This window comes from Dreissena polymorpha, chromosome 2 (genome assembly GCF_020536995.1).
Source record: "Dreissena polymorpha isolate Duluth1 chromosome 2, UMN_Dpol_1.0, whole genome shotgun sequence".
NCBI classification, from domain to species: domain Eukaryota; kingdom Metazoa; phylum Mollusca; class Bivalvia; order Myida; family Dreissenidae; genus Dreissena; species Dreissena polymorpha.
The window spans coordinates 91,568,116-91,640,204 of NC_068356.1; the positions used below are offsets into that span (position 1 = coordinate 91,568,116).

The 72,089-nt window shown below is 33.0% G+C and overlaps 2 protein-coding genes across 2 annotated transcripts in view; both read left to right on the forward strand.

Moving 5' to 3' along the window:
* Nucleotides 1-11,010: 11,010 nt before the first annotated feature.
* Nucleotides 11,011-35,317, forward strand: LOC127869900 (uncharacterized). The gene is made up of 6 exons (XM_052412558.1): nucleotides 11,011-11,037; nucleotides 15,300-15,486; nucleotides 16,217-16,354; nucleotides 26,291-26,339; nucleotides 32,999-33,222; nucleotides 34,607-35,317. The coding sequence occupies exons 1-6, from the start codon at nucleotides 11,011-11,013 to the stop codon at nucleotides 35,017-35,019; spliced, it is 1,038 nt and encodes a 345-aa protein (XP_052268518.1). The 3' UTR covers nucleotides 35,020-35,317.
* A 34,153-nt stretch (nucleotides 35,318-69,470) lies between these two features.
* The window catches only part of LOC127868038 (uncharacterized), a 12,961-nt gene continuing 10,342 nt past the window's right edge, over nucleotides 69,471-72,089 (forward strand). The window contains exon 1 of the mRNA XM_052409599.1: nucleotides 69,471-69,567. The gene's annotated coding sequence lies outside the window, so the exon portion shown is untranslated. The remainder of the gene's footprint in view (nucleotides 69,568-72,089) is intronic.

Sequence of the window (72,089 nt, forward strand, 5' to 3'; positions counted from 1 at the left end):
CTGTACAGTCGAATTCGCCAGCATGTATATCATGCATGTACGATGTGAATCTAAATTTAGTTTAACGGTTCATTTTAAATTCCTGCAACTATATCTATTTATACGACACACGAACACTATTTGAAAAGACGAATGCTTCGGTTATTGTAGAAAATATGTCGTCACAATCGGCTCGGGGCGCTAATTTGTCTTTGCTGCATTTTATGAAATTCTTCATCAATGTATATTTTTCTTGCCTATTTTGTGTTATTTTAAAATATTTTTATCATTTTGTATGCAAATAAACACATATAAAAATCGTATAGTCTCGCTTTAAATAAAATATGGTATGATATGACAACTCGTGCCAGATCCTTTATTCATGTCATTAATGAATAGAATACTATTTAAACTATATGCTTTAATATTTTAATTGTTTGTAAAGCTCTTTACGTAGCGATTTCGTTGCTAAAATATATATTTAATATTTTACGACGATACTTTTTTCCACAGTCGTATGCTACGCTGAGGAATGCAGGGACGTTGGTGGCTGCCATCACGTGACATGTGGAACTGGGTGGCACCTTGCGTGTCGAGAGCGTGAATGCACATGCCTTACTGGTAAAATATATTTTATTTGAAAGTATTTGATCGTTTATTACCTAAAGAAACGTACATGAAATGTGACTAATTTGTCAATAGATAATTTATAAATATTTGTAAGAATGGACAATACGAACACATTCATTTTGCGTTACAATATTAAGGGCCGTCAAAGCCGCTAATTTGAATGGCTATTAGTTATACTATTTATAGTAAAATAGTCTGATACAACTGTAAGTTTCGTGAAGTAATAATACCACCATCAAATTAACTGTGGTTGGAAATAAAATTATAATAAAATAAATAAAATTATATGACACCATTTAATCACTAAAATGTAAGAATATAGTACAAGTTATATGCTAAGTATAAAATGTTAGCAAACATACAGGCACGCAATGAGTCTAGATTGTATTTGCAGGCGCTGCCGGTGGTTCCGCCACCAACTGCACTGCGGCCTCCGACTGCCAGTGTGACAGAGACACACCCCACTGTGTGGACGGGCACTGTATGTGTGGCTTCAGACCCGGTGGTGGAAAATAAACGTGTCGCTGCTAGACTTGCAAATCTACTTACTTGTTTATTATAAACAATTAATAAAATTTCCCCTTAAATACTTGCCATTTTTGCTTTTCATCTTTTTAATTGAGCATGCAGTTAAGAATTAGCACATACGACTGAGTATGTACATTACTATGATTTATAGCATTGCAAATAATGAAGGCTTGAGAACCTGTGGGTTGCATATTAAATGTTGTGTTTAACAATAGTCAATTTAATTTTGTATTATATTATTATTATTTTTTTATAAGTAGACAATTTTTTCATGTTTGATTTCTTAAATTAAAATTACTTTTGTTTTACATAATGTTCGTTTTTGTGAAAAAAATACTTTATTGATAATTACCTCAAAATGACAAGACGCATTAACTCAAGAATTCCGTTAGTGCCATCGCATATGCGAGAGTTGATTTTAACAACGATACTCGACAGGACGACGATCAATTTGGCGAGTAAACACGATCAAGTGAGCGCATGAGTAAATTCAAGCGCGATCAAAAACGATGAAATGGGAGCGTGTGAACGGTCATTTAATAGCATTCTAGTACACATTAATAGAAGAGTACGTTAAATGTTATACTTACGGTTACTCATACAAATGTCATACACATGTCTATTTACATTCCCAATTTAAACATTTAAACACATCTTCCATGGGTATATCTCTCCTAAAAAAGTCAACTTGTGTTTTCTCTTTGAAGTAATTGAGGCTTTTATTCAAACCCTTTCGAAAGATTTTATGTCCATCAAGAGTCTTGATGTTTATGATCCATGGATAATTCAAATGTGATTTGTCGCGGAACGATTGAAAATAGCTGAAACTGTATAGAACTCACACATTCAAATAAATTAACAAGTTGAACGTTTAATTATCACGCAGATATGGAATCCGGATAGTGCTATCTATAATCTCGTCTTTCTTTCATCAAGGGCGACACACGACACACAAAGCGATGCACGATATTCTGCGCGATACTCAAGGCGACACACGGTATTTTGCGCCATACACGAAGCGACACACGATATTTTGCGCGACACTCAAAGCGATACGCGATTTTTACAGCAATATGTCGCCTTTTGGGCTACCCAAACAAGGGCGATATTTCGTGGTACATTCTCGCGCGTAGCTTCGTGTATCGCGCAAAATATCGTGTGTCGCTTCGTGTGTCGCGCAAAATATATTGTGTCGCTTTGAGTATCTGAGTATCTGATAGTTCTATCGAATATGGTCAAGGAGTAATGTCCACATCTCATCATGCCATTTTCCATCGCCTAAGCCGATGGTATGAGCATTATTTTATTTCCGTAGCAGTTGGCATGACCATCTAATAAGTCGCCACGTTGTCTTGAGCCGCTTTTCAAACCTCATTCGAATTTAAACGTTGATAAAAAATGTTGTGTGTTCATGTGGGATGCTGTAATTTGGAATAACCGAGGACAAATGATTTCAGATTTCATTAAAATGTTGTTCATATTTATGATTGGTCTAAATCCTGTGTAATTAGAGTTGGACTAAAGAAAGTGGTGAATTTTGTTTGATTTTTGACCATAATCTAACGGATTTCTTTAAAAGTAAGCAGCTAGGAAGGTAGGGATTACGTTCACAAAGTCCTTCTTACTTAGGATCTCAAATAACACACGCAAACCTGCTCAAATCAATACGTAAAATATAAAGAATAGGGAAATACACTCCGCTTTTAACCGACAAGCATCTACTAGCTCAGCCGATGGATGAACCACAGACGTTGCGTAAGTCGATTGAACGGTGTGATCGGCAATCAATTCCCGATTTACAACGATTTCGACGTTATAACGCAAACAAAAGGAGAAATCTGTGTTGCTAGTTGATAAACTCCTATTTGTTTATTGTCCTAATGCGGATTATGTTCGTTAGCTGGGGTATTTCGATACTTTTAGACTTGTAAAAATCGGCACTGAATGTTCGGTCAGACGATTGCCGACCAAGCATTTCTACGAGTTGAGAATTGTTTTCTCGTAGTTCTTGTTGGCAAGTAGCCGTTCGTGGTCATTTTTCGTCACGAGGCAACCTTTCCATATATATATATATATATATATATATATATATATATATATATATATATATATATATATATATATATATATATATATATATATATATATATATATATATATATATATATATATATATATATATATATATATATATATATATGAAATGATAAAAAATGTTTATGACATATTGATAGTGTTAAAGTGACTTGGCCACGCGCCCAACACCTGTGCACCAGAAGAATCATTGTTTACATTTTCAATGTTTCCCGGCCCGTAAGCGAGGCATTGGTTCCTGGCTAAGACAAAAAATAATTGTGTCGCTTCAACCGAGTGTAGATTTCATGCAGACTTTACAACTGTTCAAATGTCAACTTGTAACATTGCAAGATGTAAAGATACGCGATGACTAATCTAGACGTGTTTTCACGCTCTCAGTGGAAATCTGCAGTTCGTTAAAGTTACAGTGGCAAATTTGTATACTTTAGCATTCATCTTTGTAAAGAAGCGTTAGAGTTGTGACAAAGTTTTGTGCGTTGTGTATGCGATTTAAAAATAAAAGTAAAAGTATATTTTATATCTTGAACATTTAATTGTTTATTCATTGAACAGTTTTAATTGGACAATGCAGAAGATGAACATTTGAGATGTCTCCACCTTAAAAATTAACATTGTTAAAATTGAAACATTTAATATCAAATATTGTTTATTTGAACGGATATTATTTGACATGTATGTATAATCTATAATTGCAACATGGAACATATCAGCTGAATAATCAACACGTGCAACATTTCTGGTGATAAATAATATTGGCGGTCTTTCTCTTCCATACATATCAGCTTAATACTGAACACGTGAAACATTTCTGGTGATAAATAATATTGGCAGTCTTTCCCTTCCATAAATGACCGCTTGGTGAACTCGATAACATTGTCAACGTTGTAACTATCTTACGGCGTGTGTCAAATTTCTTATAAGTGGAACACGCATTCCTTAATCAATAGGTTGTTTTACCTGAGAGCAATCCTCAGCATATATCCAACGATGAACAGAACCACAGAACGTTTTGACAGACCGTGCGTTAATTAATGTGATACAAGGACTGCAGCCTTTGACAGAAAAGCTCGTTATGAATCAAGCCTGAATCACCTCGACCTAAGTGAATATCCTCTTAATTCTCAACTGAATCACCTCGACCTACGTGAATATCCTCTGAATTCTCAATCTCATTCCCAATGCACCGAGAAAGATCACCAGGTAACACGACAAACCAGAATCCACTTACATACCGGAATAAATCAGAATCCGCTTCTATTTTTCTGGAATCCACATGAACTTTGCACAATAATAACACTAACCCTACTAATAATCATGACAAATAACTTTCACATAGTAATCGAACATTCTCTTCTACATGTTTTCGAGTGTTAACAGACTAGTTTCTATCTTTACGGAAACAAGTTCAAAACAAGAATTTCCCGGCCTTAATGCCCACAATAATCGGACTATTTGTTTCGGGAACATGTATTTAATGTAATGATGACTTAGGTTAATGTTATTTTTGTGAAAACATTTCATGAAAAATAACAGCAATCTTAATCAATAGTTGTGTGACATATGACGAAATTCGTTATAACGATTTTACCTTGATTTAAAACTCATGTCCGTCACCATATTTTTTATCTGCCTCATCTGATCGGCGTTATTGACTTTACGGCTAGGTACTTAATTGCTTTCAGCCTGTTTGAATACAAAATTTAATGTTTAATAATCAAGAAAGAGATTAGACAGTTGTAAAAGTTGCACATACTATCTTACATGGTAAATGTACATGACAGTGGTGGGTAAACACAAAACAATTAATACAGGAAACATTCGAATTTTTTCAAAGTGTGTGTGCAACAGAGCGGCAAACAGCTATAAGCATTTATGGGAAATAAACTTACATCAACAAATGCTATGTGTATAATAATGATTAAATTATAATAGAAAGAAATAGCTCACGGACTTTGCATGGAACAAATTTGGCGCCAAATTTAACATTCAGACAGTAAATGGCAATTGGTTATCTTACATATATTATGCACAGCTATATTACATAAGTGAGTACATTAGATATGTTACATAACATAACTACAATAACGCAGTTTCGTATCCAGTATGAATACAAATAAATTTACACTTCTTGCGTAAATATAATTACACAAACTATTAAAATAAACAGATAAACAAAATCAAACATAATCAAACCAGCGGAACATAAAATTCAGCTGTTGGTATTCGTATTATGTATATTTTATTATATACATACAATTACACAAAACAAATAAACAAGCACAAAATCAAAACCATGTAACATTACAATTCAGTTGGACGTATTCGTATTTGTATATAATAGGATTTTCGAACCAAATATTAATATATAATAATTATTTGCGCTTAGACGACATCAAGCACAATTAAACGCATGCAAGGTCTCCACAACATGGTGAGACTTGCAAAACATATCTACTGTTATTTTATTACAGAAGATCATCAGTATTTAAAAACAAATAAGTATTGTACTCCAAATAACAGACTGATCAAATATTGTCAACGTATCGTTATGAATTCAAAAGTGTTGGCAGGCATATCAAGTGTTATCCAATATTCAATACAAGAACCGGGTTCATCAATACTTGATGACTTAATTAGTTCATCGATCATTTGATTGCCAGTGTCAATAGGAAATGAGGAAGAAATCAAGTGATAGCCCTAATCGAAAGATGAGAAAGAAAAACGTCATTTTGTGTGTTACCTTAACAAATGTAGGCCGTTTTTATATTTTGCAATCTTCAACACTTTCATGTTCGTAAATCAAGACAATTACAGGTTCAAATTGACATGAACATTTGAATGACTATTGTCCAAATAACACTGACGCTGTCCTTGCTTTTTAAATCTTTTATTATAAAAAGATTAATAAAATAAATAATATAAAAATGCTTTTATTCTAATTTCAGACGATTCGGAAGTACCATGTATGCGCATGTGAAGATAATTTGAAAAGCAGATAACTTAATACATTAGCTAGCCACATTAAAACTTTTACCGTAATTAGACCGTATTGGATTGAATAATTCACGAGACTGGTGTGACATTTCATCTGGTTATTAGGTCTCGAGAATGGGATTGATCCGGTGAGTTTTACACACACACACACAAACTTTCTTATCGTGGCGTCCATAAATAAATTAAAAGCCACTGTTTTAATTATGCTATTGGTGAGCAAAGAACAGAGGGTGAATGAAACCAATAATAGAAAACATTAAGGAGGCCAGACTTTCCGTTCCAGAAATAGCAAAGTGATAAAACTATCAAGCCGATTGTATTGCTTCCAAACAAAGACTGTAATTCTCACGGCATCGGGGATTGTGTTGGTCTTCGTTGCAATGCTGATATCATTGATAAATGAGATAGGGAGAAAAAATATGTAATTACGCGGAGAGGCCGAGATATAGCCGAGTGCTATGGTACCACATGGAGAGCATGCATCGATGTTGATAGTTGCCTATAGCCTGACATACAATCGCAAAAATATAATTGCTGTGGCGAGCTGCTGCGACAGTCAGGGATAATAGGAGAGTTTTTTTTATCAATTTGTGGATAATATCTTCTACCTATTTCACAAGAGCGTATCATAGTTCCTGACAATCGCATGCGCTATCTATATGTATATATATATATATATATATATATATATATATATATATATATATATATATATATATATATATATATATATATATATATATATATATATATATATATATATATATATATATATATATATTCTTTCTGCGTGTTTTTAAATAAATATTGTTTTACATTCGGTGCATTTCCTTCGAATGAGTATGAACCTGTATGTTAACAAAAATTTGTATTTATCCTTGGCGGTATTACAAATGGATACCAGCGCTTTTGTATTATTTATACTCAAACAAGTAATGTTTAGCCAACTGTCTTAGTGAACTGTTTTGAAACAACGAACTCCTATTTGTGTGTCGATAAAAAAATCGCTTGCAGTACAAAGAAGTAGAAATGATTGATACAAATATTGGTTTTCGTGCGTCCACAAGGTGTTTTACATCGTACTCTACATATGGAATACATAACTATTGTCGCTAACTGAATGCATATCCAATGCTTGGTTGCGATTCTCTCACAAATACAGTAAAACATGTGTAAATGAAATAAATTGTTTAAAGCATTATGTTGTACTTTTAAATATTGTTTTAATGGTTGGATGAGGTTAGGTATATTCACTATGCAAGTATTGAATTGTGTTGCGTGCTTGAAAACACTATAATTCTATCACGTTAATCGTGCTGCGCAACAATTTATAAATTCAAGAACAATTCTCCAAATGGCGTGTTTTTATTGGAAGGTAAAACTTATATATTTAACGACAGAATAGAGAACAAAGAAAGAAGACATGAAGAAAAGTTCTGGTGTGAAAATAAATCCGGTTGACAAGCAAAACATTTATGCGACGTGTTTTCAAGGTATATTGTGCAAAATGAAACGCCTACCACGCAAAGTCAGACAAGTGTCTTGGACAATGTGTTTCTTTGTTGGACTAGGATTTATATATGCAATAATTCATACAGGTTAGTACGTTCAGAAACCAAAATGGCGTGCTACATGAAGTGCAAATTTATTTTGTTAATTGAAATACCACATTTATTGGTGTCTTGTAGTTGTTGTTTTTTTCGTTTCAATTTCACGTTTTGGACGTTTGGACGTCAACCACAAACGACGAAAAAATAAAAGTTCTAAAATACCACATTTTTTTACAATTATAAGGTAATATTGATTAAAATATCACGACTGGTATATTACATTACTTGAAAAATGTTCATATTTTCAGTATATTCGGTAATAAAATTTCGGGATGTGAAATCGAAAGTAAATCGCGAAAATAGGTGACATAACGATATACTCACAATAAATAACGCGAGTAGATTGATCATTTTATATAAATAATATATATGTACAATTAACTTCGCATGCACAATTTGCACTCCTGGGTTTACCACGTGACGATGATGATCAATCTTCTTGCGTAATTTATAGTTAACTGAAAATATGAACACTTAACAATTTTTTAAGTTATGTAATATACCAGTCGTGATATTTTAATCAATATAAACTAATAATTAAAAAAAAACGGTATTTTAGAACTGTTCTTTTTTGGTCGTTTGTGGTTGACGGTCCCTTTCAAGAACAAATATCAATGCTTTAACTAAATATTTATGTGTATGGATTGAAACTGAAATGATTTAATGATAATATAAAACTGAACATTCAGCTGCACTAGCAGGAAAGAAACCTTATTATAAGTCATCGAGCCTATTTCACCATTATTTCTACTCATTAACTCACCTTACATTACATTTTGATAGCTCCCTTTATATACAAACTCACGATCGTGTGATCTTATTGCAGAACCAAGCGTATTTGATCAATAAGACAATGATAACATCAAGTGCTGGATATTGAATGGGATTTTACCTTTAATAATACACAACATAGTAATACCATTAACGGTAAAAGTTCGAATTATATTCTCGATATAATTTGAAGCATACGATCTGAGCTGGTAACTTGAAAGATTGCCATATAAAGTATTTGACAAAGGTCCAAGATACATATACCTTGTAGTGTTAACTTTGAGTCTAATTAAACTAGCAGACAATAAGTAAAACTATGCAAGGATTTCATAGCAAACACAAAACAAATCAAAGCGCTGAAGGCACTGAAGTTGTTCGCTGTTTTCGTCCTTGATTAGCTTGTGCGCATTGCACAGGCTTATCAGTGTGCACAGGCAAATCTTATTTGACGTGCATTAAGCCCCGTTTTCCCTGAAAGCAGCAAATATGTACAGATTTCAATGATAAACACTAGACTGGCCAATGTCGTCTTAAAAGCTGGTATATACACTCACTGCTAGAGCAGAATCATTTGTCGTCTGCTGAAGGCAGCGGTAATCGTCCCTAGCAGAGTGAGTTACGGTTCTTACCGTAGCTAAGGCTTCTAAGCACATACTGATTTGCAAAATATGCTTTATAAATTTAGTCGGCCGCTTACGCCACCAACTAAAAATCGAACGCTTTGCATTCGGTCTATGTATTGCGCGTGGTCGACATCTGTCAGATATGTTCTATATACTAATGATCTGGAGTAAAATTTTAGTAGTCGTCGTCAAATGTGAATGAACATTTACATCTATACACATCCTTGCATAACGTTGGCAAACTTTTAGAAAAAAATAACTCAATGCTCTTACATTTGTACCTTTTAAAAATTATGATATTATAGAAATTCGTATAGACTACGGCTTTGCTGCTTTTACTGATCAATTATGATGTACATATTTATCTTGCCACAGATTAATTAATCGGAAGACTAGTGAACTCTTCCTCATTAATATTATTCCTAATGACAAGTGTTTATCCGCTTTTAGAGTTTCCCTAGTGTTATATATTATGCGACGATCAGAATATATCACCAACACGAAATCCCTACTTGTCAATGCAAATCTCTATAAATTGATCCTTAACTAGCAATGAACATTCGCCAGTGAATTTTACAACCAAATTCTCGTTTACGGTTCTAATTTGTATCATAAATTATTGTAACTCTAATTAAACCCTTTGCGTGCATAATGCATTAGATAATTTTAAGACATTAACCCACTTATACACGTAATTACTTTGTTAAGAAACAATGCCATGATTTTACTTGCGTGTCAATAAATTAACTTGCTTTCCAAAAACAACATCGATATAACTTGTCCTGAATTTCGTTACTATGTGCGTTCCCCTAAAAAATAGGTATGTGATATACCTTTCACTGCATGTCATTTATTAATTATAAAAATACGCCGGACAGATTGATCATCTTATATTTAAACATTGCTTAGCCCCAAACAATCTACATTAAATATATAAGTAAATATGTCGCATGGACTGCTTCTGGTCGATCAGGTTTATATGCTTGGATTGAACATTTATAATTTTATACAATAATATAATTAAAACAAGTGTGCATTTAGTGTGCACACACTGGTCTTTCGAGAACGTTTCCATTACGCTGTGATGATACGAGACACATCCAGTGCAACTTATCGTTGTGCAATATCTTGTAAAAATACAAGCAGTAATTTCAATTGCAATTACCGTCATGGTATCCGTCATATTTTTGATAGCAGAATACTGTAAGTGTAATACATAATTGTATTATTGTTTATTTACAGTCGTCATTTATTATGTGGTATGTAATGTTTGATGATATAAACACGAATATTATGTTTTACTAAAACCGCATTTCCCTCATTTTCTATCGATTTAAAAATCTTTATCTGGTTAGGCCAAACAAAAAAAATAGTCTTGGTTCAGGGAACATGGCCAGAAAAATGTAGGAGGGTAGGTAGTTTTTTTACAAGTCGACTGATTTCAGGGTGAAAATGGTCAGTTAATGCACCCATGATTGTTTAAACACTGACCAAATGATTAACATTGCACATGTGGTGTTTAGTCGTTGTATATTATTCATCATTTAATCATTCCTAGCTCCTTATGCACCTTTTGCCTTTTAGTCCCCCTATGTACTAATGCTAACCTGCGTACAGAATTCACAAAAGAGAACACGTCATGTATTCATTTTTCATCCATAAATACAATGTCTTTTTATATTCACAAAGATATTACATTTAACACATATTCAAATGATTGTTTTGTAGTACATATTTGCCTTTTGCGAATTCTGTCAGTAACATGTGTACATGGTGACATGGTGAGTGGATTCACAGAGACCCATGTAAGGCATTAGCTAGGTCTTGGTGTACTTCATAACAGTGCACTCAGGTCCTGAGTATGTATACAAACCGCGAAAATAGTCGCAAAGTAAACAGTATTAATTTAGTAATATAAGGCCGAATTTGGAAGTCACTGGTGAATTTCAGAAAAGTCACGGATGGACAAAAGAGAGATATGTGCATTGTGCTAAAAATATATTTTTAATTTAAGTAGTGAGATGCGCTAAATATTGACTTATTTTGAAGTAAGTTGATGGATTAATTCCAATCGGTGTTAGACATAAGACATCAGATATTTTATCATTGATGATTTCGTCTCTAACATTTTCCTGTTTTAATAAGCAGTGTTTCGAACAGAATCTACCAAACTGCAAACGTCCAGGTAATGTAAACACTGACAGACAATTTTAGTAGTGAATAATTCAGTACTTCAGTTCCGGTGTTAACCATGTTAACATCGACTTTTAGCAAATATTTTGGTATGAATCTATTACTTGGGAACCGAATTGTGTTAACCCTCATTACATGACAGTCTTTTTTGTGGTCAGAATTTGCCATGTTAATCGCCAACATTAGAGACGTAGACGCCGCCATGTATATAAAGCGTAGACGAATGGATCTGTCGTTATCGGATACAATGCCCTATAGGTAAAACTCGTACCGTACCACACCGGCGAATAACATCGCAAGCTGTTGTTTTTTTCCGCGGACCAAACAAATCGTTAGGGTCGGGGGCAAAAAATAGGGTAGGTCGGGTGGTCTGAACCAATACTATTTTTTGAACCTTAAATTGATTTTCTACAAAGCTGTTGCCTGATAACGCAACAATTAATGATGCTATAACCAATAAACTATTTTGTATAGTGAACAGACTATCAGGTCAGCAAAAATAGTTTTATCATTTACTTACCCATGTGCTAGTTATGAAATACATAAATAGCGCTCATACAATGAAAACATATAGCAATAACAATGACATAAATATAACCTTGATAAACACTCTGCGAATTGTAGCCAAACATATTTTACATTAACAAGACTATTGTCAAGCAATATAGTCCCCTACCGATGAAACTCCGCCATTGTCAGATTTTTATATTTGTTGCCATAGCAACCAGAATTTTTGACGTAGGAACAAAATGAAATGACGTGCATAATCTCCATATTGCCATCTCTCCATATTTCAAATTTCATGAAAAAATATGAAGAACTTTTAAATTTTTCGCAGGATCCAGAAAAGTGTGACAGACTGACTGACTGACAGACAGACTCACGGACAAACAGAGCGCAAACCATAAGTCCCATCCGGTTTCACCGGTAGGGGACAATAATACATATCATTGCACTGTTTCAGTTTTTATACATAATTGCCCTGTAAATGTATTGCCATGTACATGTAGGATCAAACAAATAAAGATTCAATCACTACATATAGTCTAACATATTCCGGTACAGATATCAACATAATGTCAATTAAATCTGTTCAGTTAAACGCAATCGCGCTTTAATGCATCACTCGCTTAACTGTCTCTGACTAAGTACAGTCATGCAATTTTAGCTGACCCAGTGCAGTTATAACTTATGTTGTATATGTATTTTACATACGAGTTTTTCCATAACGATACATATTGGTTTACTGAATGAAGCTTCGATAAAACCATGTGACCAAGTGTTATCAGCCGATCCGTGAATAGCAAAATGTGTGCCATTCATCGAAAACACCCCACATGATGCATATATATCAGTTGTGAATAATTAATGACGCCAGGAAAATACAATACAATCGAAGTCAATATGTATGTATTTCGAAGTCAATATGTATGTATTTTAACCAGCGTCCCATTCGGTTCGGTAAAACAAATACAGGAACTGAAATCAATGTTCGTGCAACATACGTTTTCTGGTTGAAAAGATATGTGTTTGATAATCAAGCTGTTCGCATTAACAACCTCCCTTATGTTGATAAGTTTTTGTAAGACAACACTGATTCTATATAATAAAGATAAATGTTAGCATTACTTATAATTATGTAACATTTTCTCTGCAGTCGTTCATTCTTCCAAAGAATTTCAAGAAAAACATTTCCACATATTACATCAATCGGTTCAGTTTATTCCTTTTAACATCAGCACGTGCGTGACAATAAACGAATAAGATTTATATATGCGTGTATATTGGTCGCATGAGCAAAACGGATATTTTAATCTGCTAAATATTTTGCATTCATTAAAAACAAAACAGATCTATACAGACACAAATTTAAATACGGACTTGATGGAATTAAAACAAAATATTTGCAAAATAAAACTGTAAATGCACATAAACGTGATAATCTGTTTCTATGTCAAAACGGATGTGCCAAACAAACGCATCGTATGTTACACACGTATGTATGCTTTAAGATTGACATTAAACGCCTGCGCCTTTGTAGTGAAAGAGATGGAGATACATGTAAAACTATATTTATCCGAATAAAAAAACCTTGCATGGCCCTACATAATAATGTCACAAAACACAGGCATTCGTCCAATGTAAATGATAACACAAGCAAAATATTTAAAACTGTAACATCTTGTCAAATAACAGTTTTATGTGTCGTAAATGCAATATTCGATTGAGACTGATATAATTATACAGCGATTTGTAAATTGTTAGAACTTAACGTTAAGAAACCCAAACGCCACCAGAAATACAAGCAAACACATGCAAATCCGAGATGTTGATACATTCGCGAGACGGACCTTTGATCCAGAACCGAACTTTTCTTTGCAGTTGTGTGTTGTTGTTTAAAAAAAATAGTTTGTGTCTTTAGTTCAGATATTAATCTTGACTGGAAAATATGTTCATCAAAATGAAGGAACGATAGTTTTCTCACCTGATTTTCTAAGCAAGTGTTGTTAGTTTTTGTATTTGACGACGTCACTATATATACTATCGAACCATAAAAACAATCTTTATTATTGTATCATTACAAGTATGAGACTCTGGCAACTACATATAGTTTCTAACATACAACCGCAAAATCAAGATTCTGAGACGCGAAACTAACTACCCGTTTACTTGAAGGCTTAAGAAAGTTCACGTAACATGCAACATACTTAACAAACATTTAAAAATTGTAGTTAAAGGGGCCTTTTCACGTTTTGGTAAATTCACAAAATTGAAAAAATATTGTTTCAGATTCGAACATTTTCGTTTTAGTTATGATATTTGTGAGGAAACAGTAATACTGAACATTTACCAAGCTCTAAAAGAGCCAGTATATGCATCTTTTGACGATTACAAAACCTGAAAATTATAAAGCGTTGCAACGCGAAACGATTGAATAATTTGGAGAGTTCTGTTGTGGTCGTTACATATTGTGAAGCAACGACTATTGCTTGTATAAGCTATAAAATACTTCATTTAAGTGTTAGCACGAATGGCCGAGTGGTCTTAATGGTTGACTTTTGACTCCAGGACACCAGGGGTTAGTGGTTCGAGCCCTATTGAGGTTTACTTTTTATCTTTTTATAATTTTTTTCTTTATTTTTTATGTGAAAAGGCCCCTTTTAATACTCTTTCTTGAAACATTGAATTCACCAAAATATCTTCATCGGCAAGTCTGCCAAGACAGATTAATATTCATCTTTCAAAAACAAAGGACACGCTCATTCTTCTTGAACAAACCTGTTTCATTAGAAACGTGTGATAAGTGTATCTTTTTTATACTTTTATTTTATTCAATAAAACATGCAATGTTTTCATAATTTGAAATAAACATGTATTTGGGCGTGTCAATACCTACTTTAAGTGTATGTATGCTATTTGGTCTGCATAGTATTGGCCGACAATGCGAACGATCACACATACGTTACATGAACTGAAATGTAAAGACATTAGTTATTATATCATGTACGATGCAATTTCTGTATTATATCGGGTACTTGCAAGTCACAATATTAAAGTCATTTTATAACCAAATATCCTCTGGTCATATGTCAACCATGAGGCTAAACATTTAGAAAGACGTTTATGCACAATATTTGTAACCACTTTAGAAGCTTATGGTATATGCCGTAATTATGCTTATTGGTACATTTCTCTTGCAACATACTGTTTTTGATATTGCCTTGATAACTTAATTCTTACTTTATTCATTTTTACTTTATTCTTAAAGATTGCTAGTAAAACTCTTTAACCTTAATGGCCTTTTCTTCCAGAGCCCATAAACATGACTTATTCACCTAAAGTCTATGCTTTCGTCTTATAAAATGCTTTTCAGGAAATTGATTTCCTGTCTCTTTCAGCGGCCGCCATTGACTGCTACCACTGTGCCTCCCTCCAAGGTGACCACCAGGAATGTGAGGATGTGTTTGCTCGGGACATCACCACTGAGCACTTGATTGCCCGGGAGTGCATGGCCGGTTATTGGAAAGGCAGTTACTGTATCAAGCTCAAGGGCAAACGAAGTGAGTCGTTATTTTTGTCGCGTATTTGTACTTGTTGTACTGGACAAGTCGAACGTTTCGTACCGTTTTGATATAGTTCTTTGCAATTACGTAATTATATGAATATAAGAAAACAAAATTCACTCGATGTCAAATATATGATTAACAATTATGAGAACGAGCGCATTTGGATGCTTGAATTGAAATAATCATTTCATTTCAAAGTTTAATCCTGGTATCCTTGTAAATGCGACATGCAGAACTTATAGATGAATACATCATTTTTTCAGGTCATATCTTAAAGTATCGATTCATAGCTGCCAGTATTAATTTATTCCGATCTCTTAAGATTCTGCGATATATGTCCTGGATAAGTGGGTAAAAGAAACAGTGATTGTTGTTCCCTGATCTTAAATATAATCTTGTTCCTAATGATAGTTTTTTGTCTTTAAAAATTGTATATCAAGAGAGAAAGGTATACTTACTTAAATTACTTATTTAATTCGAATTTGTAGTTTGTTTATGTATTTGAAACACATTCTTATTATACTTTCATATGTACACCTCAAACAACAACCTCATCTGACACCTGGAGCTACATAGTCGATCGAATTTCACAATTAAGATTCATCATATTTCGTTTAATATAATTATGAATAATGTCTTCAGCAAGCAGTTTAAAAGCAGGTCATCTGGGTCTCTCTTATATTAATTAGCTAGTTTTCAGTCACATTGCCACGTGTCTTTTAAGTGGACGGAACATCGATTTTGATTCGACAGTGTGCAGTGTCTGACTGGGGCAGTCATTGTGGACCTATTGAGTTCGATGCCAAGGGTAACGATAACTTCGAGGACATCGACGGTTGCTTGGAAACGTGTGACTACGACGGTTGTAATCTAGCAACGACGCCATTGTATAGTACTGCAATTGTCATCTCATCTGTGACTTTTTGTCTTCTTCAAATGTCAACTTAAATATTCAAAAAATGAAACATTTAATAAATGGTTGTGTTCATCATTTAAATAAGTTAATGACATACTTACATATCGTTTATCATTTCATACATTCCTTTTTTTTAAGACTACCCACACTAATTGTTATAATCAAAGATACAAAATTGTCATAAAATAGTATTTGTTTTAAATATTCAAGAAAGAAGACTTGTATGCAATAGTCTTTCCCGAGTCCAACGAATCCATAAAACAAAAAGTGTGATAAGCTGTATATCATAATCTAGAATATTAAATATAAGTATTGGTCCTGATCGGAGTATTAAAATAATATGAAAAGATAAGACACAGTGGTGTGCTATCGCTTCAATAAGAATTTACTATTAACAGTTGTTGCAAACAGAAACGTTCGAACGGTTGTTGTAAATAATTTACATTGTATATGCAATATGTATTATGTCGATGTTAACATGTAATCTTTTTTAGTATAGCTAAATTATTCAAATATACACAACATAATTTAATGCATTAATAAACTTGCATTTTAGTATGTGATACAATTATTCACATAGATGGAAATGTGTATATCTGTTTCACAATATATGATTATAAAATAACCATGTTTTTTTTCAGAAATGAATACTGTGTTGTGTTATGTTCATATGATTAACTGGTTTAACTAATTGGTTACATGTAGATCATGCTCATTCGCTTAGTATGATTTGCAACATTGCTTGTTCAAAGGACAATGCAATTGTAGATGTCGAACAAACCACGCATGTCGTTGTTAATGATGACGCAAACATAAGCATACTTCATCGGTGCACACAGTTTTTTCGGAGGAACATGTAAAATACCAAATTTGTAACTGTGTATAATAGGATTATAAAGTTATAGTCATTTTAGCTTCTCTGAGTTTATACGTTATTTTTATGTCCCCCCAGTTTATACTGGGGGCATATTGTTTTTGCCCTGTCTGTTTGTTTGTTGGTTTGTTTGCGTCAAACTTTAACGTTGGCAATAACTTTTGCAATATTTTAGATAGCAACTTGATATTTGACACGCACGTGTATCTCATGGCGCTGCATATTTTGAGTGGTGAAAGGTCAAGGTCATCCTTCAAGGTCAAAGGTCAAATATATGGAGGGGCATAGTGTTTCACAAACACATCTTGTTTAAAGTTATATTTAATATTATTGTCCAATTGAAGTGTTCGCGAGTATTTATGGTACATTTCTTACACAAACAAATACTATATTTCTTGTTGTTTATATGCCGACCAATTTTTTTTGTGCTTATTATCTGTTTAAGAACGCTTTTAAGGCATTTTGCACAATGAATGGTATATGTGTTTAATGAGTATTATAATATATTTTAATAATTATATCTGCCATTTTAAAAATATTCGTGTTGCACAATGAAATGTTCAAACCTTTTATAGTTTTCAATAGGTGGCAATCACTTAAAATAGCGGATACGTATTTACTTATTCGCATTCATTAATTGTTATACATGAAAACTACACAGTAAATGTGAATGTATCAAAAGCAGCACTCGTTTTGTATTTAAAAACCACATGGTCGGTGTATTATTTGTTACAATCTGAAAGGGCCTTTTTACCCGTGGATATAAATCGGTAGATGTCAAGTCAGTTCCATTGTTTTTAAACTAATATCAACAATAATCAGTCGACAGAGTCGCAACGATCTTTACTAGAAACCATGTGAGCGAGCGCTTTGTTTCAAAAGAGTTGATTACAGAAAAAAACGAACGCTTCTTAGAATCACAGATGAAATCGGCTTTGAAGTGGATAAACACTAATAAGCATAACAAAACAACGTGAACATAACATTCGGTTTGTACATGCATAGTTTCATCGCGCAGCTTTTTGGATTTACACCTAGTAAGACCAGTGTACTTGTCTATTGATTTAATAACTTACTTCTGAGTGTGCTTGGTTTTCAAAAAAAAATGACAATTACATGTATTAACGGAGCTGACCTGTTTAAAGTGCTTACAAAAACTTACCATACAAATAGTTATTATTTCACAGAAACAACAATTAATGCGTAAGTTTGCGTCGTTCGAAACTAATGACTTTATGTTGTATTTTTCTTTTAATTCTGGAGATTCAGATTACTTTTCTGAATGTCACATACGACTCATATTTCAGGAAAAGTATGTGATTACAACGAGCATACATTGTGAAGATATTTAAAATTTTAAAAATTGTTCAATATATATTGTGATTTAATAGTAAAGCTGCTCTAGCAAATTAAATTATTTCTCGGATTTCACATCCAGCACTTCTATTTGAAGTGCGAAATTGTTTTATCTCGGGAGAAACGTAACGTAATCTCATGTTCCCATGTCGCTGACATAAAGCAATCATGTTTGTTTTTCGGTTAAATTGGCTGTCTGCAAGAAGAAATGAAATACCGGCGAGTATAAAGATTATTGAAGCTTTCTGAAATATAAACACGAGATATGCAGCGTTTCTTTTATTTTTTAATATTTTTAAAAAACTTAATCTGCTATCGACCGATGTTTTTATATACTGCAATATTCAGCATGATGTGATTTTTACTTAATGGATTACATATTTTAAACACGTGAATTGCCATATAGAACACAGTATCATGCACAACGGTTTTTAATACAGGGTTTTCAATACAGGGTTTTCAATACAGGTTTTTCGCTACCCATTCCATAACGTATTCGAGAAAACATTCCACTGCATTCTATTTCCATACCAGATATGTTTAAAATCAGAGAACGTTGCTAAAATATTTTAGTAGTTAACGTCTTGATGTGTTTGATTTAACGAGGTTTTGTAACCACTGTAATGCGTGTGACTTCAATATTTCAAAATATTTCACTTATTGAAATATAACGTTTTATAAGATGTAATATAAATTACCCGATATGACTTTACACCTATATAATAAATAGTATCTTTCTCCCATTACTCTTATCGTTCCTGGACCATATTTAATAAGTTACACATGCCTGAAGAGTCATCATTTGCCAGGCCGATATAGATAGTGATTTTATGCCCGCATTGAGCGCTGTTGAATGGGATGATTAAATTTCCGCTATTATTTCCAAGAAAATCAGAGGACTTATTGCCTTGAGATTCCAAAATCCAGAAATATTTGATTGACAATAATTTGATTTAATCGGACATATTTTCTTAGTATAGGTTATGCGATATACGATAAGTAATTGAATCGGTCAACAAGCGTACTAATTATCGGTTAAAGTGATATTATGGGCATTTTTCACAGTTGGATTGAGCTGAAAAGAATTAACAGGTCAAAAGAGTTAGTTAAAATGTGGTTACTGACCAATTATCTGCAACTCATCTTGCTACCAGTTGTTTTTAAAAATATATTTTATATTCTATTTTTTACGTGACTGGTGAGTCCTGTAAGCCGAAATGATCCGTAAAACAAAATTGTGTCTGTGTCGTATGAGCGAATCTGCACTTAAACTAAATTTAGTATCACATCGTACATGCATGATCAGTTGTCAAACGAAAGTACGGTTCATATTCAAATGGATTGGTTTTCTCTTTCCGGGATATTGTTTTAGTATGTTGATGCTGCATTAACAAATATAAGTGTAAATGAAGTGAAAGCACCAAAATTAAACAACGGTTGCGATGAATTGTGTGCTAGCAAATCCAAATGCAATGCTTTCCATGATAACTTGAACATGTGATATCCATACCATTTTAATAACCCGCGTTTGTTTTAAATGCATGACAGCAGTACATAAGTCGTTACTTCGGCAAGATGTGCATTACATTTATATTTATAAATGCAGTGTGCATAGTTTAAAATACGCCTTAATAAAAACCATGGTACAATTTACAATGGAAAGTATGTTTTTTAATTGTTTCCAACGATCAAAGAATGTTACACGTTGACAATCAAACATACGGCTGAGAATGTTGTTAGGTTATTCTGGTTTAACACTCTAGTAATTAATAATACATGTATGTATTGTTGCAATGAAATATATTATTACTTTGTTTAATCATAAACTATTTACTTTGTTAACACTGAATGCTTACTATGTCCACTTTGACATTTGATTTCTGTATGTATTGTTTAATCAACTTATATAAAAAAACTTTTAAAATTATAGTTTACGTTTGTGTTAAACGACAGTAACTTTCAAATACATGTGTACCATGTTATAAAGTATTAAAATATCAAATATAAGCTTAAACAAAATGAAAACTTCAACCAATGAGCTACCTTTAAGTTTACATTTTACGTCAACTTTACCTTTTAACACCACCATAATATTTTGTAGATACAATTTTACAGCCTTACTTAACATACTGTTATGACAGACAGCATCTTTGAAGTCAAATTGTTGGTTTATAATTCCAGTGCGTGGTTTTAATATTTCAACTTCTTATGATGGTTAGTGTTGACTCAGGATGTATGATTACAAAGAGTACAAACAGGACAAGGATATTTCCGCAGACCTTACCATGTATTTAGAAAACTGTCCGACTCACTTTCAGAAGTAATAATAATGTGTTAATGGATGAGGAAATCAGTTATTAGATAATATTGTTAAAATGCTTTGTAATTTAAATAGAAGTTACTAGTTATAACTATTTTGGTTCCAAATGGTCATCTTTTTCAATTCTATGGGGGGGGGGGGGAGGTCAAACATGATCCTGGTATTTAAATGGTAGAGCAACAATTGCAAATCGCGATATTAACTTTATATTATATAAGTACAAACGCTCGCTGATTCGTTACCTGCAATATTTCGAAGACGCAAACCGTAAGATATCTGTCTTTGTTAATACAAACATATGCGTTTTAATACGGGTAAAAACCTCTTTAGTTATTCTAAAAGAGCAGACCAATGTAACGCAATTACTTTGTCTCGAGCTTCTAACATAAAAAATATCAGGTTCTTTTTAAATTGGTTGTAAATTCGTTTCCTCAGAGAACAGTGGATCAATGATTAACTTGACACGTACAATAAAAAAAGTTCCGGAAAATGAAGGGGTGTTGCGGCAGTTTATTTATCCGATAAAAAATTTATAGCAACATCGATGATGCTATTATCACAACTCAATATTTTTGTTATCAGTATCATCAGAAATGACCGAGTTGGTGCATAATTCAATTGTCAGTGGTTTGATCCCAGGTGGGGTTAACTAATTTTTTTACTTTTTTTTATTTCTATAATTTCATTCTTGTTTGATATTGGAGCTTTTTAGTCATGTCGTTTAAATTTATCGATTTAAAGCATTTAATCACAAACTTCAAAACAAGCCGAAATCTGTGAACAAGTACATGTAAGTTATTAATGATTAAGGTCGAGTTTGATACTGTATGTATTATGTTTGTGATTAAATATTGTTTTTTATTAATGTCTTTTGGTAAGCTGTTGTGATCCCAGTTAAGATTGTAAACAATTTCGAATGTTTATGCATATTTCTTACAATCTATGTACCGGTACTTGGGTTTTGCCTAATTGATGTATTTTTATAAAATTTGACGTAGACGGTAGGGATAGTTAAAACAGTAGTTAAAACAAAAAATCTCGGTTAAAAGTGCTGTGACCCTCTTTTTTTATTTGTGTTTATTTATGATGACAACACGTAGATGAACATATTTGAGCTGTTTTGCAGAATTCTAGTTGACAGAATTTTTTTAATTACATTTTGGTGTTAAAAATAGTAAAAAAATGATGTTTTTTGGGATGACATAAACATTAAAAAAAAATTATTTTTTTTTAATTTAACTTGTGTTCTCCATTTGTTTTTGGCATTGTGTTGTTTAATTAAATGGTATTGTATGTAAATCAGCTTATATAATATCTATATGTTGTCTAGTTCATAGGTTATTAATTGGTTTGTGGCAATAAGAGATTTTCCAGTTTAAATGAAAAAGTACATGTTATAAAATGGTGAATAAAATAAAAACAAGGCCGGTGATCCTATATTTTTATTTCATTTTTCATATAGTATTTGTATATAGTACTTGAATATAAATTTTGAACAAAATCTGTTTGGTGGAAAAAAATCAGCAAAACTGCAGCAACACCCCTTAATAAGGGATGTGATTAGAAAGATGTTTATGTGTAGTGTTCATATATTAAATGGAATAATTTATGTAACATGTACACTTGCGAGTTGTGTAATATAGTTTAATTTTGTGTTGATGTTGTTTTATGAACACTAATACGAGTATACAATAAACACAACCTTTAGTCCGTACAAACATGAACTCGAATCCCAGGCCGAATTCTTGCTATGCAATGAGGTGTGTTTGGTATTATATATGCATCGCCAAATGCGTTAAAATAAATTACACGTGCTGTTTGCAGTATAACATACTGACTATATTTTACTGGCAATTTCCTAGTTTAAGTGTATTCAACGTTTACCGATGATTGTGGTTTGTTTAGTGGTTTGGATCTTCCATTGTTTTTAATATAAATCGTCAGTCTTTGCTGTTTCTTGCCGTCAAATTGTTTTGTCACGGAAAGTATTTACGTTCTATGAAAGACATCAGCGGAGATAAATAAATATACCCTTTACGCATTACCAATAACGTTCTCTGAATAGAATAGGTCTCATTCATGGACGTTACTTAATTGAAAGCTGAAAATTGCCTAATGCCCAAAATACCTAAAACGATTCTAGGAAATATTTAGCCTGCTTTACGTTAGGTTAAGCGGAGTGACTGTAAAAGAAGTACTCATTATACTTATAACATTAAGAAAACATTAAATTGTGTTGCATATTTTGAGCATTATGTGATTAAACTCTAAATTTAGGGGTACAATAGAAGGAAGATTTTGATTAAGGAAATAAACATTGGTATTATACGTATGGTTATATTGTGGTTGTTTTTTACATTTAATAAGTCATCAGGCGTATCTTGAATGTTTAAAATGTTGTAAATGCTTTAAATCTGTTGTCTTGTTCACTGAAGATGTAAAGGTCAATTTTACCAATGAATTAATTACAAAAAAAAGATTGACATTAAAGCCGATCTAAAGTGTTACGGTAATTAAAATTCGGATTGCACATGAAAAGCATTACTCGATTCACGTTGTAGAATTTGTTCTCTTTGACTAATGGTTTGAAATCCCAAATGCTTCAATGGAATCATGGTAAATTGTTTAAAAAAGATATCATAACTGAATATGAATCTAGAGTAGCTAACACCTGGTCGATATATAAATCTGTACTGCTGTAAATGATTTATTCATTCGATGTGTAATACAAATGTCGGGTTTATGATAGTATTAAATTATAAGAAAACGCATAATAGTTTTCCGTAACATTACATTCTTACATGTATTTGCTGTGTGCGCATTGATGCTATAGATAACAACGAACAATATATAGAAAAAATATTATTCAATTTATTACATATATGTCTAGGGGAAGAATCCACAGTAAACTTGTGTTTTTTTTTCGAATGCAAAGTAACCCATATTCAATAAAATAGATTAGTCATTGAGGAAAATTTGTTCATCATGAATGTCAATTTTATATGTAACAAGTATTTTATCCACTCTCCAATTGATTTCAACTTTGAAATGAGTGCGCAAATCTTGATTTTAAATCACATAAAAGTAAACATTGCGCCACTTTTTATTGATCTTACGGAATAATATAAAGGGATACTAATGTGGATAACATGGAGCACATTAATTATAGTACAACACTGCTTACAATGCTTGGTTCCTGTCTGACCTGTCGAAAACACGTATACATGCAAAGCACGTGGTATGTTTATGTGCTAATGGAAAGTGTAACCTTGATCCGAAGTCGATTGTGGTCAGAGAGGTACCAAACAACGCACATCTTATGCAGCAAAATATTAAACATGTATTTAACTGTTATATTGTTATTAACATCTCAGTTGAAAGTTGGAGCAGGTACCAAACAACACACATCTTATGCATAGAACTATAACAAATGTATTTAACTGATATATTGTTATCACCAACTCAGTTGAAAGTTACCCGACGTCTATTGTTAGCATGCTTTCACCAAGGGAAACGACCGAAGCTGATATAGTTTATAGTTGTAATGACGTATGCTATGCAGAATATGCCCCCTTATCTTGTAGAGAGATATATTTGATATGATATATGTGTGTTTTGGAACGCAATAAAATGGGCGTAAGTGTTAGTGTCAATAGTTGGCTGTTTTTATTATCTTCGTTACATATTATATGCACTGGGAAATACAAGAAACGTTTGCTTTTTTACCGTTATAAGAAGAACATCAGAGTGAAATTAATTGAACGACATTATTGCAATTATTGGATTAATGCTTTTTTATTGAATATGCGACAAACATCGGTACATATAGATCATGTCGTTGACTTTAAAAGTTAAATATTAAAAAACAACATTCTGAAGAGGGTGTGCTGAAAATAACGTCAGTAAATGTCACTACCATAACGTCAGTAAATGTCACTACCACAACTAATTCGATAAATATACGTATATCATGTATTACATTTTATATCAAACCGAACAGATTTAACAGCTTCTAATTCCCCCCCCCCCGATTATATCGTTAGCGATTTCATAAGAAATTTGTTACTCGTTTGATGGTAGACAACACATGTGTTCTTTTCCTTTAAATTTTGTTGATTTGTGTTTACAATCTTAATAGAACGTTCAAACGATCTGCATTAAGAGATCGATCTGGAAACATCTCAAATAATAAATGTTGGGACTTGAACATTATATAATAATAAGGCGTCGTTCTGTCATAAAAATATGATCATATTTGAACAAGATTTTGTGATGAACGCAAAATGAGATTCGAAATGGCATTCTTAGAGATTGTTCTCTGTTTACAGATTTTCTCATTGAATTACTATTTTATTGATATGAGGTGAACGTCTGGATAATAAAGGCTTGTTCTGAAGCCGAAACAACCACGTGTGGTACTTTTAAATAACATCCCTGCCGCCGACCACTCTCATTTTTATGTCACTTGATTTCCGCTGGACTAGTATTGATAGGATGCAAGGACACATTTGTAATAAATCGCAGCACTCCCGCCGTGCGTTTTCTTTGTCCAAATATCTCTAATTTGAGTTTTCTCTGAAGAACTCAATACATTATTTTAACGACAATCACATTGTTATAATATTCTCGATTTATATGCAATCAAGTATAAAAATATCAATGCCACACCACTTGTTGGTTGAAAGTTCCTATGTGCTCTCGAGTCTTACACTTGGGAGGCGCGACGCTCCCTGGCTGGAACGAACGACTTGAGCGCGTGTGATCTATCTGTTCCGGTAAGTACATTTTCCACGGCTTATGTTCCATCTCAAGCATGGATATGCTTCATGTATATGAAGCGTTAGGCTTAAGCTGTGGTAATGTGACTTTCGTCAGGGGTGCTTCTGTGTATGTCGACATAACCAGGCAACATATTTTGTTCTTATTATGATTACAGTGTCTCTATTTGACTGAACGCTATCGTCTTCTAAGGAATGTTACTTCTGGAGTTGTCTATCGTAATCGTTGTATCAGAAGCACCGGAAATTCTTATACCTAACACTATGTTCAGGGCGTCTGCAATACTGTTCAATTGATACTGACATTCTGTATCATTTGCATCTTCGAATTAATGTTGTCATTCCGAGCGGTGATAAGGAGTCATAGCAGGTAGGTGATCGGAGTTGAATGTTTGATATTCAAATGTTTCGTAGAGTGGTTTATTGAAGGGATATGTTTTCTAAGAACATTGATAAATTTTTATTCTTCTCTTTTAACCCAGCGACAGCGGCGACTTCTTTCAAGTTCAAGCTGTTTGATACCCAATATCAAACTTGACTGTTTGCAACTACAGTTGTACAGGATTTGATAGGCATGGGCGATCGATCTTCACTCACGGCATGGTTGGTTGCTTTAATAATGCACCTTATCATATTTCAATAATTACATATATGTATATATGTCAACTTTCTGTTTCATACTGTTGTGCAAAATATCGTTATTGTTCGATACAATTTTTACGGTTCAATAAATGCGCAAATAATTTTAAAGATTGCAAAACATGTATGCAAATTTAATGTGATTATACTTTCTCTGAATAGTAAAAGTAACCAATTTTGATATTTAAGTATTTTTAAACTAACTTTAACATTATAATTATTTTTCAAGAGTATAACTGCATGAATTTGATTGTTATAATTTCTATATTTCTTATGAGATGAATATGCACCGAAACTTTGTCCATGTATAGTTTCTTTCAACCTTGAAATATATTATTATTCTCTAAAGGTGTGCATGACGTCATCAATCCTCAAGTTAAGCGTTGTTTGAGTGACAAACAAACATATACGTGTAACCAAAATAACACATATGCATAACACAACATTAATGATGCAATACTTATTTGTCATCACAGTTTCTGCCTTTGTAACTGCATAAAATATGTTTCATTTATTTTAATGATAGTTTGTAAACTGTTGTCAGCTTGCATTGACGTCGCAACTGAACAAGACACTTCTAGAAGAACGGTACTAAGCAGTCTAACTAAATTTAAATTATCATCGTTAAGCATACACAGCATAAGTTCAAGTATTCAAAATAGGTATATGATAATTTCAACATGTGTTCATCAGTAAATTGCATCAATTACATGTCATCGTGCACTGTGTAGACCTTAGTTGTGCTTGAATGACACTGGCAATGCGAGAAGGTTAACACACTCTCAATTTCAATGGCATTCTTACCCGTCTCATTTGTAAATGAAAACTCTACCGTGGACAATGGACTTATTTTCCCGTCATTTCATTTCTGCTATATTAAGAATCTAAATGATTGGCTACAGTGACACTTTAGTCATTTGTCGCCGCACTGCCGACGTGCTATTGTTGTGAAAATTTAAAAAATGATCTGTGTCGTAAGAACTCAATTTACATTAATGGCGCCGTTATTTAGCGTATAATACAAAGTTACCGATGAAAGTATTGCACCATAATGGATAATGAAACAAATGCCAATGGGTCGATAAAACAGTCAAGCATTCCGCCTCCAGGAGATTGAATTAAAGACAAAAAATGGTCAAAGTTCATTTAGTTCATTAGGTAGCTGCAAAGCTCTCATTTAGCACGATGGCTTTATGTATAGTCAAAACTAATAATATTGTTTCTTGTCGTTGCGGACTTTTAAGTTGTAATTAGGCTGACAATTCTGTCGGTTAGAGATTACTCATACAGGAAAACAGTATAATGTTACTGCCATGTTTCAAAGAAAGGTCTTGCGTTTGCGTCGAGGGTGATTATTCTCTTATGGCAAAGGCTTGTAACTTTGTCAACAGAATAATTTACACTTATCAATAAACGCCGAGCGAATCCATATGAAAGTAAGATATATTGCAAATGTATCAGAGAATAATTTAGAACACATTGTATCTAATATATTATTATTTAAATCTGTTTTTCTTCGAATATGTCATCGTTCTTTTCACATTGCAAGAACTATACCCAAGTAGTGAAGTGTGCAATTATTTCTAGGCACTGTTGGTCTTTTTACTTAAGTAATTCTATATTGTATACATATAATTCTATGTTAGTGCTAAAACTGTTTATTTTATTCAATGAAATAACTAAAACTTTAAGCACTAGCATTGTTGAGTGGGTCAGTTTTTCGATCATTCCGCATTTGTCTGCCTTCCGATATCCCTTTATATATCATACTTTTAATACCTATATACGGTTTACTTAAAATATAATGCATATTGCGAAATCAACATTATAGTTTTTCACAGTATGTTTGATTGATTTCAATTGATTTTTTTTTGTCCACATATTTATTGCATAATCATACTGAAAATATACGAACATTTTCAGGAAAGATTTTCTTATTAACATCCACAATTCTTTATTAAAACCAAGTATTCACTTACATATTCAATACGGATCAATAAACACATCTACGGTTTAGTAATGTTTTTAAGTTTAAACCATTCTCACACATCGGTACTCTATACGAACAGTAATATTGCTATTATAAAAACTTAATAAATTCATAGCAATTCCGATATGATTTCATATAAGTCAAATTCATAAGGCAGCATCCATATACTAATTGAAACACATGTTTCAACAGAAATATAGCACGATAACCTATAATGACAATATGCCAATTAATTTCTGCATTTGTAGATAAGTTTAGCTTTTTCACTTTGACATGTTTTGATTTAGTACATTACTCTAGAATCACCAGTTTTGGAAGTTATTACCTTTTAACGTAATGCTTACTGTGAAGAGGTGTTTATATGCCTGATGCATGCTTTGAGCAAGGGATTCATTTGAAGCGAAACTAATATACAGCACTTACCTTCGCCAAGATGCGTGTTCAATGAAATATTATGGTTTGTTTTGTATTTTCGTATTATTGGTATAATAATGTTGTTAATAAACAAATACAGGACGAATAAGACATTAATTATTTCCGGATAAATCCAGAAGTAATCTGGTTATTATCCATGAATCTTAGAAAGATGTCCGTCTGTTATGGACGTTAGGCCGTGATGATTCATCATGTATGCATTTGTTTTGTCGAAGGTTGCGATGTGATGACTTCGATGTTTTATCAGGAACGACTGCATCCGTCTATACGCTTTTCCCAAAACTATTTAACTTCCCTCATGTATTCATAAGTGATGTAACGTATTCAAGTCCGATAAATGTTATTGAGTATGAAGATAATTTATAAATACTGGCATAAAAACAAAATTTGAGCAAACATACAATATGTATACTGTTGAGTCTTTAATTCAGTAAAAGTCATAAAAAAGAACTTATTAAAGCAGAGTGTACTGTCTTACATGTGTTCAAATGTGGATGGGTGATGAAAAAGTAAATGTACCGACTTTTTATTCCTCTTGAACAAAGGGATGTCCGTTCAAAGGAGCAATTTACAGCGTCTCTTGACTTCGAGATAACCAATACATCGGTGTGTTGCACGACGTAATGGTTTCGTTCAAAATAGTGTATGCTATGTTTTCTGTTTTTCAATCGATGTGTGGAGTATACATATTACCGCTTTTAGTTTGTGATAACAATTGGAAAACGATCAATTGAAAAACACATTTCAATCCTCTTCGAGGTTTCCTTATACAATATAATTTCTACTTATGCTTCAATAATTGCACAAAACTCTGTGTTCGTTTTGCTTTGTGTAAATTACTTTTTTTTAAATTAGCGGTACTAAAGGGTTTCGGATTCTTTTAAATGTTACACACAAATTATAAACTTCATTAGGGAAAAAGAATGCCAATAACGTGTTCTTAATATAAGTTTGGGGGATAAGTTTATGTTAACTCTATACCATTTTATCACGCAATCGTGTTTAAAGTTGTAAATATTCCCAGACCGAATGACTCCAATGAGATGGAAAAGAGTGTGCATGTTTAACAGAAAAGCATAGATTACCGTTTAAAGCATGCGAACTGCAAAATGTAAGCATAGTTACATACTAGATACTCAACCTCATATTTCATATTATTTAAAGAGCATTCAAGATTTAATGACCACAGAAGAAATCAAAGGCAAAAAACGAGTATTTGCATTAGAAGTGTCAAGACAATTTACATCAGTTCTGTTTATGACTAAGAATGTCTTTGAAAGCAAAATGTTACTCGTATAAATCGCTATGCAATGATAGCTGAAAAAAGCAGGATTAGAATAAAATGATTAATACTATTTCGTAATGATATCTATTGGAATTTTTTTTGCTAGTTAATTAGAATTACAACATCGTTCGCGCGCTACTATTTATTAATTGATAATAATTATCGATTCATGTGTTGCCTCATGTTCGTTACATGTTTCTCGTCAGCGAATATGATTTCGGAGGAATATCTGGGGGGGGGGGGAAGGTTATATATTTGGTCTGAAAAGAGCCACAGTCTATGACGATTTAGCTCTATAAAAATGTATATTTTGAATGAATATGTTTCAACTATTTAATAGATTGATAATCCGATAATTGTTTTATATACAAACCAAACATGCTTTAAGGATATTTAAGGATAAATAGACCAGTAACCACAGGAACATTTGTTACACAGTTTAATTTCAGAATATTATGAATAGTGCGGTGAAAATTATAATAAAGACAATTTTATGTTTGTCCTTTTAAAGCTGATTAACACTTCACCATTTAAAAAGTTTGGGAGGAACCTATCTTACAAATATACTATACTGAAATAAAACAAAAGTATATTGATCATAAAATATTGTATGGCTAAGTACTGGTTATTGTGGTAATAACAATATTTGCAAAAGGGTTAGTTCCCGTTTTGTGTCATTGTAAGTGTAGACAATACCATTCTGGAATGCAACACATTCACGTGTTGAACTTAAAACAAAATGGAATTCATTAAGTTATCGAGTACGTTGAAATTAATATCAATACGTGTTGTTGAAAAAATAACACTTACATACCAAAAATGAGATAAACGACACAATAACGCGTAATTAGAGAAAAGGAGCTTATATTAAATTCTTGTAATTGGTTATATATAAAAATTATAATGATTATATAAGAAAATGAACCTCTCTATAGAGATCGTGTCTGGGGATTGTAATCATTTTACAAGAAATTGTTAGGTCACCATTAACAAATTGCATATAGTACCTGTCTCAGTGCATTTGTCATATCGGCAATAAATTAAATGTATTTAATTCGCACTAAGCGCTTTCAAAACTTAAACCAATGTACGTGTATATTTCAAAACAAAATCGTTTTAGTTACATTTCAGCCTTTTTCGCATTATCAATGGACATTTCAATTTATCATGGTGTATGTATTTTGTGATAATTTAAAAGAAAATTAATGCAATTGTATTTGTATGTTTGCTGATAAGATGTAAATCAAATAGTATTATGACATTTTTGTAACTTTACCGAACTTTAGCGTAATTTGTTTTGTCGCCTATTACGAGTGTATTGTTTCTGATCCCTGAATTATTTTACCTTTCCCGACGAACAATATATTGGGTTAAAAATAAATACTCAAGGTATACGCAAAAACAATCTTAAATGTTTGACCTTTTTGTTTCCATTTTGTGTTCGAATTGATTTTTTTTTAATGAGTGTCACCTTTATTTATGAATATAATGTTTTATAAATATTTACAGTTTCTTACGCTGCCTCAGACTCGGAATCACGTGACCTTTAAACTAAAGAGGGATAACGGGGATTGAACTATTATACGCTTACTGGTATTTTCACTGTAACTGGTGGTATCATAGAACATTCCAGCTATTGTAAAGGAATTCTCTTTCCAGTTTAGATTTTATTTTCAACGAACGTAATGAATAATAATCATATTCAGAAACATTCATGTAAAATCAGTCAAAATCCCCTTCAATAGTAAACTCATTTACTAAAGAATCGTTCAAATTTGATAAGTTTAACAAAATGTGAAAATCATGTATATATCTGCCAATGCTGTACCGTAAGATATGAAGAGTTAAATACATGTATGACTGAAAAGTCCAAAGGTTAATTATAGTAACCTTTCGTCGTTGGTCATAAAATGTGAAACCAACAAAAAGGCCGAGCTATCAACATTTTGAGAGATATTTATTTAATAATTATACTTATTACTATTCGTATTGGAGTACCGCACATTAAGCATGCATAACTTCGGAAAATCGTCTTTCAAATTAATCTGAAACGTAAATACGTACTGCTAAAATTATGTCTTTACCTTTGACAACGACTAAAATACCCCCGGTCTTTCATTTACGATTATAAAATGATCCACACATTTTTAATCAGCTTCGCAAGAACCAAAGAAACCACATACATGTGTTCTGCTGAAATTAACTATACTGCCTTTCTGACAGCTGGGTTTCGTTTGAAATTTGAACTTTCTGACATTTCCCAGGCTTTTAAATTTAATGTTGACATGTGTTTGAAATGCAAAGTCGTGAGAAACGTACGCGAATTTTACTGTAGAGAGAAACATAGGGCATCCTTGTAAAATGACATGGTTCCAATCTGAAAGTAAATTGATCATATTTTTAGTTGAATAATAAACTACAATTCCGAATTTATTCTGAAAAGGACTTACAGTCAAATAATTTCATTTACAAATGCCTGGCATATATTTGTATAAACTTGCTCATATATTAACTTTCTGTTATATAATTGTCACTTTTATTTTTTAATATAATGATTTATGAATATTTATAGTTTCTTACGCCGACTCAGACTCAGAATCACGTTACCTTTAAACCAAAGAGGGTTAACCGGGATTGAACCATTATACGGTTACTGGTATTTTCACTGTAACTGGTGGTATCATAGAACATTCCAGCTATTGTAAAGGCATTCTCTTTCCAGTTTAGGTTTTATTTTCAACGAACGTAATGAATAATAATCATAAATAGAGACATTATGTAAAATCAGTCAAAATCCCCTTCAGTAGCAAACTCGTTAAATAAAGAATCGTAATGTTACATAAAACTAAGATATGTTTCGCTTGCCTAGCTTTAAAATCCATGCAGAACAGGAACATTCAGTGTGTTGAACAGGATGGACAATTTGCTTGCGGAAATCCGACAAACAAATGCTGAAGTGAAGACAGAGCTAGCCACTGCAAAGATTGCTATGCAAATGACGCAATCAGATATGAAATCCATTCTGGACGATGCAATACAAGGGGGCCTGTTGAATATTTCCAATGCACTGTCTTCGATGACGACAAACACGTCAATGGCCATACAACAGATGGAGAAAGAAACCAAGATAATGAAAGGTAAGCTTTGAATATAGATAGGAGGTCCTAAGAAGAATAGACATTTATGTAAATCTGACGACATCGTTCAATGTTGAGCTTATTCTGGAATGTTGTTTTAAAACATATGCATTGGGTGCGTGAAAATGCTTCGTTAAGTATTGACGCAGTGGTATTTTACATGTTTATTTACTGCAACAAAACATAAGTTGTGTACTTTTATTTTGAAAACACATTTTAGCACAACCAATGTATTTGAAAACAAATCGCAAATTAAGTTGACTTTTTATGTACCTTCTTAAATACGAAACAAAATTCAGGACATGTCATTTATTATGCTCCATCGACAATAAGAGTCAGATGATAACACTTGCTTTAGATTAAATTATTTAACGCAATTTGTATCAGAAATCGCCTTATGTTAATTGTTATTATAATACTAAACTTAGTTTATCAGAAAACATGTTTAAAAATCATAAATAATGCTATGTGAATGATTTATGTCCGCTACAAACTATTGTCTGACTAAATCAGTTATAAAGGTGAAAATGACCGACGATCCGGACTTTATTCTTTAAGTAAGTGGGTTTATTTTGGTGGGATATAACTTGCGGAAAACTTCTTAAATTGAAATACAAATTAAAAGCACTTGCTACTCTCACGAAGAATTGTGTGATGAACTGATCAGCAATCTAAAGCTGAAGAGAACATCCGCAACTGCCTATGTCTTTATAAAAGGAGTCAAACTGTATATTATTAAACGTTTAACCACGCACAACGGTTGCATTATTTTAAACGAATAGTTTCATTTTGTATTTCTATAAATATGTGTGTAAATGGGATCGCTAAATGAACACTTATGTGGAATTGTGTCGAAATTAAACTAGTGTTTTTCTGTCAATAATATAAGTGTTCAGTGTTCGATACATACAAAAAACTAAGATGACATTTTATTACAGATGTTGTGAATGTTGAACTGTTCTTATAAAAGCCAAATCAATATACGGTCGAAGTATATTTCGTGTTGACACAGTAATTGAACAAAATTTACGAGTGCGTGTTTTAATTGACTAGACTTTGAGATTGAAGTCAATAATTTTCTGTAAATGTTTATGTTTTGTTTTGTTGGTAGCATAATGTGCATAGTATGAAATTACACTTTTATGCAATTCATTTTCAAATATTACTCATGTATAAGTGTTTGTACATTTTGTCAAATGCAACTTACGTATCATTCTTATTAAGCAATATAACTCTTTTGTATATTTGCCATGTCTCATATTTGTTGAAATTCCAGGCTGCATAGTGTTCGTTTGAGATTTAAATGTTAATGTGTTGTGCAACAATACACTCAATATGCCAACTGAAAAACAAATACTATACAGTATGCGCCTTTTATTTATAGATCAATTGGTGATCCCTGTGATATACTTCTACGCCCGGTTACCAGCAGGATCTTCATCTGTATCACAAGGGCAGACTGTCGTTTACACAGTGGTGGAGGTGAACGAAGGTCAAGGATATGACTCGGCAACCGGCAGATTCACTGTGTCGGTCCCTGGACTGTATGCCTTTGCAGTTCAGACCTGCATTCCCGCTAAACAGGACATTTGGCTGGAAATTGTAAATCAAAATAAAACGTTACAAAGGGCTTCCTTCAATGAGAGGAGTACTGCGTACCCGTGTGTGTCGATGCATGTGTTCACCAAGGCTGATGTGTCCGACCAAATCTGGGTGAAAGCAGCATATTCGAATTCTCAGTTGTATTCAGATGCTTACAGATACACTTCGTTTTCGGGAACATTGGTGCACTTGTAAAGACAGCATTATCAGTATGATAAATCGCATCTGATGAATAATATCGTTTAATGCAGTATTGCCAGTGTATGTTCAGGACTAAGTGATCTACATGTATTACTCGTTTATATCGTAGTATTTGTTTATGCTTTTGAGAGAATAATTAAACGATGGCAAACCGACTATCTAAATGATGTAAGTAAGCAAACACATGTATTTTCTTGTTGTCGTTTCATTACAATATAGGCCATTGTAATACAAGCGTGATTGCGAAATGAAATATGACAAGCCAACACAAAATAAAAGTACTCAAACTAAACATTTATGATTGTGTTTTTGTTTTTCCCTACAAATTGTGCATACAATAGTTTGAGTGAAACCATGTACGTTCACATGTGTGTTTTGTTTGACATTTCACATAAGTCAATGCGTATTTGTCGAAATTTATGGTGGCAATGTGCGGATGGTATGTCAATATACAGAAATGAAGAAAATCCACACACATTAAAAGGATACAAATTCTTATAACCCTCGTAAGTCTTTTATTTAAGGCACGTGAACACATTTCTAAATAATGCAGGTAGATAAATACAAAACTACATACAACATAAAATGATTAAAGATGGGGTCACTGTCTTGGAATTGTCGATGCAAAGCATTCGCGGATAAAACCGGTTAAATGACGCGTCGAATCTCACACGTAGCCAATAATAAATCACTAACAAACAAATGTACAGCACTCCTTTACCTCATATGATTGTTATTTAAATTAAATACATTTAAATTAGAATTTAAATTCGTATCGATTGCAATGTAATTACTCAAAAGTTTGATATGCACTATAGCAATAAGATGCCAACTTTCTGATGCACGATCAAATGAAGTTAATACAAATATCAAATCCATTCCTACTTTATACAAGATTTGAGAAATTAGCATCTTCTTTGAATCTTCTGATTGCGGACTCAATAAATTTTGTCTTTAAAACAATTGTTAACATAATTCCATCGTCGGCAAGTTTTTAACTTCTCAAATCGGAAACCAATAAAAATGGTAACATGGTTATACCCGCAAATCAGTTTCGTTAATTAAACAAAAAGTTAGTTCTTCAAATGTCCGATGCAATCAAATCAATATAAAAGTATCGAAACAACGTTTCCAAATCAAAGCTATGTGTCAATTCTTTACAAGTTTTGTATATATGCTGATTCCGTGTAATATACGCTTACTGTAAACAGTTATTTCATGAAACTTGAATCGGGCTGGTAAACCAGATAACCGAATACGCAAAATAAGTGAACCACAATGTGGGATATTACTGAACACAGAAAAGATTTGAGGATTTAACAAAACTAGTATCAAACACAAGAAAAAGCTAATTTACAAATTATTTATTATATTATAGATATTTGTAACAATTATATGTTCATCATGAATATGGTCTAGAAAGAGTAAAAATAGACATATCCTATAGTATAGAAAAATAGAACACGCTATGTTTATTATTGCCAAAAATATAGATAATTGCATTTCAATATTAACTCTAGTATTAGATGATATACATGTTTTATTATTATTATTATCCTTTAATAGAATATGTGTCGATTGAATAGTTTACTATATTGTACATTGCATACAAGTGGTAAACAAATATCGTTAACCTGGTACATTAATATAGTATATCGTTAACGTGTTAAATCAATGCAATAAATCGTTAACGTTGTACATCAATGTAGTATATCGTTAACGTGGTACATGAATGTAGTATATCTTTAACGTGGAACGTCAATGTAGTATATCGTTAACGTTGTACATCAATGTAGTATATCGTTAACGTGGTACATGAATATAATATATCGTTAACGTGGTACATCAATGTAGTATATCGTTAACGTGGTACATGAATGTAGTATATCGTTAACGTGGAACGTCAATGTAATATATCGTGAACGTCGAACATTAATGTAGTATATCGTTAACGTTGTACATCAATGTAGTATACATCAATGTAGTATATCGTTAACCTGGGACATCAATTTAGTAAATCGTTAACGTGGTACATCAATGTAATATATCGTTAACGTGGTACATCAATGAAATATATCGTTAATTCGGTACATCAATGTTGATTATCGTTTACGTGGCACACCAATATAGTATATCGTTAACGTGGTACATGAATATAATATATCGTTAACGTGGTACATCAATGTAGTATATCGTTAACGTGGTACATGAATATAATATATCGTTAACGTGGTACATCAATGTAGTATATCGTTAACGTGGTACACCAATGTAGTATATCGTTAACGTGGTACATCGATGTAGTTTATCGTTAACGTAGTACATCAATGCAGTATATCGTTAACGTGGTACACCAATGTAGTATATCGTTAACGTGGTACATCAATGTAGTATATCGTTAAAGTTGTACTTGAATGTAGTTTATCGTTAACGTAGTGCATTAATGTAGTATATCGTTAACATGGTACATTAATGTAGTATATCGTTAACGTGGTATATCAATGTAGTATATCGTTAGCGTGGTACATCAATGTAGTTTATCGTTTACGTGGAACATAAATATTATTGAAATAAACATATCACCCAATTGTTTACGCAGTCAGTGTCTTTTTCAGTTGGTGTTTAACTAGATCACCCTTGATAAGAATCAACTATGCCAATATCGTTTAGCTACTATATAAAAAGGTTTTGCGTTTAAATGTGGCAACACAATCCAAACATATAAAGAAAACAAACATCCGCGAATTTCACTTTTTCATCATATGTCTCCGGTTCGTTTGGATCTTCCAGGATGATGGCAACGTTAATTCATTTGTATGCAATTTCGTCCGCGTATAGTTGATTGCGTCACCCACATTGTCACAATGACAATAGCAAGGCATCTAGAGGTAACCATTATAAGAACTGTAAGTCTCTACTGAACACCGAAAGGTATTTGCAGTGGGAAATCCCTCTAAAATATAAGAAAGTCTTTGCCAAGTTTAGGTGCTCCAATCACAAATTAAATAATGAAGTTGGTAGGCAGTTGCATGTTGCAAATAATTTGAGAATTTGTAATTTTTGTTTTAACGAGAATAATATATTTATCACATGCCATACCCTGGTTCCCATGTAATATAACCATTACATATATTTTTATCTTGCACATGTGTGATATACTTTTGAAGCGATTTCATTGGCTTAGTTTTCGTTTATTGACAAAATCATTTTGCTATTTTGCTGAAATGACGTCACGAAATGTAAATAACATTCGGTATTTATAATTATGTTTGCGTAAATATTTATTTAATTTGCTCATTTAAAAGCATGTGATAAAAAGATCTGACACTCAATGTCATAGCATACCGTATTTTATTAAACTCGTCCGGAAATTTCGCCAAAGGCTCGCTTACTAACAAAATTCCTGAACTCGTTTAATAAAATATATTATGATATGACAACTCGTGCCAGATCCTATATGTATTATTGATTGTGAATACCATGCATTTTTCAATGTAGTAAATATGACGTTGACTTTCTGTATAACTAGCAAATAGTTGGAAATTCTGTACATGACTTTTATAATCTGATGAACAAAACAGATAATGACAAACTATTGAAATTATGTATGCATGTGTATCATCTTAGGAACACAATTTAATAAGTTGATATATTAAAAATATAAGATAAACACAATGCCATACGTTAATATTTTTACATGTGTGTTTATGTGTTTGCAGCAACAAACATGTGTTATATTTTATGTCAAATACTGTGTATGTTTGACCAACGGCCTTTTTTTACTAAATAAACTAAGTTGAGATTTCTTTTATGTGTTCTATCTTCATGGTAGGTGCAATCCAAAAAGTCTTTTTGTTTTAATAGTGCTCGATACACCAAATTTCAGGTCCGAGGAGTAACACTATATGTATGATGCACACTATGATACAATAAAACAAACACTACTACCAGAGGAATATAAGTTTCCACAAGCAAACCTGCTTTACAATTAGACATATACATAGATATTGATCGCTTTCTTCCTGACAACTTGCCTGTCGCTGTCAAAATAGACGGTGTAAGGTATTTAATATCGCCACCTGGGGATATTTTAACTTCGGTATATAGTATGATACCATACAGCAAATATGCTTCATGAACCAATTTACGTTAAAATAACATGGATGTTTGCATAAACCGAATCAACCGTAATGTGCCAACCAGCAAGCGGGTTAATCATTTTTAAAATTTATATATAAATCAATAACATTTTTAGATGCTCACGTTTATGTTTTATTCCGGTTTACTAGGGATCGAACCTGCGACCCCTAGGGTCATACACCAGTGTATAACCATGTGATCATAGCTTCGCTAAAGGGTGGTTAATTCAAATAAATATATAATAGAATTTAAAAAAAAAACAATCGCATAATGATAAGCTGCTTGTAGACCACAAGCACTATAAAACGCTTTTATGTTCATGACAATACAAAACCATTATGTTTCGATGGGAATTGATGCGTGCAAAAAAGGGCCCTAGTCAGGAATAATTGCATATGGATTTGTCGATTCATTCTTTTTCGTATTCAACGTCTTGGTGCGTATGTACCTATGTGTTTTGCCCACCCATACGACACAAGACACCCTAAGTGAACAACTAAGCGTTTATGCTAATAATAATTGCAATAATTGAACATTGGTGAACGCATTGCTCAATAATAAACTAATCAAATATCGTCGTGAATCAACCATTCATTTCAAGCTTTTTATCATCTTATATTTGATCCTTGCGCATAAATACTTTAAAAAAAATAATTAATCGATAATTTCAGTCAATAGTGTCAAATTGTCAATAGTAGGATACTTATATAACCTAGCAACCGCTGATAAGAAAACAAAGATTATCGCTGTTTCTTTCCTGCGGCCAGTTTGTTGTATGATTAAAACGAAATACATTGTAAGACGATAATGAGTAACGATAATGAGTAATACGTCTTTGGTGTTATATATGCAATGATGTACATTTAAATCAAATATTGCATATTTGTGTTTAAGAAAACTAACATTAGCAGTACTTAAGCAATATTTAAATTTGGACATCGATTTAACAAAGTCATAATATCTACCTTACAATTATATCGTTTCTATAATGTATTAAACATACGTGATTTTATTTTGAATTCGCCCCATATATTGTATGTTTAACATAACATTATGTTACTAAGATTATGAATATAACTCGAAACGGAGACACAGTTGTAATGTTAATGAATTGGCGTTTTCTTTAGCATCTCTCCGTGATATTGATATTTCTCTGAGGTATTATCTTTAATTTAAAAAACAAAAGTTTTATTTTTCCAGAATAGCGGAAAGTTTCAAAAGTGCGCATATACAGCCCATGTTTCTTCAACATTTGCCGAATCGATCTATATAATGTAATGAGACTTCGTGGATTGAATATGGTGTGACATTTCATCTGGTTATGACGTCTCCGGGATTCGATTTGATCTGGGGAGTTTTACAAGTAAATACCACTTTCCCACTATTGCACCCATCAATTAACAATGGCCAATGTTTAATTAATACGATCGGTCAACAAAGAGCTAGCGTGAATGAAACCAATACGAGTAATACAGGAAAACAGAGCATCCGTTTCAGAAACATAAAAGAAATAAAACAATCGAGCTGATTGGATTTCAATAAGAAAATAGATTCATCTTCCCACGGCATTGATGATTGGTTTTGCCTTTGTTGCAATTCTAAAAATTGGTATAAATAAAAAGAAGAGCGAGACAACCAGTTATGTGACATAGTGAAATAGAATCCTTTTCATCGCAGATTATGTTTGCATAGAGCCAAGCATAAAACCTCACAACTACAATGGCACACGCGTAAGGGATAATGTGCGCGGTATGTTTAGCAAAACGTGAAATATTTATACTGGGTATTTCATAATAGCATGCTATAGTTCCCGGCAATCTCATTTGCTATCTTAGTCTTCTCACTTCATTTTTGTTCTTTGCATAATTCTAACAAATTCGTTGAATCATATCCGTATGTGAATGAAACGATCGGTGTAAGAAATCTATGTGCTTACATGACTTATTGCGAGCACTGAGGCATTATATATACAACATCGAGTGATTTATTATAGTTTTCTGTGTAACATTATGTGTTGCTGTTACCGACTACGAAAAGAAACGGATCCCGGTAACTGCGTGTTGAATATGGATTAATTACAATGGAATATATATATGTTTGATATAAATATTATTTTGCTTGATTCTACAATGCGTTTGACATAATATAGTATATAGCTGACAACATTCATTAACAATATTTCTTCTGCTTGGAAGCGAATTGTAAAATACTTGGTGAAAAAGGAATGGATTATTCAATGCATTATTCTTGGCTTAAATATGTGTTTAAATTGAAATTTAAGGTAAAGTAAAAACACTATACAAACGAAGACTTTGATTTCATGTCTAGGCACACCGCGGCAAAACATAAACAGTAGACAAAACTTTGCAAAAGATATGGTTTCATTGGACAGTAAAACTCAAAAACTCTATTACAAAATAGTGAACGAAGTTCTGAAAATGAATAATGAACCGATTGAAAAATGTGTGGTCAAAATACATTCACTTGAAAAGAAGTATGCAACGTGTTGTCAGAGTTTCTCGCGAAAAACTAGCCACAGGTCTTGGAAAATGTGTACCTTGATTGGACTTGGACTTATTTATGCAATTAGTCCAACAGGCAAGTATGCTGAAGATTCTGAAACACAATATGTATCTTCCGTTTTAAAGGCTGATATCGGATTGTTTTTCATGTTAAACTGTCTATTAAATCGCAAAACTGTTTGTCCCTTGTAGATACTTTATAGTAATTGCGAGTGATCTGTTCTTAAAAATTATTAGCGTTTCTTTGAAAATATCGTGATATTAAGCAATTACACGTGTATTTCTGTCTGTAATCATTACTGGTTATTTAAGACAGAAAACGTGTATTTTGAAATGTAATGTCTGTTGTTCCTTCCTTCCTTCCTTCCTGTTTTAGATAACTTTAGCGAACTTCTTACCCACTCAGGTGAAAGGAATGAGTGGATAAACACTCTTTGACTTAATTCCAAGATATACGTGCCGGTGTTATTTTGCGCTTTATCAACCAATCCGATAATAATTAAGTGAAAATGACAGTAAAAGAATTCGTTTTCCTGATACAAGTAAAACCAAACTCAATGATACATTACTCGTATAATGGTATGAGTACTAAAAACTGTTAATGCTTTTTGCATTATTGCCAATCTATTCAAATGTTAAATGATTATAATGTAGAATTAACAAATCTTTAAAAACAGTACTCAATACTTTTTTTATGAATGTTATCCAATCAATTACAATACAACAATAGGAAAATAGCAGTGCTTTATTTAGATGGTAGGGACTGTGGCTTTAGTGTACTTATACAAGGTCGTTAATGATATACGTATTCGGTCTTGTCGAAGATTAATCAATATGTGGCCGAGCTAAATGGTAGTATTCCTAACGACATGATCCATCCATTTGTAGAGTTGTCCTAATTGTAAACGTTATGCTGCTTTCATAGTCTATATTCCACTCCTAGGCCCATCTTGGCAATGTAAGCCTATATGGAATGCTTCTAGAATAAGAATGGAGAGACATCGGTAAATTAATCTCCAAGCGGTCATCTCGCTTTACCACAAAACTTTCCAGCCCATATCGCATCCACACGCTGGTACACATAATTCTTTTGCAAGCACCAATTGCATTTGGATAGTGTCACCTGTGCTATTAAAACAAGTAAACAATTACAACATGGCATAATTTTTGATAATTATATTCTATGAATCGGAAACATTGGTCAGTTTGCGTCATCAATTTAGTATTTTTTTTACAAATAATAGCTTTGCTTTTTGTACCAATAACTTCAATAATGATATGATATATTTCTTGATTTTTCTACAAGCTGCGTTATCATTCAATCTTCGCATTTGCAATATCATGCATAAAACTTCTATGTGACATTATGCTAAAGTAATTGAACAAATGATGGCATGTGCATTCGTGTTTCATAAACCATATTATGTGTATGTTAAGCTATATTATGTTACACATGCATCTCAGACCAAGTTCATATTTTGATGACTACGGTATTCACATACAGACATTTAAGGCGATTGTAAAATGTCTTAAGCGTAAAATGGGAAAGAATACAACGTTGATTATTTAACCGCATTTAGGTCGCCGTGGTGGATATGGTGTCCGCCTAGCGACCGGGAGATCACGGGTTCGATCCCCACCGTGGGAGCGTTCTTTACATCTCCCAAAAAGACACCAAGAACTGGGTATAGGCCCATGAAACGGACTCGAGAGCGTTTATATAGCCCTAGGCTTTCGATGCAATCGAGCTAAAATAAATAGGTTTAAACTATTTAACCGCATTTGAGCATTTCTCATTTTCATCGTCATTAGGCGAGTTATGCTTAGCTTAGTTACCAAATGTAATATAAATTAACATATGTGCATTACATAAGCTCATAACAGCATGGGTTTAACAAGATATTTATATGAGGCTAAAATTTAAACCTTTACAACAAACGAATATTAGGCTGATGTGTTTGCTGCATTGGTTTTTACTGTTTAGTGCGTTTTTAGTTCGATAATTAGTTTCTCGCGTGTGTTCTTTCTTCTAAAAAATGTAACCACATACTTGTTAAAAAAAATCATACAATTTTATTTTAAGTAAAAATTATGTTCATCGACGCCATTAATGTTATGAAATGAAATGAACATATTTAATTATGAAATACAACTGTTTTCGCATATTTATACATGCAATTATTTCTGTAAAACTTATTGATTTATATCGAGGAAAATCGAACACCTTATTCCATGGAGTAACAAATTGTAGACATTTTCGATTCAATTCACCTACTTACTTACCATGATTTACTTCACAAAATGATGCAGGGATAATTAAAATATGGTCAATAAATTTCTCATTTGAAAAACTTGTATGGCCGAATAACATGTTGCTTCTGTTACTACTTATGTCGCCATATTTCTATTAGTCTTTTTTTCCAGTTAATTCAAGCCCATTAAATATGTCGTTCGGACAAATATGCTAATCTAAGCTAAAACAAATATTTAACATGTATTGTTTATATGCAATGGCTTATTATACTTACCAGTGCAGTTGTACATGTTTTATACATTTCTTAGGAGAAACAAAAACACAGACACATGTAAATAGCATGCATGAAAACGCGATCAAAACACATGTCTATCTCTTATTAGCCTATCAACCGCGTTTCATTCTTAATGTCATCCCAAAACACGTCGCATGGAATATATCTGTCATGAATAATTAATTACGTAAATGTAATATACGCCAACTTTTATTTATTCGAACCAGCGCCCCGTTATACTTGCTAACAGACATGGAACAGCAAGAGAAAGCATTATCGCTTGCCATAGTTTTCCTGGAGCATTGGAACCTTGATATATGAGATTGCATTTTACATGAACATTCCATGCATTGTTCATATGTTGTGTGAGACATTTCTACAAACGCGCTTCTGTGACTGATTCTGTCAAATGACGATAAATGTATACACCGTTTGCATTTCCTGGCGAGACGTTTGCCTTGCATAGCAGTTGTCAAATCTTATTATTGTTACAGACTCCAGAATACCATTGCCAACAATGCAGCAATTGTTTCCAACAAGAGTTTGTGCTTTTTCAAAGATGTATTGAGATTATTTGTAATACGGAACAATTGCAAATCATTCATCGCAATTAAATAACAGAACTTTTAAGTAATTGTTAATTTCTTTGTCTTTCTTTAGCATTATGTATCTTACAAAAACGTATTGTAAGCTTAAATCGTGAACTTTTAAAGTCAGAGAAGAGGACAGAATTGAATAATTGCATGGTTGACCAGCAATCAAGATTGTCAAATTTGCTCCCAGCCCTCGTCTAAAAAACGTGCTTCCTGAAAACCCAATGTTTGTTTTTTCCTTTTCATGTAAAGTAAAAACAACATTGGTGAATAATTAAATAAATGACAGTTTCTAAATACGTATCATTTAATGTCGGATAACATGTTGTATGAATAAATCGCTACTTTACTTGTATTTATACGAAAAACGTTAATTAAAAAAGTCAAATAAATTACCAAATAAATATACATCCTATTTTCATGGAAATTGCATTACCTTTCAAGAAATGCTTCAAATCATTTAATCTGAGTTGGCAGATCTTAAAGAGCATTTAAAATAAATTTCTTCGTGTTTACAATATTACCAGGGTATGTGAATGAACTCTCCAGACAGCCCTCGTAAAAGAGGTCATCCAATTGTGAGAGGCCGATACAGACCCCTGATCCGGATGTCATTTGTTTACTTGTTTAGTTAAGAAAGAATACCATAAGCCACTACGCCCGTCTGCAAATCTGAGTAAATTGTTTTGTTGGACAAGATATATTGCCTCTTTAGTGCGCAACACGTTTTCTTTAATTGGCATAATTGGCAGCGTTATATAAAACAAACTATAATATGCATCGTTAATCTTTTATGTAACATGTATCTGATTCGAACTTATAGAGGATACTTGGGTAATGTTGAACACAGATTAATATATTTAGCTTGGCGAGTGGCGAGTGGTTCGGATTTTCATGTCAAGCAAATACATGAATCAATAAAAATGATCTATTCGAGGTCAGCTATTATCTGATGCTCTATGTATTCATTTATCTCATCATATTCACCTTATTCTGTTTTCATTTTTTAAGTCAACACATGGAAATGACAGAAAACAATACTTAAACATCCAATGACGTCATAAAAATAAACAAATGTACGTCACTATACTGCACATGTTTTCTGTTCAATAGTTCTCTTGAATACGTCGTTCTTCCAACGCTGACCGAAGCCAGGCTCGAGTTCACTCGTAAATGTTCGGATATAGTGACGGGATATAAACATTAATGTATTGTCGCACAAAAAATAAAGACGAGCATTTTGTATCTCGGTAAATCTATGTTACCATACCACATCTAGCGTTGACATTTTGGATGTTACTATGAGGAACACTGATTTTTTATGAGTTAACTTTATTTTACGAAATATTTTGCGAAATATTCTTTGATTTTGAGTGTTTATGTTACTTGTAGCACCTGATTAATCGCTCTAAATTGGGTAAAAAGTCGTGTACAATTTGGCTGTATAATTTTACGTATTGCATCTGATAAATGTAGTCATGCATTAACAAGATAAAAAAAGTTAAATGCCGTTATCTCAAAAAATGATGCAATATTTCAATGTTCTCTTATCTAATCGTGCGTTTTAATACAGGTTTTATCCCTTTTAAAACTTGATAATTTCATAACGATAGCTAATAAATTATTTTATGGCTTGCAATGCGTTGCAGAAAAAGAGCATCATGTGTGTCTGTTTAAGTGGCCGCCATTGACTGCTACCAATGTATCTCACTCCAAGGTGACCACCAGGAATGTGAGGATGTGTTTTCACGGGATATCACTACTGAGCACTTGATTGCCCGGGATTGCATGACTGGGTACTGGAAAGGCAGTCACTGTATCAAACTCAAGGGAAAACGAAGTAAGTCGTTATTTTTGTCATGAATTTGCTTATGTAAGCCGAACTTTTCGAAATATTTGCATACGGACATCATTTGTATAGCCTTGAAACGCTATCAAATTATGTGTATGGATATTATGGAAATATTTATTTAAAAAAAATCAATTATTATCACAGATACTGTCTAAAAGACCAATTTCAATAACGTAGTTTATTTAAAGCCTTGGTCACACGTTGAACAATATCCTATTAACGGTGATTACATTTATACACTGGAGTAACTAATTGTTAAATATATATGTTGCACTCCTTCACGTTAGTTCTTAATGAAATGATTTTTGGCGTTCTGTTTTGGCCTTCATTTTCCCTTTTAAAACTTTTGCTATATCTGCTAGACTTGCCTGAACAAGTTTATATCATGTAGTGTGAATAAATCTCTTTGACATAAGGGTTGAAGTGTTCTTCGTAGCTGAATTTGAATTGTATTTGTTATCGTATGCTTGTTAATTTGCCACGGAACATGTCTCATATTAAATAAATGGCGACTTCTATCAATAAACAATTTTTATTTGCAAAATCCGTCATCTTTTCTTCTGTTTTAGATAATCATAATTAAAACTCATGGCGAGTAAAAGCAACATGTTTTACAAATTATTTTAATCAGGTTTAAGCTTTTAACAAACAATTCCATTTACAGGTAATTATTTTTAAAATTTTGAACTTCTGAACAAACGTCACTACATTCGTCGTTCTGTGTCTTTTCCCAGTGGACGGAACCTCGATGTTGATTCGACAGTGTGCAACTTCTGACTGGGGTAGTGTTTGTGGACTTATTAAGTTTGATTCTAAAGCTAACAATAACTTCGAGGATATCGACGGTTGCGTAGAAACATGTGAGTCTGACGGATGTAACACAGCAACGACGCCAATTTATAACATAGCAATTATCCTCTCATCTGTGATGTTTAGAATCATTCTAGCGAAAAACTAATTAAATCAATTAAAACAAAATTAGATGCGAGGGTATATTCGACGTTAAAAACGTGAAACTAAACATTTTTTATTTCAATACATACATTCTCTTGCATTAGAACATACGACAGTAAACACAAAAACATAACCATGACATTATATTTGTTTCTTATATTAAGTTAGTATACAACATATTAATACAATGGTCCTTTCATAATTAAAGGAACCACGCCATTGTTAAAAATAATTTGTTTTAAGAGTTTTTTTAAGTGGTATATATGCATTATATTTATTTTGTGTACACAATGTTTTGTACAAAGCGATTTATGATAATTCGAAAGCAATAAAGCAATACTATTTGCAAACACACAAAAAGTTTACAACGTTATAAATTAAGTCATTATTTAAATTACAAAAGTTAATCAAAAGTACACATATTTGGGATTTATTCACTTTGATAATATATCATGAAACTTTAAAGTTGATGGTTCTAAATCGAATAACAACAACACAATATGACATACTGATCTGTGAAGACTCTCTGTGGCACAAGTATGCCTTTCCAGAATTAGAAATAAGTGTCATGACGTCTATTGCAAAGCTTTCGTAATGTCTTTTTGAAGTGTAACATTCGTCATTAAAGTTGGTAGTTTTTCCTACATGTTTTTGATTATGTATGTTTTGCACATAGCTCATTGTTAAAGAACGTATGTAAAGGTTTTAGATTGTTCGACATAGCTATGCAAATTTGCCCATAATACGGATATTTATTGCTTACTTATTACTGTGAAATTCACCAAGGAAAAATAATGTGCAACAAAACAGCTTATTGAATAGTCATGATTTTATTGTAAAGAGTATTACATATCTTTTCTGTAATGATTCTTCACTTCAAAGACAAGTAAATATAGAATATTAACCACAGTATCAAGTGTTCAATACAAAATGACAGTTTCAATATGTTCATTTGTTTTACTGTATGTATATTGTTTGATAATGTTTTAATATAGCACACAATTAAATTCTGGATACAATATTAAAAGATCAATTATTGTTCTAACCCAATGAATTTTTAACAGAACAGAAATTATAACATAGCACAGCTAAAAATGGATCACCACCTTTTAACAGTCTCTTCAAAGCATGTGCTGTCCTACTTATTTTACTTAATATATGTTAAATGTAGTATATGTTTATGCAAACATCTATGATTTTTTCCTGTAAGACAATGCCAGTAATACAAAGAGAAAAACAATAAATTATATCCGCCAGAATGTATATGCTACAAACACAAAACATGATGACTGAATATGCTTCAACTCGTGTATACTTGTTACAGCAAGTTTTTGTTAAATATGCTAAAACTGTTTTTTGAACTTTAAAATTTGAATGCTATTTCGCTTTTGCAAATAACTGATTCTATTTATTCGCATTATATATGAGTCTAACAAAATACCTGATAATGCAATATGTTGAAGCACTTGCAAAACTGTCTAAATAATTTAATTATGATGTTCGAACTTTCCTGTTTGTAAAATAGTTCACGTATTATATTTATAGAACGAGCCAATTGCTTAATAGTTTTGCTATACTTTGCTATACTTGACATGTAGGCTTACAGAAAAACTCGTTCTTCATTCACAAGTCAACCTTTTCACGATTCGGTAAATTAAACAATTGTCAAAAAAATTAGATTCGCAAGTTTTTGTTTTAGTTATAATATTTGAGAGGAAATAGTAATAATGAACACCTTTAAACAAATCAAAAGCTTGGTCATAATTGTATCAAGTAATATTCAGTTTTTTAAAGTCGTAGTCGTTCTTGCTACGATTGGTCGTGGTTAATTTTAATTCAAGTTTCTGTTTATAAGTAGGGTTTTATTCAACATTTTTCAAATAATGGCCTAGTGCATGCACATAAAAAATATGACAATATTTACAATGTGTAAACCAATGCCAATGTGTTATATGTTATTCATAAATGTTCAATTAATTGTGATAATAGTAGTATTATGCAATATCTGTATGCCATATGTACGATGTTTGTTTTGCACAATACAGATGTGAAACCTTGTTCGTTATTAAAATTTCTGATTACTCCTATTTTAACACATTCGAAACTAATCATGCACGATCGTAAGCACAAGATGGAATACAGTGTGTGCATTATTTCTTTATAAATATACTCGGATTATGTTGTTGTATGTGTTGCTACATTTGTTTACACATGCGCATATACATTATTCAGAAAACATATAAATTGTCATTTTGTACGGATGCAGTAGTTCATTTTGCTTACGTTTCATGAAACTTATGAAAAGCAGGACTAGTCTACATGTATTTGCAACCTACGCAGTTTGTTTATGATAATATTCCAAAAATAACAGTATGCTGAAGCTACTCTCAAACTATTAACCGTGCATTTCAAGTTGTCGTTTCCATTAATACTGAACCGCTATCGCCGATTGACCTTAACTAAAATTTTATTGAGATGTGTTGAGAGAGCTTATTAACAAAACAAAGTGCCCACTTCTAATGATTTTGACAGATACTTTAATCATTTGTGTTGTTAAATGTCATAATACGTCGATTAATGCAATTGACACGTTGTTTTTCTATCTTAAATAAACCCATTCCACTTTATTTACTCCGACTGCAAATTAATGTTTTGCTTCCAATTTTCTCCATTCGATTGACAAGATTATTTAAATGTTTCTAAATTTCATTCAAATTGTATTGCATTTGCAAATTTAAAATATGATGGCAATAACATCAACACGGTTTGCTTGTAAAACCGTAAAACCGTATGCTTGTCGTTTTTAATATAATATACATGTATAGCAACAAAAACAGCATAATTTTAGCGATTTTCTTTTGCTTCTTAACAGAGTGTTTTTTTTAATGTTGCTGCTGTTTAATATAAAATAAAATTTGTCGCAATATTTCAGCGATATGGCATTCGTCACTTCGCTGTAATGTGTAAAACTGTATCGTATTGTCTCGCATATAACATACAGTAATTTCGTTGTCAACGCCGACGGTAAGCACCTTCGTGTACAAATTCGGGTTATTTTGTATCGTTTGTATGAAGAATCGAAACACAAGTGAGTCTCAGAACTTTATTGCAAACTTTCAGAAATCAAAGACGAGTTCTTTGCATGTAGTCTACGTTTGTTTTATTTTTTTTATATATGTAATTATTTATTTATGTTTTTTATGTATTTATACATTTATTATTGTATTTATTATTTGTGCCTGAGTCTAAATTTTATATTGAAATCGTTAAGACATCAAAAAACGAATTCCTGAACATATACGCAACGTTTAAGTAATTAGTCAGACGAAAGAGCCATCATTTACAAAGTTGATAGGTAACGAAAGAGCCATCATTTACAAAGTTGATAGGTAACGAAAGAGCCATCATTTACAAACTTGATAGGTAACGAAAGAGCCATCATTTATAAACTTGATAGGTAACGAAAGAGCCATCATTTACAAACTTGATAGGTAACGAAAGAGCCATCATTTACAAACTTGATAGGTAACGAAAGAGCCATCATATACAAACTTGATAGGTAACGAAAGAGCCATCATTTACAAACTTGATAGGTAACGAAAGAGCCATCATTTGCAAACTTGATAGGTAACGAAAGAGCCATCATTTACAAACTTGATAGGTAACGAAAGAGCCATCATTTACAAACTTGATAGGTAACGAAAGAGCCATCATTTACAAACTTGATAGGTAACGAAAGAGCCATCATTTACAAACTTGATAGGTATGATATTGTTATGCGTCACATTCAGCATTCAGTGTAGATGTATTACAAGGTCTCCGGTATAATATGTTGAGACAAGTGAAGATATCGACTGCATTACCTTTATGCGATAATTTCAATTAACATATCGGAAATTTGATATAAAATATACGATCATTTATCGCAACGAGCACGTGAGTCCTACTGGCGTGGATACGTGTCGTGATATCATACAAAAAGGAAAGCAGAGATAATACGTAGCTTTGATATTCTGAAGTTGTATCAATACTTTAGCTTCTGGAATTTCAGTATTCCTAAATTAACATCTGCACTTTCTGTGCTAAATGATTTTTTTTAAAGGGTATGCACATTTGTTAATTATATAGCAAATAATCTATTATTAACATTAGCAAATGTAAACGGAGTCGATGATATTGTTTCAAATATCAATATAAATTCAACCAAATGTATATTACTCCTGGGAATAAATTCCACAGCATATCTAAAACACCTACAAAATCGAATCCCCTTAAGACGAGGGTCGAATAAACTGAAATAAATAAAAAAAGCATTAGTATCAACCCTTCACAAACCCACTTCAATCAACAAAATCGGCGTGGCCTTTTTTTCACAATTACCAACCGAAAAAGAACAGGATTATGTGCGGCATATCATGTTTTTGTTCTTGTGACAACATGACAAAACGTCCAGACAATAATTCCATTAGGCTTGAAAAATGATGCAAACATACAACTATCGACAGTCATTGCTGTGAATATTTCATGAGGACTGTGTGCAACTAATGGGTTGCCAGTATTGTTCAGAGTGTTTTTAAATTATAATGTTGTATCTGGCATTTATAGCATATAGCACTATAAGTTTCGTTTATGGTGTAAGTCCTCGTCCCTTGTTTAACAAACACAATGGTTACTTGAATTACTTAATCTGCCTCAAACAGAAACATATGCGTGTCAGAATACAGCCATATATCACGTGTATCTCAAATATGAAAACCTGACAAGATCGAGAGGGCAAACAAACTCAATTTGTAAAAAGGAACACATACACAATTTGTCTCAATATTTTTATGGTACAATATAATAAAATTGGTTTTATTTATTTATTTATTTGATTATTATGTCGTCGTATTTTGATAACTCTGTAAACTGAAAAGATGTCACTTGGTTATCATAAACTCTTTATATTTCTGTGATAAAGGTTTTTTCTACCCCAACAGTCCGATATTAGTGTGTGCGAAATGTCCAGTTATTGTAAAGTGCATTTGCTTCTAAACACTAAAGATTATCCGTTTATATAAGTTGTTTAAAGGAAATGCAGGGACATATTGTGGTGAGTCGAACAATGCATAACCATAGTTTAGAAAGAACGTATTAAGAATGCTTTACGGTAAGAAATCGCGTGATAACAATTATTTTGATATTCAATTTGCAACTTTAAATTATAAAATAATTTCGTGGGTTTTAACAATAAAACGGAAATATAATGGTGAAAACTAAAATAGATTCATTTTTAACAGAATTCCAAGTTTTTGGATGATTATAAAGCAGATAAATAACTGTTGTAAGTAGCTACATTAATTACCTCTTTACCGATCTGTATATGCCTCGCTACGTTATTATTTTAATATCGCATGTTAGCGAAATGCAAAAGTAATCTTTATGATGAAATAACAGTACAAACACTTAAGCAACATAATTATTCCAATCAAGACACATATTATTCTTCCTTCATGTTTTGTTCCCGATTTAAATACAACTAAATGTAACGGTTTTGCTTAAAAATTTATTAAACATGTTCTTATGATATATATTATGACGAGTTTAAGTGTATTCTCGTTTTGGTGTGATTTTATCATGCCTCAGATAATGGCGGTTCTTGCCCACTTATTACCATTCAGCAGTTAAATGGCACATATTCTCTTTTATGTTTGTAAAACTTGAAATGTGTAGAAAAGGGGGTAATTGTTTTGTACATTTAAACTTTAAATCAGAGTTCAACCGTTGTGCTTTTGCATGGTCGTACCAAGTCGGTGATCGCATTTTTAATAATTTTTAAGCGTTTGTTATGTATGTATGTCTTTCGTAGTGCATTTGCTTCATATCTCACTGTTTGACAATTGGTCCAGTGCCATACATAAAACACTGTATTGTATACTAAAGTTTCTCTCATGCAGATAGAGCGTACTTTTACTTTTTGTGTATTTGAAGGTAATTGTATTGACTCGCTTCTATTTAAACGATCCGCAAATTGTGTTCCAAGAAGGTATTTAAAAAAGAATATAGGAAGAGATAGAAAATGATACTCGATATGTACAGATTAGTTGCCTAAGAGTTTCTTTAGCAGAATGTGCTCACTTGAGGCAAGATACCGCAAAATGCCATAATGGCCCTATTCCACTACGAAAACAAGCCCACGATTCGCTACGATTTCTCACATTTATTGAATCGGGAAGACTCGTGACAGTCTGCGATTCAGTTACTACAGTGGTACGATTGAGTTACGACGAATCGGGTTCGGTTGAAGTCTTGCGAATAGGGTCGCGACCTCACTACGATGTGTAAGAAACTTCTGAGACTGTACTACGAACGATGCAGATCAGTCACGACTAAGCTAGGACCTCACCGAACGCACCCATGAATTCGGCGCCAATATCTACTGATATTGATTCTAACCCGACACGCGACTTGTTTCCATATAGACAAAGAAGGAAATAAAGTGTGGGTTATTCTGCAATAAATTATGGGCGGAGCTTAATGTTTCGAAAATAGTTCCGAATAAATAAAGAAAATATTGCAGTAAAATGCACGTGCTTAAATCCCGCTCTTAAAGAAATGTAAAAAATGTAGCACGTATATTAATGTAATGAAACAACAAATTGTATATTTGGTGATAAGTGGCATGACCACGCCTGCTAAGAATTTGTTTGTTAAGAAACGTAATTAAGAAAACATTTATAGCATGTCAGCTTTTCAGAAGAATTAACAAATGTGACGTCATTTAGTTTCCAATAGTGTTGTTCTCAATGAAAGTGACGTAATTTGCAAAATATTTATGAATGAAAACGACGTCAAATGTTTGTACAATTCAATGACGTCACTAAATAGTGAACTTTGTACTAAGAAGGGGTGAGCATTGAAAAAATATAGTTTACGTCCAAAAGCTGGAAGCACATCAATCAGAATCGTACGGTGGCATAAAGGCGACATTCACTCCTCTTTTTTTAAATTGCACTCCTCTTTTTTCTATCTCGTGGCCACGAGTTAGCTAAGTCGGGATCTCGAGATCACGAGATAGAAAAAAACACTCCTCTTTTTTCTATTTCGTGGCCACGACATAGCTAACTCGCGGCCACGAGATAGAAAAAAAGAGGAGAGCAAAACTAAATAAAAGCGGAGTGCAATTAAAAAAAGAGCGGTGCAGTAAATAAAGGCAGAATTCATAAAATAAAAGAGGAGAGAAATTTCGTCATCTCGAGATCCCGACTTAGCTAAATCGTGGCCACGAGTTAGTCAGCCAATGAAAACGTCCCAAAAGCAAGGCTTTGATATAACATACTATTATTAGTACTACGATTACTTCTACTACTACTGTTGCTGATGTTGTTGCTGCTACTATTACTACTACTTCTACTACTACTACTACTACTACTACTACTACTACTACTACTACTGGTACTACTACTACTACTACTACTACTACTACTACTACTACTTCTACTACTACTACTACTACTACTACTACTACTACTACTACTACTACTACTACTACTACTACTACTACTACTACTACTACGACGACTACACCTACTACTACCACTAATACTACTACTACGACGACGATGAAAAAGACGACGACGACGACTACTACTACTACTACTACTACTACTACTACTACTAGTACTACTACTACTACTACTACTACTACTACTACTACTACTACTACTACTACTACTACTACTTCTTCTAAAACTACTTTTACTACTACTACTACTACCACTACTACCACTACTACTACTTCTACTACTACTACTACTACTTCTACTGCTACTGCTACAACTACTACGACAACCACTTCGACGACGACGACAACGGACGACGACGGACGACCAACGGACAACCGACCGTCGACCAACCGACGGACGATGGACGACGACCGACCGAGGGACGACTGATGGACGACCAACGGAAGACCGATGTTTGGACGAGGGATGACCGACTGACGACCGACGGAGGACGCCGGATGGACGACCGACGGACCTCTTCCGGAGGACGACCGACGGCCGACCGAGGGAACACGATGGACGACTGACGGACCACGACGGACGACCGACGGACGACCGACGGACGACCAACGACAGCGACGACCTACCGTCGACCGACCGACGGACGATGGACGACGACCGACCGAGGGACGACTGATGGACGACCAACGGAAGATCGATGTTTGGACGAGGGACGACCGACTGACGACCGACGGAGGACGCCGGATTGCCGACCGACGGAACACTTCCGGAGGACGACCGACGGCCGACCGACAACCGACCGACGACTAACCGACGACTGACCGACGACCGACCGACGATGGACGACTGATGGACGACAGACCGACTGACGACCGGACGGCGACCGTCGTACGACTACGACTACTACTACTACTATGACGACGACGACGACTACTACTACAACTACTACTACTTCTACTACTTCTACTACTACTTCTACTACTAGCAACAGCAGCAGTAGCAGTAGCTGAAGTAGTAGGAGGAGGAGGAGGAGCAGTAACAGAAGCAGCGATAGTAGTAATAGTAGCAGTAGTAGTAGTAGTAGTAGTAGTAGTAGTAGTAGTAGTAGTAGTAGTAGTAGTAGTAGTAGTAGTAGTCGTAGTAGAAGTAGTAGTAGTAGTAGTAGTAGTAGTAGTGGTGGAAGTAGTAGTAGTGGTACCAGTAGTAGTAGTAGTAGTAGAAGTAGTAGCAGTAGAGCAGTAGTAGTAGTAGCAGCAACAAAAACAGCAACAGAAGTAGTAGAAGTAATAGTAGTACTAATAGTAGTATGTTATGTTATATCCAAGCTTTGCTTTTGGGACGTTTTCATTGGCTTATTAATTTGAGGGAACAAGATAGTATTTGATTGGCTGACTAACTCGTGGCCACGAGATAGCTATGTCGGGATCTCGAGATGACGAAAATGCTCTCCTCTTTTATTTAATGCACTCTGCCTTTATTTACTGCACCGCTCTTTTTTTAATTGCACTCCGCTTTTATTTAGTTTTGCTCTCCTCTTTTTTCTATCTCGTGGCCACGAGTTAGCTTTGTCGTGGCCACGAGATATAAAAAGAGGAGTGCTTTTTCTATTTCGTGATCTCGAGATCCCGACTTAGCTTACTCGTGGCCACGAGATAGATAAAAGAAGAGTGCAATTTAAAAAAAGAGGAGTGAATGTCACCTCTATGCCACCGTAGAATCGTGTAAGAATAGAATATGATGGCTTGTTGTCGAATAACCCACAGTAAGGAGTATAGATTCGTGTTAGCAAAGCACTCCTGCTCCGCATTCGTGATTTAATTCCTACGCATCTATAATCCTTACTGTGGGTTATTCGACAACAAAACATGATGGAAAAAATATTATTTCTTTATCATTCTTTACAAAATCGTAACTGTTTCGTAACTAAATCGCGAGAACCTTAGCGGGTTCGCAACTCAATCGGGGTGAACTATTGAGAGTCTTGACAAAGTCGTAAATGATTCGTAGACAGATCACGTGATCAACGATTCCCCGATTGAGTCATGAATTACCTAAGAGTCCATTACGACGCCCAAGAACGCACTACGACACTGTTACGAGTCAACTGCGATTAAATTCAATCTATGAGGTCTTGATCAAATTTTAAACACTTTTAAAAACTGGCCGCGATTTTTTGGGAGCTCACGACTCGCCCGCGACTAGCTACGAATGAGTTGGGACCTTTGCCGATTGAGTTACGAATGTCCCCGACCTCAAAATATTGGAATTCGGGACAAATCGTGAGGAATCGGGTCGTAGTGGAATACCCCTATAAACAAGTCGAGAAATTTAATTGAGCCTGCTAAATCTTGGTCGTGAACAGAGAGCAACATGAAAACAAACACCTATACCATGAGAGCAACACTGAGTTGAATAGGATCTTCAGTTCTTTGAATGATGAAGCTGTATGTGCAGAGACAATGTATTTGGTAAAGGAAATAAAGAATTGCAATTATATATATGCTAACAATTATACATCTAAAATCGTGTTAAAAGCTTACCAAAAATAGTTATGTAGTATACCCGTCTTTTACTTATGCAGACGCAACTGCATTTAATCTCGAGAAAAAGCTACACATCTCCAAAATGAAGAGGTTCTCCTATGCGGTTATGTTATGGTAGTGTGATTAATATGTGGATTGCATTTTGAGATATGCACGTCTGCTCGGTCGCATAAAGATATATGCAATGTAATACTTTAGGGATCAATGAAACAGTTTTACATAGGTCTGTGCAAAGCAAGTATTGAATTATAAAGGAAACCATAATTACGTCACTTAAATGAGTTTGTCGCAACTTAAACGCGTATTGCGGGGTGTGTAGTGATGTTCAAAACAACATATCATATCAAGGAAACTCGTTCCAATAAAACACATGATTAATGCTAACAGGAATTGTAAGTCATTTAATAAAACTGATACTTACTAAAATACAATTTGATCTGATCTGAGACATATGTGTCCAATTGACAATACGTGATAGATCTTGCTTGCTTTCTTTTTTCCCTACACACACTGAAACAACAGTAGTTGATAATTTCGACACGTAGATTAGCATAATTTATTTGCCCGAATGTTAAACATTTTACTGATTTTCGCTGCACTACTGTGATCATATTTGCGCTAGTACCTAATATCTTGGGATTATTATGCAGCGAAAGTTAAAAGAAAAGAACGGAGCCAAATACACCGTCAAAAACTTAAGACACCGCTGTCTTAAATGCGCACAACTGTATACTAGTTTAAGCAAGAAATGATTTTTTTAAAAGATAATCAGCGTAGAAGGAAGGCACACAAATAAGTATTTCTTGTCGTAAACATACACAAGCCAATTAAACGTGTATATATTGTGCAAAAGCCTAGAATAGGTTTTACCTGCTCCTCATTAATGTTCTTTTGCGAGCTAAATAATAATTACTAAATCTAAATTAATAAGACAAATACCGGTTACGGTGGATACGGTTATTGTAAGAGACCTGCATGTAGACACGTATATTACGCTATACAAAGTCCACACGCCACTAAATGGTGGTTTTCATGTAAGATTTATTTGTTGCAAAATTGACACTTTTTCGTTATTGTGTTTATATTTGAAAATTATTTGCATATTAATTGAACGATTTTTAGACACAATTATTTATACGAGTCCCGATTGACACCGAATTAAGTATTTGTGTTTATTTGTATTTGAATAACATACACTACACACAGAAAACAAAATACAATAAATATCTTATGTCATAAAAATATTAAAGACTTAATTTAATTTTAGTAAATGTATAAACAGTCGAAGTTTGAATAATACATTATAGGATTAACGCTGGTGCAAACGGAACAGTTTACAAGAGCGACTATTATGTGCTACATTTCTATCGTATCAATAAATACACTTACTGATATTGTTAATAAATATGATCCAAAAAGTTGAAACTGCCTGCATAACGTGTTGTGGAGATAAAATGTTTATACAATTTGATCTTTAACATAACATTTATAATTACAACCCGTTTGATAATATATATTTAAATTATCTCTATGCTATATGAAATCTTATCGACTTCCCACTCTTAATATGTTGCCTAGATTCTATATTTTGCTTTCACATACAGCGAACAATGACACTACAGAAACTTATATGCAACGCAATATCTTACTTATTCGAGCGCAGACAAAGCACGTATAAGTGGCTTTGACGGGATGGTTCTTTCTACGTTATGACTTATTTCATATGCGTTGTTTGATATCTAAACCAGACCATGTTACAAATTAAGATACGGTTTCCTAAAAATATTAAATTGAAAAAAGAAAAAGAAAACGTAAAACAATAACGCTCTCTGCGTAGATTATCATAATTAATAATTTGATAATAGTTATTTTCTAATATTCTTCATAGTTATGGAAAGCAGAATCAATATTTAATTGAAGAACTTAAAACCATGGTTTTTTATAATAAAAAAATAGGTGTTCATTCCGTCAAAATGTTTTGGAATCATTAACCATTAAAAAGTGTTAAGTTGCAATTCAATAACAGGTCGTCAAGAACTGTTACACGAATTGCTAAAGGAATTGAAAGCTATTTTACAAATCATTACATTGGGACATTCGAGAGTACGCTGTTGTTAAACGTTCGTATCATTTGAAATCATCGCGTTTGCAATTTAAGAAATAAATAAAACTATCTACTAGTATTGTATTTTGAAGCTTAAGACGCATTTCCTGTCTTTTACTTAGATTAGATGTTTTCAATAATAAAGAAGTGTAGCTATTGGCATAACAAATATATGATCAACATTTTGAAAATAATCAGTCACATATCACAATAAAATACAAATTCACATAATAATACGATAAATATTTTCACAAACGTGTAATCCTGTGGCCGTGATCAAAAGAGCATGCACAAAATCACAAAACACTTACTAGATGGCCCATCTGAAATAGCTCTCCCGTCTGGCAAAACATCCGATGAGTTAGCACAAGATTTCAATACGTTTTTCATTTATAAAGTTGAAGGTATCAGAAAAGATTTCTCTGAACATGCCCTATCTCAAGCAAATCCAAAACATAGTAGTGATAATAACCCAGCAGAAACATGCAGTTTGACACATTTCCGTTCGACAACTGAGGAAGAAGTTGAAAAAATCATTATGCAATCCCCAAATAAATCTTGCGAGCTTGACCCTATTCAAACTTGGCTCCTGAAAAAATGCAAAACTGAACTGCTACCAATACTGACAAAAATCATCAATCTTTCGATGGAAACAGCAAGTGTGCCAAGATCCTTTAAAACATCACGTATAAGACCTTTATTAAAAAAGCCCACCTTAGATTAAGAAACACTACAAAACTATCGCCCGGTTTCGAATCTGCCATATGTTTCAAAATTATTGGAGAAAGTTGTCAGCAAAAGAATAGATGAACATTTGACAGCAAACAATTTAAATTCAGAAAATCAATCTGCATACAGGAAGTTTCACTCAACAGAAACAGCTTTATTAAAAGTTCAAAACGATGTCCTACAATCATTAGATAAGAAAAAGGTCACTGTCTTTTTTATGCTGGATCTCTCTGCCGCTTTCGACACCATCGACCACATAACCTTTTTAAGCCGCCTCGAACAACAGTTCGGCTTTGCTGAACAACCACTACAGTGGGTAGCTTCCTACCTATCTGACCGCTTCCAAACGGTGAGCATTGACGGCAAGGTATCAAAACCAGTGCTGTTGACCTTCAGCGTACCCCAGGGATCTGTGTTAGGCCCAAAATTTTATACTATGTATACTAAACCTGTTGGGGAAATTTGCAAAAAACATGGACTCGGACATCACTTCTACGCTGATGACTCGCAGCTCTATCTTTCCTTTGAACCCACCGATGAAGCAGCCCAAGACGAAACACTAAATCGAGTTGAAAAGTACCTCCACGATATCATCTCGTGGATGAATACAAATATGCTCAAACTTAACACCGACAAAACCGAGGTCATAGTATTTTCAAGTCAAAACAACGCCAAGTACGTAGATGGGTTAACTATTAAAGTAGGGGACTCGACAATTAAACCATCGCAATACGTACGAAATCTCGGTGCTTGGTTTGATTCAAGAATGAACATGGAACACCATATTAATGCTATAAGTAGATCATGTTTCGGTCAGATTAGGCAAATAGGTCACATCAGGAAATATCTTACACAAAATGCCACAAAATCATTGGTCAATTCACTTGTCACGTCTCGGCTAGACTATTGCAATGCACTGCTGTATGGAACACAAACATCAGCTATCACGAAACTAAAAAATGTTCAAAACACTGCGGCGCGTGTTATCACAAGAACATCCCGCTATAGTCACATAACACCGATCCTAAAAGAATTACAGTGGCTCCCAGTAGAAAAAAGAATCCACTTCAAAATACTTACCAATGCGTTCAAAGCCTTAAATGGACAATCGCCTGTATATCTGAAAAACCTACTTGAAGTCTACGAACCAAGGCGAAACTTAAGATCAAAGAACGCAGCGACTTCATTAGTGATTCCAACGAAGATTAAATCCGTATCATACGGAGAGCGAAGTTTCATGTTCGCTGCTCCCAAACTCTGGAACTCACTTCCATCAAACATTCGAGGTTCTTCAACACTGAATTCATTAAAAAAGGCACTGAAAACTCACCTCTTCCTCCAATCTTATGCAGTATAAGCAGTGGTTTATTCAATTCATTATATAACATCTCAATCATCAAGAACTTGAATTAAACCTTTTAAAGGAAGCATAATTATTTGTTGTTGTTTTACGTAGTACTTATTTTATTGTTTCATTAATTGTCTTATAGCTATACACATAGGATAGTTTTATAGTGTCTTGTTGATCTTTCTAATCTATGGTTACTGTGCATGTTTTTACGTAGTACTTGTAATATAATAGAGTAGTTTTATAGTATAATCAAGTAGTTTTGATCGATTTCTTTTGAAACAGTGTTGAAAAATGGATTCGTATCTGCGATACGTAAAATGTTCTTATGTAAAGAGCCTTTGAACGTGCACTCTTGCATGAAAAGGGCGCTATATAAATCCGGTATAATAATAATAATAATAATAATAATAATTATAATATGTCCTCAATCAAGTGAATATTCTTTTAGCATGTATGTTCAAAATAAATTGAAGAATTTATCGTCCATTCTGATTTTAAACAACAGTCTCGGGAAAATTTTGCTTTTGGTAATAGAAGTGATTTTTTTATATTGTTACTATATTTCTTGGTCTCAAATCGGTGAAATTAAACTATTTGGTTTGACTAAATAGGATATGTTTGTAATGCAATAAGGGAATCGAAACTACAGCGAGTATGAACAATCTATAGTGTGAGTACTCTTCCTAAAATAAAAACATGAGAAACTGGACTTAAAAAGTAATTCAAGGCGATGAGGTTAGCAAACTGTTGTTGTTTTTTAAGACGAGCCTTATTTTCAAAGCCGATATGACTAACTACGGCTATTTATTACATCCTCTCAGTCGAACACAATCTAATAATTCCGCCATTCGATTTCCACTGGAAGCTTTATTTCTGGAAGCAATGACACTTTCGACATATGTCGCCGCACTCCCGACGTGCCATATGTGTGGGAAAATTTATAGTATAATCTTGGTCTTGAGAATTCAGTACAAATTACTGTCACCGTGATTTATCTTGTAATACAATGTTATCGTTGCAAATATTGCAAAATAATAAGTCAATCACTGTTACATACACGTATCAATTGTTGTGGCTATGAATCCTTAACAAATGTAGTTCTTGGCCCACAAAGGGGCTTGGCTAACAATTCAGAAATCGCATAAACGAAGGCACGCGACGTGATCACATACAACTAATAAAACATTCATTAAATTTAATGGACTACTATAACTAACTGATAGAACGGTTGTTTCAATGAACATAAGATTCCTCGAGGTTACAATATATCGAGACAATTTTAATCGATTATCGCTCCAATGTTTCAAATATCGATGTGATCGCTCAATACTAGTAATATTGATATTTCTTTGACAATTCATACCATGATATATTCCATATTGTTTAATAAAAAACTAATCAATACCACAGTCTGTTTTTTTTACTTCAATAAGTATTAATACGTTTGCATATAAATGAATGTAAAGATTGAATAAAAATCCACAAAGCATATTAGAAGAGATTCGCTTGTTAACCTTCTCAATCCTCTTTTTTAAGCATGTTCCGAATTGCCTATACAATTAAGAACACTACGAACACCGCAACATAAAACACGCCCATGGTTACAGATGGAGTCCAAGTAAAGTTATGAAGTTAATTTTATTTTCGCACAGTGGTACTTAATACCAACAGCAATATCGGTAAAAAAATAACAAAATAGGGGCAAGCCCGATATGGTTTCGCTACAGATTAGTCAAGATTTATAAGGCAGCCCAATAACGCTTAAGGAAACATAAATTTGTTAACAGACATATAGCACGTTAACCTGCTTGCTGCAAAAAGCGACCAGCTGAACCTTTGACCTTTGACATTTTTTGCTCAAACACATAACTCGGAGATATCATTCGTTGGGAATTACGGATCTTATAACTAACTGCTAACTATGAAGGAGTACAACTATTTTTTCATGGTTGTTATGTTTGATCTAAGCATTTACAAATCGCGAAGTTTTGGAGGGATTTTTATAAAACATTTTTGGAACTTTTGAAATACAGTCAATATAAGATATTAGAAGTGTCCGGTAAAATGTTTTTATCAAAGAGTCTGTCAGATGTGCTAGATTTAATTTTGTACGGAGTATTTTCGATGTTTTTTTTTTGGACAAACAATTAATTTTTTTTCGCAAAAACAAATCGTGTAAAGCTTTATCAGATTAAACAATTTAAAACCTTCTTACACCCTTTTGTTTAATTACTGTTATAAAATAACTTATTTCACAATTGTTTAAGCAATGTAGCTGTTTTCAATACATACTCAGAAAGAGGCATAACATATAAATAGATAAATTAAATAAATGGTTATTTGATTTTGTTTGGGAAAATAAAACCTTAATAATAAAACTTATTCAAACATGTGGCAAGGGAGGACTACTGAGGGTTTATAGTTATACATAAAATACAGTTATTATCTGTGGTGATCTTTATTGGTTCTCTTTGTTTACTTGGATGGAACATGTGTGAACTTTTATAGAACTTTGAAAAGTCTATATATGTCTATCTATAAACAAAATCAGCTATTGTATAATAAGATCAGATGTGCAAACAATGTCAAAGGGTTGTTAAATTAACAATTTGAAGGCAATTATGCTGAAAAAATATGAAAGTTCCCATGTAAATTTTGTCTGTATATCGACAAGTGTCTGCCGATAATTGTCAAACTAGTAATACAAAACTTACCACAAGTATGTAAAAGCACTAAGTACCTGTGATCATTTTTAGTAAGATAGTGCAATTCTAAACAGTAGCAAATAGCTTGTTTAGTAAATGCATAATGCAATTAATATGATTTCCATACTATTGTGTAATTAATAAATTGGTTGTTACTTGTTAATCCATGATAAATGTTTTATGGCTAGTACAAAACCAGCAATGTTAATTTTGTAAAAGGTAATACAATAACACCACTTTGTAATTTCATATACGTAAATATTCTTGAAATGTAGGTTGATGACAGTGTTTTGGTTTTACTTATGTTGTAACTATTATTTTATGTGCAAATAAATGATGTGAAGTGTTTTGTATCTCCACACAATACCACATACCTTTTTATATATGTACTGTGTTATGTGTTATTTGAATGTTTAAATAAAAAAATATGGATGATATAACATGATGCATTCTAATATTTGCATTCAAATTGTAACTATAGAGCTAAGTGTATGCAGTTTAGACTGTAATTTTTGAATTGCTACAAAATGGCTAGTTTTTTAGTGGCGACAAAATTTAAACTATTCAACAACAGTTTGCGAAAGAAAATTAGAAACCTGCAAGATACCTGTATTTATTAAATATTTTAATTGCGAATCAAGTATGTTGTTATGCTGTTACACATAAGTATACATTGATAATAAATAAGAAGACAATTAGTGGTGTTAACGTTTCCCAACAGTAGAAATCATTCTTCTGATGAAGTCAGTGATATACAGACGAAAGCTCCAGGTATGGCTTTCAATACGCAGTGTGTGTTATTTGACAGTCTAAAACTTATTGGATTACAAATCAATCCTGTCAAATTTGTCAATCAAAATTGATTTGACACATCACGTGATTTTGATTATGTTAAATCAGTGTGCTGTATGCTAAATGCAACTGCTTTAGCAAGCTGTCAAGTTGAATTGAGACATTTGATGAAGCAAACTGTTTCCTGGGTAGGACCAGTACTTAGTGTCTATATGACGTACCATGACGTCGAAAGTCTACAAGACCTACTAAGTAGAACGAGAAATGTACTTCGACGTACAATTTTCACCGACCCTTGAGTGTTAGCCAATCAGAAGACACCTTACGTCTGTTGCTTTTAGAGATTTTTGATATTGAACATTATTATTATTATTATTTATACCGAATTATGCGACTATCGACCGCTTTCTCATAGATATTGTGCGTATTTATTAAACATTATTATTATTATAATTTATACCAAATTATGCGACTATCGACCGCTAACTCATAATATTGTGCGTATTTATTGACCTGGCGTGGCGGAATTAACCTCTGACTTATGCAAGTTATGGTTATCACAAAATACGACCAACGGGGAGTTTATAATACATTATTTATCCCATTATTGCTTGGTAACTGGTTACCGTTGGGAATTTCCTACACAGTAATGCGCTGGACGGTCGTGATACTCCGCCCCGCATGATCATTTCATACACACAATATGCTGAATAATTTTAATTTTAAAAAGGTAAAAATTGAATCTTCTTCAAATTTGTATATACTCTATTTCAATGCATTAAATACTTGAAACTTCTATGTGTTGTTTTTTTGCCATTCTGATATTTTTATTCATTTTGTCCTCAACTAAAAAAGAGATTTTAAACATTTATTATGAATAAATCTGAAGGAAAAGCGGCTCAAGAGACAAGTGTTTTGATTGGCCGTTCAGAAAATGTGTACGTAGAAGTACAAACATGTATGTAAAAGTACAAATTGTACTTTGACGTACAAATATATACTTCGAAGTGTATTTTATATTCATGTCGACGTACAATTATTGTACTTCGACGTACATTTCTCTTTTTAAAGTGTAGGTCTTCTTGACTTTCAACCTAAATGGTACGCCATAGTATGTCTTTAGGATTATCTAAAGAATGCTCCCACTTTAAGGATCAATACAGAGACCTCCCAGTGACTAAACCAGTTAGCAGACACCCCATCCACTATACCACAGACACCAAACCAGCTATAAATTCCTGTGGCTAGAAAACAACAAAAAATAAGATGCTAGATCTCTAAGCTTGGAACATGTAACTCGTTTTAAGATTGATTTTTTTGGATGCATTACTTAATTATTGCAACAATTAGCTACCATATTTTGAACACAATCATATATCCATATATTTATTAAAAATACATGGTTATCAAAAAAACTTAAAAAGCTTTTGCCCGTAAATTAGGTAGCATCTATAATCATATTATTCTTATATATTACACCTTAGAGATATTGGTCCTTCTATATAATATATGACCGGTTTCAGTCTATAAAATGCGATAGAGGAACCTAATAGTATATGGACCGGTCACTATTTTTGTATATGGACCGTTCGGGGTTACACACCACTCAATTTGCACTGTTTTACTGTAAAATGACGTCATTTTTTAACGAAATGACGTCATTATTCCTGCGAAATTCTTCAGTTAATCTCTTTTAGATCTAAACCATAAACAATCGTACAACACTGTACAATGGTAAAGGGGAAACTCTTCGGTGTAATATAAGATATAGTAAACTCCACTTCGGTCCCAATCGCATTATAGTGACCAGCCAGGCAGCCACAAACTGTATATGGACCTCACCCTACGGCTTCGGTCCATATACGGTTTGTGGCTGCCTGGCTGGTCACTATAATGCCATAGGGTCCTCAGTGGAGTTTACTATTTCTTAAATGTTAGTTAATATTATGATACTGATTACAGCATATTGAAACTACTTAAAATACCATAAAAACGAATTTTTGATTGAATTATTGTCTCGATTGGGACAGTTTAGATATTATGCTAGTTCAAAATGAGGAACATATTTGTTCAAATTCCTTTGTTTTATGAGAAAACATTTGATATAAGCAATAGACCATTATTGTCGAAAACATTGTATGAGAGGTAAACGATTTGTAAGGGATATTCATGTATTCAAACTCCTTTTTGAATGAAACACATACACAAGTTATACATTTGCCCTCTGAAGGACTAGTAAAATCCATAAAAAATACTATGCGATAAACGAGGTCTACATTTTCATAGAGACGATGGGCAAATATCACGTTCATTTCTATTGTGCTGTGAAAAGTTTATTGTGTGTCATGATAGCAGAATCTCCAAAATTCTAGCATAAGTCAAATTTTAAGAACACAATTCAAAATGATTTGAAGCCGAAATGTGAAAGAAAATGGACCGACGTTTAGAACAATATTCAAAATAACGAGGGACGTCTTTGAACAATCTTTTCCGATTTAATCTTATTGAAATATTCTGGGTAAAAACCATGTAATATACAATGTAACAGCATTTGCTCGTTAGAACACTTTGTGAATAAACACTCTTACATTTAAATTAAGATAATATGTATTAGTTGTACAGGGTCTGTATTACTTATACATATCATATTCAAATTTTCGTGCAAATATCATATTATGTTCGCATCGTATTAATCTAAATAGCATCACTTTTATATTACTTTCAATGATCAAATACCATTATACGCATATAGCATACCAATGCGCGAATTATTATGATTATATCCAGGCATATGTTACACGTTTCCATTCGTAATAACGGCAAAACATTCATGTTTAACTGTTCACGATTGCTGACTACATTGGAAAACGGTAAATCTTTTAAACGCGTTTAAAAAACCTAACATAGCGTTGCAACTCTGCGTAGAAGAAATCAATATGCGATGTGTTGCAAATTATGCCCTATTGTAGAGATATCTGACACGATCGGCTTGCTTTACAGCCTGGTCGAACGACGAACGTTTTTAAAGAGAACATTTCCAGCGTTTCTTGAGTAACATCGGCGTGTTGCGCTTGGTGTTTATTTCGTGTATGCTTTCTTCTGTGTTCATCGATGTCTGGATTATATACATTTCCGCTTTAAATTTATGAGATGTGATCGTGGTAAGGTAACGTTGTTAATAATTTGACAAATTAAAGTATATTTATTTCGTTTCATTTTGGTATACCATGTGATTTAAACGTAATATGTTATGATAAAGGGCATTACGTATAGGATTCTATTGAAAATAAAGGGTTATTTAGTAATTCCATTCGTATGTGTATCAGATATAGTCAGGTTACGAATATATAATTTATAAATCCATTATGCCATGCGGTTATCCTATTGACCTCAGTTGACATACGTTTTCAGATAAATAATAAAATAAACAAAAATATTAGAAAATTTGCATATACTAACAAGGTTATAATGCGTAAATAATGTTAACAAAACATGCATTGCAGCAAAACAATTGCAATAACTTAGTTAAATAGCCTTTCTACATAACAGCACTATTATGACGAATGCCCATATTGATACTACTCAAATTAGTCACATGCACTAACTTCGGCCAAACGTTTGGTAAACATTCAATTTACAATTTTCTTTGTTGATTCTAACAAAATCACATTTCATGCCATTGTTACCTAATTGGATACAATTTGTTGTTGATCTGACTTCGTCTTCTCACGTTTTCATTAAAATTGGCTTAGCTGTCGGGTTTTGGCTTCTTTGGAGTAAAATACACCACCTACTGATTTTATTATGGCGAAATGAAAGCGGCTAAATTGTTCAATAATCAAAAACATACGATCACACGGTTGTGTTTTAATTTTCTTCATAAATCGAGATGAATATTTACGATGCAAATGAATTAAAGGATTTTGCAAAAAGTGTGAATATATTTCGTAAATGGTCTTCTTAAAATACTTAATGAACTTAATAAATAATACATGTCAGAATGGCCGAGTTGTGGTGGTGATATACTTTTGTTCCATAGGCGCCATGCTTGAATCATGATGGAGCCATAATTTGTCCGTTATCTATTTTCTTCCTATCATGTATAGCCATTTTAATTGAACGTTTAAGTTCAAATGCCTAGTCGACTTAAGAATGTTGAATGACATATTTAAAAAAAGAAAATATGTGAACAACTCTTAATGCGTATGCCTAACGGACTTAAAGGTTTGTTATAAATTTTATTAAGTCTTAGTACTTTCATCATTTTAGACTAACATTGGCGTAATGCGAATCTTTATATTCAAAATGCACTTTTTGAAACGAACAATAGATGCCCGATATATGCGCGCATCTTGAAAATATACAAATGTTACATTCTACTGACTCAGACACATCTTTTATAATATTGAAAGTACAGTTAAGATTTATTGATTATAAAAATAATGCTAAAGTCATAGGCCAAATACGATTACTGCAGTAGAAGCATCGATACAAGCTGCCTCGGTTCTTTTTTTAACTGATGATGTATTTGACAGAAAAGTTTAATCTGCTGGCTTAAACATCGCATTTCAAAAGCTAAAAAAAAGATGTGGCGACAAAGATTTATATTGATACGCAAGAATAAATGTCTTCGCATCACCTTGTAAATAAGGATATCAAGACAGTTCTTCCCTTGTTATTGGTTGTCAACGGATTATCTTATCGATTGATTAGTTGCCACATGTTACGCGAATGTTTCTCGTCAGCGAATTCCAACACTGAAGAATTCCTATGAATAGAATATATATCGATTCTAACACGCAGCCATAATCTGAAACTGTATAGCTCCATAAAATGGTTTTGGTCTGCATTAATACAAGTTGCTGTTTAAAGTACAATTAATCACATAAAAATAAATAATCATTTGTCTACAATTGTTTTTGTAAGATTAAATTATTTATGCTCTTCATATCTCTTGATAGAATGAAACATATTAGGATTAAAAAAATATGCTCACTAAAATGATATTTATAGACTACGAATTATTACAAGCAGCAAGTGTTTTTTCGGTTATTGTTTTCATTTGATCTCCCTCGATACTATATTCTACACCATTCAAACATGTACACATTTACCAAAACATCACGGAATTGCACTTTTTATTTGTCAAATCACCATTCTACGTATATTTATGTGCTTAATTCGCATGACCCAGTTGTATGACCCGTGAATACTTTCACGGCGATTGCAATTTAGAGTGAATATGCGGCCCGTGTCATCTTTAAACAGAGCATAACAGAACAGATATTGTATTTGATTTGTACATAGTACATCATCATATACACATATTATTTTATGACAATTTATAACATCACCTTTATCAGTATAACATATAAACACGAAGAAATGAACATTTCAAAATAACATAACACAGGATGTAAAGAGGATGATCAGTTTTCGTTAACATTAGTAATTTCATTTCTAATTTCCAAGCTTTCTTTAATATATTTTGCAAATTTAATTTATACAGATTTGTTTTCAAAAGCTCAATAAATTTGAACATTGATGGTCGTACATAATAATGTTTCTTAATATATTTCTTTTGATGTTATTATTTTATTAGTTTTTGATGTTATTTTTTATTAGTTTGTTTTCTTTTTGTCTCATTCGTCCAATATTAAGTATACACAAACTTTCTATTAGCCACTTACTCTGTATAAACAATTGTATTATTTTAGCAGGCTGATTTTTTTACTTCTATCTTCCAGTACTTTGCTTTATAATGTATGCACATACAATATTTGACTACCAAATTACCTGTATCTTGGCATACCCATCTTGTTAACCTTTACAAAAAAACTGTCATAATGGAGAGGGCCCTTCAATGATGTTGGTATAACTCTAAGCCCAATTCATTTGTATACATGTACCTCAAACTGTCTATTATATGTAATTGTTTATAAATGAATTTGTAGATACAAAAAAATATGTTTAAACTAATCTAAACTAAACTAATATATTTCTTACGTATATTGCTAAAACAAGGACAAATAAGAGTGAAATGGTACTCGTCTTCAATATCAAGGGAATTACAACATTGACAGTATAGCTCATTTCTTGGGTTTCTATTACTACCGAATCTACCAGTTTGAACTCTTAAAGAAAGTGCAGATAATCTTATTCTAGTGACAAAGAACCTTAAACTATTTGGCAATACATCTAGATATAGTTCATATGACAGTGAATCTTTTCAATAGTGTAACAAATCTTATACACTACTATTTTCAACAGAGCTATGCCAGACTTGTTTATAAGTATCAATCAACCTTTGTTTAAATATAAGTGGAAATGCTTTACAATCCAGAGTATCACTATTTCTAAAGCAATCAGCAAAGCCATATGTTTCTAACATTTTTTTAACATTTGATACCCAATTATTATAACCTTTTGAACAATCAGACATACTTGTCGATAAATCGTTTTCATAATTTCAGTATTTAACAATTTACACCAATACTTAATTATCCTAATATATCGATTAATATATAACGGGTACCTTCCTAAATCACCATATACACCAGCGTTACAAGTACTCATTCTGACCTTTAAAACGCTTTTACTAAACTTGAGGTGTATACGCTCTATTTCTTTAGATTTAGTTGCGCCCCATACCTCGGCAGAATAATTCAATATTGAACCTATAAAGGAATCAAATAGCTGGCATTGTAATTTGGGTTTGATATCATATTTTTCTACAATTATACAAA

Coding starts and splice junctions, on each gene's coding strand:
- LOC127869900 (XM_052412558.1), top strand. CDS start 11,011: ATGGTGAGTGGATTCACAGAGACCCAT. Junction 16,355..26,290: donor GGAAACGTGTGACTACGACG/GTTGTAATCTAG, acceptor TTGCAACTACAG/TTGTACAGGATTTGATAGGC. Junction 26,340..32,998: donor CGATCTTCACTCACGGCATG/GTTGGTTGCTTT, acceptor TGTGTTGAACAG/GATGGACAATTTGCTTGCGG.